This window comes from Phyllostomus hastatus, unplaced genomic scaffold (assembly GCF_019186645.2).
Source record: "Phyllostomus hastatus isolate PE091 unplaced genomic scaffold, TTU_PhHast_1.1 phas_contig_40, whole genome shotgun sequence".
NCBI lineage: Eukaryota > Metazoa > Chordata > Mammalia > Chiroptera > Phyllostomidae > Phyllostomus > Phyllostomus hastatus.
Genome location: NW_025333872.1, coordinates 89,546,185 through 89,618,273, shown reverse-complemented (window position 1 = coordinate 89,618,273; position 72,089 = coordinate 89,546,185). Strand labels below are relative to the sequence as shown.

At 46.4% G+C, this 72,089-nt stretch overlaps 1 protein-coding gene across 1 annotated transcript; it reads right to left on the bottom strand.

Annotated features, from left to right (window-relative positions):
- Positions 1 to 17,243: 17,243 nt before the first annotated feature.
- Positions 17,244 to 70,501, bottom strand: CCDC170 (coiled-coil domain containing 170). Its single transcript, XM_045843640.1, has 11 exons — positions 70,407 to 70,501; positions 69,473 to 69,601; positions 67,899 to 68,155; positions 63,250 to 63,394; positions 59,839 to 60,024; positions 47,085 to 47,402; positions 38,733 to 38,933; positions 35,259 to 35,432; positions 32,287 to 32,529; positions 20,474 to 20,710; positions 17,244 to 18,474 (listed from the first exon to the last, which is right to left on the bottom strand). The coding sequence occupies exons 1-11, from the start codon at positions 70,446 to 70,448 to the stop codon at positions 18,274 to 18,276; spliced, it is 2,133 nt and encodes a 710-aa protein (XP_045699596.1). The 5' UTR covers positions 70,449 to 70,501; the 3' UTR covers positions 17,244 to 18,273.
- Positions 70,502 to 72,089: the final 1,588 nt, after the last annotated feature.

Genomic DNA, 72,089 nt, shown 5'->3' with positions numbered 1-72,089 from the left:
CAGCCTCCGGAACACGTCTAGTCTTGGTGTCTGCCTCTCAGCGGACCCGCACCACCCGCGGCTGCCCCGTACATTTCCTGCGTCAGAGAAACGCAAGATAAAACAGCCACACGCCACTGTTTGCTCAGATCAGCAGACTTGCTAGATTTGATCAAATCAGCTCTTGGTGACGGTGGGGAAATGGATAGTCTCATACTCGTCTGCAGTTAAATTGGTTCAGCCACGTAAGGAAGCAACTTGAGAGGTAAGTGAGTGCACACGTTAACCCAGCCATCTGGCCTCTCCATAACTGTCCCTGAGAAATGCTTGCAATGTGTCCAATGATGCATAAATAAGGTGTTTCATGCAGCATTGTTTGTGATTGTGAAAAACGGAGACTGCCCGACAGCGCGGCTGAATGAGTTAGAAAATGCCTGTGTTGTGAGGTACCAGGCAGCGCACCACTAGAGGGGAGACAGATGCAGGTGTAGAGAAAGGTCTCCAGGACATCGCATTACGTGATACAGAGCAACATGTAGAGCAATACACACTGTGTAATGCCACTTCTGTTTAAAATATGCCCCCAAATCTCTCTCTCCCCCTTCCTTCCTCCCTCCCTCCCTCCCTACACACACACACACACACACACACACACTTACAGACATACACACACTGAAATATATTTACCAACTCTTATCAGTTATCAGTGATTGTATTGGGGTGGAGGAATGGAATTAGGAGTGGTGAAGAAAATTTTACCTTTATCTGACTTTTTGTTAGCACTCACAAGGAGAACCTATCCATATACTGTGTTTACAAACATATACACAAACTCAAGTGTCAGTGATTCTCCTTTTCTCCCTTCTTTCTCTGGGCTGCTGGACAATATCGGAGGCTCCATAAACACAGCACGTAATGGCATGTAATACTCGTGTGTGGGATCGAGAACCACCTCCACCGATCAGGAATGCAAAGCAATCCCATTATCAGGGAGATCGCTTCTTCCAACTCAACAGAAAAACACGGCACGGTGATCAAAGAAGAATCCACAGAACGTTTATTTCCAGTAAAGTTTCTAATACTTAAGGACTAACTCAGGATAGATAGATAGATGGATAGACAGATAGGATGAAAAAACACACACACATATTCAATAATTACCTGTATGTATCAAAATATGCATTACACTGTTGTTTGTAATTTGCAGTCAGTGTGTCCCGGACAAAGCATCAGATGGAAAAACCTGCTGTATATTCAAAGCAGGCTTTATCTGCAAAGGGGGCTGACAGGTCATGAGGAGCTGTGAGGAGCGAGCTGCCGCTCTCAGACTGTGGTAAGTGCTTCTGTCCTTGAGACTCATCACAAGACAATGCGTGTTGTAAAGACCAAGCCTGGAACCGGAGAACTACCCAGCACAGGCCGGCTCTTTTCCTCTTCAGCAGCCGCACCATCATGGGGCTCATTCACTGACCATGAGATAATCTGTTTGTCTGTCCCTATTCACCTGCTCCTGAGACTGCCCCACAGAAGCCGTTTAACACTGCGTGAGATGCACGAGATCAGTTCCTCTGCAAAAACATCGATAACTCTAACGGTTAGCTTCTTGTCGCCCTTAGCTCTGGCTTCCACGTTGGCCATGGAGTAAACTGTGGAGCAGGATTTAGTGATCACGTCAGCAACACTGCTTTCTTTGAGGGTTTATGCTTGTTGGTAGCAAACTAAGAGATCACTGGTTGCTATGAATCATTCTGAATGCCAGGAGTTGGGGTGGCCAAGTTCTACAGGGTTCTCGAGTCGCGTTATAAGGACTAGTGAGTCACTGCAGCCTGGCCATCTGGAAGAGAAGTGGGCCCACAACCTTGTCCCCTCCCCCACTCCTGCCCTGCCAACAGTCAGACCGTGTCTGTGCCATGGGGAGCCCTACGTGCAAGCGTCCTTGGCCCAAGGCCAACCACAAAATAGAGGACAAATGTCGGCAAAAAATATATACACACTAGCCCAGGGGACCCAGTGCCAAGGCGAGGCACACTCTGGCCTCCTAGCACCACAGCCGTATTCACACTGCGCCTCTGGATCCTGGGGCTTGCTGCCTCCACCCGCGAGGACTGGCACGCCTCCCTTGGCTTGGGCAGACACGGTTTTGTTATTGCGTGTGCATCGTGTCAGTGCACTTAACATGGTAATGACTAACATCTGTCGAGCCCCGAGCACACGCCAGGCGCTTCCCACCTGTATCCTTACTGAACTCTCACGACCAGCCCTCCCTCTGAGACAGGCACTCCTTCGGGTCCCCTTTCATTGTGAAGGGTAAGAAAGAGAGCTTGCCCGAGATCGCCCAGCTTGAACCTGTGAATCAGGGCTCGGAGCTGACTCTTGGATTTCAAAGCTCAAGCTCTTAACCACCGTGGAAGAAGCTCTCCACATGTGTTACTGCCCCACGCTGGTCACCAAATAGCATGTAAGACTGTTTCAGACAAATCTGATTGCATGGAAACTTTCGAATATACTTGTTAGGATACATTCATTCACACATTTATTTATTCAAGGAACATTTACTGACAGTCTGCGATGTCTCATCACAGATACAGCGAAGATTCAGGCATCAGGAAGATGTTGTACCTCGGGAACTCACAGGCCAGTAGAGGGGACAGACCCACAGCCACTGTCCAGTGACATGGAAGCAAAACAGTGGAAATGCACTGACCAGTTCCTCTTCTCCACCCCGCCCCCGATTCTCCCTCTTCCTCAGCCTTTGTTACATTACTGTTCTCTGAAAATTTTCACAACTACCTTTGGGCAGCTAACAAATAATTTTTATTATATTCTCTCTACATAAAACTATCAGATTGGTTTTAGAACCAACAATTTACCAAAGCTCTGCCAAGGATTTGATCATGAAAGCTAATCTATTTCTATTGGTTCTTAATGTTTTTTAATTTTTTATTTACGCAATGCTAAAATAAATTTAAACCTTTCAAAGATGCTTACCTTACAATAACCTGTGTTGGGAGAAAATATTTGCAAAAGACATATCTAATAAAGGACTACTATCCAAAATGCAAAGAACACATTAAGTCAACAATAAGAAAACAAACAACCTAATTTTTTTAAGATTTATTTATTCATTTTTAGAGAGGAAAGGGAAGGAAAAGGAGAGAGAGAAAGAAACATCAATGTGCAGTTGTTGGGGGCCGTGGCCTACAACCCAGCTATGTGCCCTGACTGGGAATCGAACCTGTGACACTTTGGTTCGCAGCCCGTGCTCAATCCACTGAGCTACGCCAGCCAGGGCACAACCTAATTTTTTAAAATTGACCAAATGTCTGAACAGAAACCTCCCCCAAAAAGATATGCAGATGTCAAATAAGCATAGGAAAAGATTCTCCCCATCATAAGTCACTGGGGAATGATAAGTTAAAACAACAACGAAATGCCACTACAGACCCGTTCAGACGGCCAGAAGGCGGAACCCGGACCACACTGAACACTGACACGGACGGGAAACGACCGGAACTGTCAGGCAGTGCTGGGAGAGCTGTACAGTGGCACTGACCCTTTGGAAGACCGTTCGCCTGTGTCTTAAACAAAAACTAAACATACGCTTACCTTGTGATCTAGCAATCATGCTGCTTCGTATTTACCCAAAGGAGCTGAAAATGTGTCCACAGAAAAACCTGCACGTGGATGTTTACAGCATCGTTGCTCATAACTGCCAACACGTGGACGCAACCGCCATGTCCTACAAGCAGGGGATGGATCAACTGTGGCCCGTCCAGGCAATGGAAGACTATTCAGGCAGAGCCAAAAAGAAAAGAGCTCTGAAGCCATGGAAAGACATGGTGGGATCTCAAACGGACATGACTAAGTGAAAGAAGCCGACCAGGAAAAACTATTCACTGTATGACACCAGCAATAGGACACTCTGGTAAAGGCAAAGCTGCGGAGACAGTAAGAAAAGACCAGCGGTTTTCCAGGGCTGAGAGGAGAGGTGTATGAGCGCAGCACAGAGGACTTTCAGGACAGTGAGACTCCTCTGTAGGACACCGTAATGGTGGGTACGTGTCATTATACATTTGGCAAAACTCACAGAGAGTACACAACACCAAGAGTGACCTCGATGTAAAGTATGGACTTCGCTGACAGTGGTGTGTCCCTGCAGGCTCCTCAGCTGTAGGAAAAGTAGCATTCTGGCTCGGGGTTTTGATAGTGGGGGAGGCAATGCCTGGGAGGGGAGGGGAGGGTGTATGGGAAGTCCCTGTACTTTTTCACACGGTCTTGCTGCTCTAAAAGATAAATCTATTTTTTAAAAAGATTTTATTTATTTATTTTTAGAGAGGGAAGGGAGGGAGAAAGAGAGAGAGAGAAACATCAATGTGCAGTTGCTGGGGGCCGTGGCCTGCAACCCAGGCACGTGCCCTGACTGGGAATCGAACCTGTGATGCTTTGGTTCGCAGCCCGCGCTCAATCCACTGAGCTACGCCAGCCAGGGCTGATAAATCTATTTTTTAAAAGAACTGTTTATTCAAAATTGATCTTTTTTATTTATTCTTTCCTAGTCACGAATTAAATGTATTTTCCCCCTGAGAATTTATAATCCTTTCCCATGTCCAAACCACTCAATCCATATAATCTAATGTGCTGAGTACAAAGCGGTTCAGGAGACGGAAGCAGAGCCATTCAGACACAGTCGTGGGTGCTGCATGCGCTGAAGTCAGCCCGGGGAGCGAGGATCAGTCACTTCCATTCAGCAGCCACAGTGCAGACAGGCTCATATCCCTTGAAATACCATCAGTCAACTTCTAAAGCTCTCTTTTAATAACTCAAGTCCTTACTCTACTCTTCTTACTAACCACATGTTTTGGAAAAACGCCATTAGGGTGCAACTGGAACTCACATTTTCCCAATAAAACATTTGTTTCTGAACATATGCATTGTCTTATTTTTCTGTTGTAAACACAGGCTTTGTTGGCAAACGGGAATGTGAGTTGCAATTACTGTGGCAAGGCGGTTGGCGTGCCTGTGGGGTGTTTTTGTATTTCTGCAAATACATTTCTGTATTCCGACAGCCACAGTGATAGCTTTCCCATCAGGCCCGAGTCCTGGCGACTCCCTAGGAGCCTTCTGATGGGCCTCCTGGGCAGGGGCCCATGATGCAGATGTGCTGCTTTGAGCTCCGGAAACTCCTCCTCTCTTTCCCCACAGCTGTCCACTCAGCAGAAGGAGTACAACGTTAGCACTGTGTGTTTATTACTACAGCTTTGGTAAAAGGTTATGTTTTACCAAGTTGTGCAGACAGTGCAGAAGGTGTTTCAATTACCTATTGCTGCATAGCAAACCATCGCTTAACACAACACTAATTCACTGTTCCTCAGGATTCTCTGAGTTTTGTGGGCAGTCCTCCCATTTGTTGCTGGAGTTGCCCATGTGGTTGGTTTTGGCTGAAATACCGGCCCAGGGTTGGATTCAACCAGAGCCATGGGGTGGTTTTAAGATGTCTGCCCAAGAACACCAGCCTGGTCTACTCTTTCTTGCGTGGCACCTGGGTTCCGAGAAGGCAAGCCTCATCAAGCCTCTGCTTAAATCACGTCTGCTCACATCCCATTGTCCACAGCAAGTCACACGGCCAAGCCCAGGGTCATTGTGGAGCAGGGGAGAATCGTCCAAGGGCATCCACACCAGTATTTGACTGCAGTGATTTAGTCAAGGAACAAAGGCATTACATACGAAAACATGACAAGTTGGCATGCTAAGGGCCTGATGTTAACAATAAGTGGAATATATTGACAATTGTGATGTACCACTCATTGGCCTAAACATCTCATATTTCTTATTTCACTTAACCCTTTTACCAACTCTAGAAGACAGGTACCATCCTGAATTCTCCTGTTATAGACAAGAGAACTGGTACCCAGAGATGGAGGCAAACAGTAGAGGTGGGTCCAGATGAGAGTCCAGTGAGCACAGCTCCCAAGTCCACCCTCTTCATCCATGTGATCAGACTTCTAAACAAAGGGTATGAGAGGTCCTCACTGCAGTGACAGTGGCATGTCTTCAAAACGTAACCTTTAACATGACACTGAAGTAGGTCCTCCTAATTCCCAAACCAGCGAGTCAGAGTGGGCTCCCGTCAATGGAGATCTCTGCCTGAGCAGACGGCTGTTCTCCTTGTCCAGTTCACCTGGCCTTCCAAGTGACCGGCTGAGACCCATGCCCAGGGACTGTTCCCACCACAGGGCACTCGCTGGCCAGGCGTCCACCTTCAGGGCCTCCGTGGAGGAGGCCGGAGAGCACAGGAGGACCAGCACTGGCGGGACCACCAGCAGTGCGATCAAACACTGGCACCCGACTACCTTAGCCTGTTCCTTCAGCTCTAAAAGGAGGCCAGTCACGGTGCCTGCCTGGGAGAGCTTGGGGAAGGACGAAATCAGATAAAGCTTCCAAAGGGCTCAGCTGCCACGCCGTCTGGTAACTGTTGTTATGAAGAATAAGTGCTTTTCAGACCTTCTTTGGAAACTGACCACCTCTCTGCAAAGGGATTTCATCATCGTCAGGGAGGACCTTCTGAGGACCACCAGCAGAACAGTGTCCACTGTGTTAGCTTACTTACTGAGAAACAATCAAAGTTTAGAATCAGCTATTTGACTTGGCCTGGGAAAAGGAAAAAAAAGCAATGTGATTCTCTAAATTACATGAACCATGTCCTCCAAAGCCGTATATTAGATACCCTGCAGGGTTCTATGTCAGCTCAACCTCCAGACTGAGGACAATGCAGCCCTGGCGCCTGGACGAAGACTCACACAGAACGTTGCTCTTTTCAACTTGACACTCTACTTCATTCCAGGTTTCCTTGCTAAAAGAGGAAAAGGTTCACAAGCGAATACTGAATTCAAAGTCAAATGTTTAAAGAGACATGAAGACACGGAAGATTTCTTTTCTGTGTGTGTCAGAGGCTTTGCTGTCACCGCATTGCTACAGCCACCCACAACGTGAGCCCCCAGCACAGGACGGGCATGGAGTTTACCAAAAGGAGATGCCCAGGGGAACACTTTTCTTTTGTTACTTACAAATTCCTCTAGATCCTTTAAACACTATCACAGGCAAAAAGAAGTCATGAAAGATATGAAACTAAACTAATGCCCACAAATAAGTTCCCCATTTCCTATCGCTTATAGGTGACAAGGTCCTATGGACAGAGTGGCTTAGGTGTGGCACAGGAGACTTAGCCAAAACGAGCAACTTAAGCACCCATTAGAATGTCTCTTTTTCTGAAATACGAAAATTCCAGTCTTCCTCATAATAGCCTGTTTGGAGTATTTTTTCACTGACACCTTGAACATCTAGTACAAGCGATGGAGATCTTGTGTTACCCTAAAAGCAAGGACAAGCAAGCGCCACGAATCTGCCGGAACTGAGTGCGAATTCCCCACTCTCCCTCTCGTCAGTCAACCAACCTCGGGTGAGCCCCCTTCCGATCACCGTAACCTTCCTTTCCCCTCCTCTGCAAAAATGAGAATTGCACCCTCCTTGGGGAATGGTGAGGACCGCGTGAGTTACTGTCGATGGAAACGCCTGGAACGCCATTTGGCACAGAATAAGCCGCTGTTAAATGTTTATTCATTCTGCCTCCCCAACAGGCTTTTCTTCTTTAAAACACATTACCTTCAAACCTCCACCACATTAGGAAAAAAAGTCCTTATTGAAAGGCCTCAATGATTGGCAAATACAAAAAAAAATAATAATAATAATAAGCTTTTACTTAAAAGCTCTCCATTAAGGGATTACATTCTGTACGAACCTTCATGGTGAAATTAACAACGGCTTTCCAGACATGGGGCAGGTGAACTAATCACACACTTCGCGTTCAATACGTACCGTCCTGCTCTCACACTGAATTAGATTTCACACCTGCGGGCATAACCAGGCACTTAATTAAAGCCAACTAACATATTTTAGGAGTACAGCAGTGGATCCACAGAGGCATTTGCCCTCAAGGCTGCCTTGGAGCTTAATCCACCCTGTACGGAAATTAGAAGGTACCAGTCCCCCTTTGTCCCATTTTTCCCAGGCGAGTGCCAGCAGGGTCATTAGCACACTGTTCCTTACAAAAGGAAAAACTGTGGTTGCAAGGACTAGAACCGGCACTCCTAATTCACAGTCCTCCACACACTACACCATGTCACTGAGTTCCTTACGGGAGCAGACCTAAATCCTTGTTGTTAATTCAGGTACCGGGGAAGGAAGAGCGTGGTATGGTGGATATTGTGGAATGGCACTCCACATCCATGTTTGCCTTCTCGTAGTGCAGTGTCTTCTTCAAACTGCCAGTGGCCAGACATTAGTCATAAAGTCAACTTAGTGGGTCAAGGCCGATGTTTCCTAACGGAGTGGAGGGACCTAGAGTAGAACGGATTTGCACAGCACAGACTGGACTGCAAGCCATCCGGAGGCTTCTCGTTGTCTTCCAAACCTTTTCTTTCAAGTGGATGTGAATGTGACTGTATATATATGAGTCAAATAGATTTCACGGTAGGCTGTGTCCGAAAGTCTGAGAAGCATTGTTTTCATGTGCCTCCCTGTACCTCTGCCCTTGGGAAGCCAAATACTGCGTTGTCTGCAATCGCTCGGTACACGACGCCAGTGTAACTTGGGTTCGGCCCGTCAGATGCCCCAGTGTGAGAGCGGGAAGACGGCAGTGGTCACACGTCTCCTGACACCTCCGTTTCCATTAGCAGGTGAGTGGTGGACATGTGTGGCCTTCTGTGGCATCCTTAGCAGAGGACCCAGCATGTGGTCACCTGACACATGGGTCTCAAGAGGCAAAGCGCCCAGAGAGCATCGAGTGCCGTGAGGTTCTGAAGTTAGCAGTGGCTTCTGGACCTTGGTAGTATCAGTGCAACTCAGGATCCCCTGGCGTCCTGACCGTAGGAGTAACAGCAGCTTTCTGGGTGGGCTAGCCCTGCACTGTGCTGTGCCTTTGGGAACTGCGCTGGAAAGGACAAGTCCAAGTGCATTTCTTCAGCCCTCACCTGAGTCCTTCTATAAGCCACTTACTACCCTATAATAAATCCCTCCATGCTTACTGGGAGGAGCAGCTCTTCTGCACGCTACCTTGTGCAAAACTGACAGGAAATGGAAAAATAGATACAGTTGAAAAGAAATTTTTGTACTCAACATTATACTGGAATCTCTATAGAGAATTCTGAAAAGCAGAAAACTAAGTAACTTATTAGTCACATATATTTTTGGTTTTGTCTTACAGTTTCTGTTTTTCTGGGTCCTATACAACTAAGTAATCAATAAATACCTGTTGTTTGATTGATTGATGAAACCACATGATGGACAACTAAGTAATCAATAAATACCTGTTGTTTGACTGATTGATGAAACCACATGATGGACCATACTAAAGTGGTTTGGTACCTCCATCACTAGTTGGAAGAATGAATGAATGAGTCTGTCTTAGGTCAGGTTTCCTGAAAAAAAAAACCACTAAAGTGGGAAAGAAGACCAAGTCTTTAGACCCCCACACTGACCAAGATGCAAGCTGCCCTTGGGAAGGGTCTGTGACCCAGGATGAGTAGCTCCCGGCAGCCAAGGTCAAGTCCTTGCAAGAGACTCAGCTACAGGTTGTTAGCAGCCAGCTGCTTCTGGGCAGCTGCAGAGTGAGTGTTTCAGTCCCAAAGAAGGGGCCTGGGGGGGTAAACCACAGCATCTGTCCAGACCCAGAGAAGTCTTTGTCACGCCTGCAGTTTCTCAAATGTGCTGTGAAGACATTCAGCCCAGATTGTCTTCACAACAAACAGGAAAAGAAAAAAGGTAAGTTCCCATCATGGAAATGACTTTCAGCGTGATAGTAACCATAAAACCCATTTTCCACTTAGCAGTGTCTCCAGCCGAGCATGTCTCTCAGATGGAGCTTTATGACTTGAGCCAGAGAGCATGAGTGCGAGCTTTGCCCCTGACTTTTGTTTCCAGATCAACAGTGGGCATGATTTACAACCTCTCCACGTTCACTTATTGGTCATTATCACTTTGAATAATATCATTTTTATGCCAGCTTCTTCCCTACTTTAAACTAGGTCAAGAATTAACTACAAGATTTTCCAAAACTATGGGAGGGGCAGCTTTGTGAAAGGAAAACTCATGAGACCAAGACTCAGAAAACCTGAGGCTTATTCTCAGTTCTGTCATTTCTCTCTCTCTCTCTCCCTCCCTCTCTCTCTCTCTCTCTCCCCTCACTTTCTCTCTCCATCCCTGCCTCCCTTAATTTCCTAGAAATAACCACACCTTCCCTATTGTATAGATAAAAGAATAATGTCATACAGGAAAACATTTTGGTGAGAATTCTAATACTTCTTGAAGCTCTTATCATTGTGAGTAAACTGACCACAATTACTCATGCAAATCATTGTGCATGGAGAACCTAGCCAAATCTGCATCCATCATCCTGGAATCTCTATAGGGAATTTGGGAATATTTGGAATTTTTGATGCCTGAAGAGAGGAAGGGCAAACCCATCCAGATATTCAACCTCTGTCTCACTCGGTGATTCGATCAGACATCCAACAGACACTCTTTGAGCATCAACTACTGGCCAAGCACTGGACACACCTGGAACAAACCTGCAGGAGACAGCACGGCTGAGAATGAATGATGTGGATGTTGAAGTAAGATTAGCGTAGATTTCAACCCCAGCTTAGGCAGCTATAACCTTCACTTCTCTGAGTCTCGGTGTTTCTTTGCCCGTGAAAGGAGGCATTACCATAATGGACTGTTGACAATAAGTGCAGTAGAGTTATGCACAAGATACCATGGAAACCCCCAGGGGGGTACCTGACCCAGCCTTCACATAGCAGAGAAAACCATTTGGTGGGGGTGACATCTGAACTGAGTCCCTGGGAATAAGCAGGAGTCAGTCAGGCAAAAGGAGAAAAGATGGACAGTCCAAACAGCTAGCAGTTGCAAAGCCCTGGTGAGAAAGCACTGGAGAAACTGCACAAGTCGTTTCATAGAAAGCATGGCATTCCCAGGGAGCGGGGAGGGGACTACGGGGAGAAGGGTGTTCAGGAACTACTATAAAGGACACAAGGACAAAACCAAGGGGGAGGGTGGAAGCAAGGGAGGGAGGGGCTTTTGGAGGGGGTGGGGAGAAAATACGGACAACTGTAATTAAACAACAATAAAATAATTTTTTAAAAACCGAGAAGAAAGCATGGCGTTCCCAGGACTGAGGGGGCAGGGAGCACCCGGTGTGCCCTGCCAGCAGGGCTGGCCTTCACCCAGAGAGCCGCGAGAACAATGGGAGGGCACAGGGCAGAGCCTCACGGGACCATATTTGTTTGGGGGCTTTTGATTTTTTTAATGACCACTCTACCTACAAAGGAGAAGGGTGGGACAGTGGAGCACCAAAAGCAGAGACGGAGTGAGCAAGAGACAACGGGCACAAACCACAGCGGGTGGCGTTCACGCGGAGGGACCGTGTTCATGCGGAGAGAAGGCAGGGGCTGCAACAGACAGGGCTGTGTGATGTCTCAGGTGTCGGAGGAGGGAGGGGGAGAAGCCTCAGTTCCCTCCCAGCATGCTGGTGTGGACGCCCGAGCAGACACCAGGCCATTCCCCGAGGCAGGGAGCCCACAACAGAAGAAGGTCCTTGGGGCACAGGTAGGGAGGTAGGTGATGGTGGTGGAGGCAGAAATTATAAATTCAGTCTTACCTGTAATGCAGTCTGAAGATGCTTGTAGAATAAATAACATTCACTGAGCACCTGTCACACACATGTTCTACGCTGTGCACTATATATATATGAGAGAGAGAGAGAGGCTCAGTGGATGATTACGAGGACTCTATAAAAATACAGTCATGTCATCCCTGCTATAGTCCTGAAGCACAGGGAGTTCAGAGGTTAATCGACCAGCCCAAGTCAATACAGAGCGTGTGTCTGAACGCAAGACCTTTGCTCAATCCCACCACAGCACAGTTACTGCAAACCCTGGAGTGAGGCTTGGGACAGGCTCTCATCTAGAGATTCGAGTTGGCATCATTACCATATAGATGATCACTAAAGCCAGAAGAATCGGTGGAACTAGCTAGCAAACCATATTAGCTAACACGCCTTGAGTACTCCCTGTGTGCCGGAATATTTTCAAATGCTTCACATCACTTCATTATTACAGCAATCTTGTAAGACGGTATACAGTTTCCCAGGGCCATGTTAATAAGGTTACACCCACTAAAGCACTCGCACAATGGGAGTTTACTACTGCACAGTTCTGGGGGCCAGAAGTCTGAGGTCAAGGTGCAGGCGGGGTTGGTCCCCATGAGGACTGTGAGGGAGAATGGGCTGCACGCCTCTCTGCTGGCTCCCGGGCTCTCGCCGCCGATCTTGGGTGCCCCTCAGCTTCTAGCTGCACCACCCTGACCTCTGCCTTCATCTCCATGTGCCGTTCTCCCTGTGTGCGTGTCTGTGCGCCCAAGTTCCCTCCTTTCGTAAGGACGCCGGTCCTACTGGACAGGGCCCACCCTTAACTTGATCACCAGCAAAGACCCTGTTTCCAAACACCAGCACATTCACACATTCCCCGAGTTAGGACTTCAACATCTTTGCAGGGGGTGGGAGGGGGTGGTCATAATTCAACCCGTAACAGGTATCTGTTTCACAGATGAGGAAACTGAAACATGAGCAGTTAAGTGACACATTCTCAAGTGCCTGCGGTCGCAAGGCCAGTGCCCTGGAGACAGCATAAGGGTAAGAAAAAGAGACCGCGGAACACTCACATCTGGGACCGACGGGAGACCCCCACCTCCCTGCTCCCAGCAGACTGGACCAGCAGTGGGGCCCCGATCTATATGGGAAACCAGCCTCGAGGCTTGTCACTGGCCTACAAGGTGACAGGGTATAAAAGCACTGCTCGCCAGAGTCACCTCCCACTGCAGAGCGGGTGGTTCGTCTCCTGGGGCTCTCCCTCCGGGGGAGAAACACAGAAACATGCGCGGTGGGAGCAGACAGGGAAAGGCCTATAGAAAAGCCAGGAAGTTCCAGACACACAGACCAGGGGCGGCCCGGAGTGTGCAGAGGCAGAAGCTAAACGTTTAGAAAAGGAGAGAAGAGGTGAAAACGGCCTCGGCAGGTGAGGCGACAGAAGCAGTGGGCGGGAACGGGAGAGTGGTCACGGAGTCCTGGGACACCAGCACCAGAGGGATGGAATGGGGCGGCGGGGGCGGCGGTGGGAGAGCCGCGCCGCCCTGCACTTGGCACTCCGGCGCTGATGCGACCCACGGTCTGCCAGTTTTCAGGACGGAGGAGCACTCTTCGCTGAGTTTCTCTGGGAGGTCAGGATTCCCACCCAAACTTATATCCACACTTGTCCTCACAGTAATCTCTCCCTTTTTGTTTGGTTTTTGTTTGTTTCCTGCAACCTTAAAATAATGTAACTCGAACACCCAGAGAGACAGGAGTAAAACATCGCTGAAGCTAATGGAAAAAAATGCTTCAAGAAGGAAATTTTCCATTGTATCCAATAGTATAGAAAGATTAAGGAATAGAAGCACTTAAAAGTAACAGAGATTTGCCAACATAACTGTGAGAGCTGGGTGCGTGGAGACGGAAGGCAGGTTGGGGTGAGTGATGAAACGAATGGGAGCCAGCACTCTAACTCTCATCTGCAAGAGAGAGAGAGAGAGAGACAGAGACAGAGAGAGAGAGACAGAGAGAGAGAGAGAGAGAGACAGAGAGAGAGACAGAGAGACAGAGAGACAGAGAGATAGACTTTGCGGAGTAGGGGGAGTGATTTATTTTAAGAGAGATGTAAAGATTTTTTTTAGATTTTTATTCAATTTACTGGGGTGACATGGGCTAATAAAATTATTTAAGTTTCAATACACATATTTAAATGCAAGTAGAAATAAGCCTTTACTGAAGGGGAGGTTGAAAACATTTGCGAGAGCAGAAAACAGCTGGTGGGACGAAGTCGCCGAGGACGTGAGGGGCCAGGTAGAAGCAGGGAGAGGGAATAGCCGGAGACGGAGACGGGAAGAAGGAAGACAGCAAGGCAGGGCATGGACACGTATCCGGCTCTACGAGGGTCTGATGATCTTAAAGGTATTTCCTGTAATGGCTCCTATTTTCTGGGTGAAATGGGAGATGAGATTATCTGCTGACAGTCAGGAGAACAGAGCTGGGAACAGCCTCCAGGCAGAGAAGAACATTCGCGCAGTCACTTTGGAAAATGGCAGTGAGATCGCCCCGGGAGAGCAGCGAGGGCCTGCCGTGCAGTACGGAGGGCTCGAGGGAAAGCAAAGGCCACAGATCTGGCGTGCGACTCGGCTGTGATTTTGTGATTTCCTCCAGGCTCGTTAGGTGGGGGCAGAAAAAGCAGAAACACTGGTAGTTGGGATGAACTCAAATCTGAGGACGGAAGTGCAAAGGAACAAGGAGTTTACGGAGTTAGGAAAGGAATGATTGAAGAAATGAACAATAATATCTAGGGGGACTCCAGACAGAGTGGGCTTTGGCAAGGGGACAAAATGTGAGGACCAAGGAACCTCAAGGAATGGCTAATTGGGAGTAAGGAGGAGGTCTGGGGTGATAAGAGGGTATGATTTTAGAGGCAGAGAAGTTCTAGGTGATTTGACGATCCTGAATTTGACCTGGTGTCACAGATGTGTGTGTTGTGAGTCTGTCCAGCTTCTCTCTCTTTGGGGAACTTTCCATCTGTCATCACGTGTGGTTCTGGTTGAACGGCTCTTCCTGGAGCCTCGCTCCACCCCACCCTCACTGCAAGGGTTGGTTGGCATGGGATGCAGACCAATGAGCTCATCCCCTGGCCACAGAGCTGGGTTCGGGGCTGGGTATGTGACCAAGAACAGATCAGACTCTGAGATTTCTTCCACAGATGTTGGAGGCAGCAAGATTCTCTTTTTCTGAGCTCATGAGTTGGAACAACTGGGTAGCCGCCTGTGACCATCTTTCCTGGCAGCATGGAGGAACCCGTCTGCAGAAGGCGAAAGTGAGACCAACGTGCAAAGGCTGCCAATCGAGCAGAGGTGAAGGATGGACAGGAGCAAAAAAAGAAACCAGATCATTTTGAAGCCCTGGATCTAGCCATGCTGAAACCAGTCTACCCCTGAATCTTTCAAATGATGCCCCACCCCCAAATTCTCTCTTAGGCTTCAGGTAGTCTACATTGGATTTCTGGAAACTGCAGTCTAGCATGTAAGTGGCTGAAACGGAGGGACAGAATGGCATGAGAGCTGAGAAGGCCAAGACACTAAAGAGAGAGTGTTACACGGGTTTGGTTGATAGTCCTAGGAGAGACCCAAAATGACGGCAGTGCTCAATGGGGGCGGAAGCCACCTGTGAACCATTTGCAGCAGGTAACAGCAATGAGGACCAGAAGAGAGTTACACATCAGTGAGCAGGAGCCTCAAAAGCGCAACTGTCTGTATGCAAAGGTGAAGGAAGAACAGTGTGGAGGCTGCGTAGGGCACAGAGAAGCACACAGACCCCTCTTGCTGATGAAAAGCGGGACGTGCAAGAACACGAGTGACAGCACTGCTGCATACACTCCACAGAGCCGCCTGGGCAGAGGTTGTGCTGCGTGACCACGGAATGCTTCCCCAGTGAACACCACGCTCGGTTTCTGAGTCCTCAGTGGTGCTGTAATATCAACAACGTAGGCATTCCTTGGTGTTCAGCCCCCCCACACCTTGACCTTGAATCACTCACTATTCATCTGTAAGACAGACTATAAGGTAAAATTGGAAATTTAGATAAAACAGGTTCAACTTTCTTTCCCTGACATACTTTATGTATTTATTTAAGTGTCTCAGACAATGACCAGAGCGAAAACCTCAGCAGCAGTTATCACGCCAGTGTATTTGGTAGAAGAGTCAGTGTTCAATATTTTAAAACTCCACTTAGAACAATCACATCGTCCTCATGCATTTTATGGGACATAAAATATACATGGCTGTTACGGGAGAATGAAGCCTGACAACGAAATGCGCAGCTGGCCTTCCAGCTTGGGAGTGAGCGCACGGAGACACAGCCAACCACCAACGGGCAGCGTAACAAGGAAAGAAACAGCTTTATCAAGGGGCATTCTCAATGTGTCCAAAGGACAAATAGCTGATGTGCCTATGGATTGCATACATGGACAGAATTTCTTTTTCTTAGCCCATACACTCTCTCTACCGGGAAGCACTGAGGACCACATTCGAGAATTTTTAATATGTCTACCTGTGTTAAACATAACTGCCGATATGTTTGAGTCATATATTAGGAACATTACATAAACATGTATTCAGATAAATGGAATGCCATTTTCTATCACAAAGAGAAAGCACAGAACCAATAACCATGCACCACTTTTATTCTCGTAAAAAGGTAGAAATGGAAGTAATGATACATCAAAACGGAAAAATAACATTACAGCTTATGTCTTTAAAGTGATGCTGCTAAATGTTATTTTTAAACAATGTGGGAAATGAACTTACAGAGAAAATAAAAAGTTATTAAAGACTGTATTTAGAGAAGGTACAGAAACAACCCCCCCCCCACAACATATGTCCCCCCTCCAGGACTGCGGCCAACGGCCTGGGCTGAGCGGAGCCTCTCAGCCACTGCACCCTCCTGGATGCCACGGCGAAGCCGCCTCCTCCACTCCAGCTGCGGCTGCATGTGGGTCTGCGGCCACAGCCGCTGCATTTGAAGCCGACCAGGGGACCTCCAGAGCCTGTGGGGCTCCCCCCAGAAAGTCCAAGGCTGCCTCTCCTGCGTGAGGCAGACCTAGCTCCCGTCACACGCAGTCAGGGCCGGGCAGGTGTGTCCGCTCGGTTGTGATACACTCCCTCACCCTGTCCCTGCCCAGGAAGGAGCAGCCGGGACAAGGGGACCCACCCGCTATGGCGGTCCTTGGTCACTCTCCCTGTGTCACCTGTCACTCAACCTGCAAGTGTCAAACTCATGTCCTCTCTTCTCGAGTTTTCATTGTCTTCTAATGTTTCATTGTAATCTATATCCCCTCTCCTTTCATTAGACACCAGCACTTTTTTTCAGGGACTAAAAAATAATTTCCTACAGCAGAAATACGAGAATCACCCAAAAGAGTAACAGTTTTCTGTTGGAAGTTAAAAATAGGTCTTCCAGCCCTGGCTGGCGTAGCTCAGTGGATTGAATGTGGGCTACAAACCAAAGCATCACAGGTTCGGTTCCCAGTCAGGGCACATGCCTGGGTTACAGGCCATGGCCCCCAGCAACAGCACATTGATGTTTCTCTCTCTTTCTCTCTCTCTCCCTCCCTTCCTTCTCTAAAAATAAATAAATAAAATCTTCAAAAAAAAACTTTAAAAAAATAGGAGTTCCTGAAAAATACCTGTGAAGTAGAATTTTATGAGGAAGGCAGAAAGGGAGAGAAAGTCATAATCAAGCCCCGATTTTTGAAACAGCACACTCGCTGTGAGTGCATTTGATACATTGGTGAACAAAGCGGTGTGGGCCGTCTTCGTCTCAGAGGTTTCATGTCAGCAGCTCCACTCCTGTAGACCTGACATCAGCCCTGGTCAGACGTCACAAGTCACCACCAAATGCCACCTGGCAGCAGCATTTTAAAACAGGTAAGTTTCTTATAGAACCTCAGACTGTGCATGTTTAATCCAAATAATTAAGTGTATGGCTTTTTTAAAAATTCATACAGGTTACACTCAGAAATCTCAGTTACTTTTGCCCTTTGATGCTTGACTGTATGGATATTTCCCTTTCTTTATGGGAGCAAATTTCCCCCACAACACAGGGTCCAGGAGAAACGGGGGGACGGTGGACTAGCAGAGAAGACACGGCCTTTGATACAGAGTCAGCGTGGTGTGGATCCTGGTCTGTCACTGACCAACTGCACCCCTGGGTGGGTAACACCCTCTCTGAGCCTCAGAGAGGTGGCAAAGTATAAACATTAAAGCTTCTCCACGTGGTCATCACAAGAACTAAACTGGGTGGTAGAGCCCCTGGCTCACAGTAGATAGCCCACAGATATTAATCCTCCACCGACACTTCCCACTTTAGATACGCGATCTAGTGGAATTCTCCGGGGTCCCAAAGTGCCAGCAAATGAAGTAACAGGTGTGTTCCGTGCCAAACCTGTGTCTGCCTTTGAGATTCTTTGTTGCTGATGATGGATTCTTGCTCTATTGTCAAACCACACAACATTCCCCTGCCGATCAAATTTCAAAGGTCTGGAGGGTTTGTTAACTTGAGCGTAGTGTCCCATCTCTTAACGCCATATCCCTCAAGAGATACTGTGTTCAATGAAGAAGTTTTAGGTGGCCTTGCAGGTGTCTATCTTGCCTGGCGGTCACATCTTGGAAGCAGGCACAGGTGACAAAGTGATGCTGGTGGAAATGGATCAGTCTTTCAAGACATTTGATGATTTCATAGTCAGGAAGAGCAAGGCTGGTCATGTTCAAGCCCAGCATCTGGGAAACCACCTCCCTAAAGTCCACCAGCTGGAATATCAAACAGAAACACATTAACTGAGAGAACAAATGTCACAACTACAGCTGAGCCAAACACCACCGCGACAAAAACCATGGAAAACCCAGGTGTGCGTGAGGCAGGTAAGTTACTCACGCCCCCTGGCCTTAGTCCTCTCGTGTACAAAATAAGAAGGCTAGCCTACTAAATCACCTCTCAAGTCCTTTCAGGTACCAACCCTCAGCAAGTTCCTGACCACTTTTCCGATGAGCCAGTCAATGTGGTATCGGCTTCCATGTCAAGGATCCCAAGTAAGCAACTACGCATGAGACTCTGACATCACTCAGACTTCACTTTCTCACATCCGGGATGGGAAGAACCGTAGACCGGCCCCCAGGGCTGTTCTGAAATGCGGATCAAATGAAATGAGGGCTGCATGTGTGCTCTGCACTCTAGGAAGTGCCGTCCAACCGTCGCCGTGGCTGTGCCCATGGGTGGTAAGTACTTATGCGCTAGCGTGTTGACTGGCCAACAGCCCTAAAACTAAAGGAAGAACAAATGGCGGGCAAGTATGAGCCAATGAAAACAGGAGGGCTTCCAAACGATGCTCGAGTTCCAGGAAACAGATCGCCACCTCACAACCCAGAGCATTGGAGTCTCTGGGACCACGCGTGCGCACACACACACACACACACACACACACACACACACACGAGGAGGCTGGGGGCAGGGACTAGAGACAATGGTGGAAATGCACCTCGCACTCCTTCCACTTCTCATAGACTAGTTGGTGTTTCCAGGTTGAAGCAGAAGGAGATAAACCAGGGATATCTAGGCAACACCTTGCTAGAGGTGCCTTCCATTTTTTTTTAAAGACTTTATTTATCTTACTTTTTAGAGATCAGGGAAGGGAGGGAGAAAGAGGCAGAGAAACATCAATGTGTGGTTGCCTCTCCCACACCCCTAACTGGGGACCTAGCCTGTAACCCAGGCATGTGCCCTGACTAGGAATCGAACCTGCAACCCTTCGGTTCACAGGCCAGCGCTCGGTCCACTGAGCCACACCAGCCAGGGTGGTGCCTTCCATTTCAGAAAAGGGGTGCTCCAGCCTGAAGACAGCCATTGCATCCAGAACGGCCTTCCCCCCTCCACTAGCTCATTCATTCACTTCCCAACCTGCTTCCCTACACCAAGTCCAGTTGGGGAAATATACTTTTCTCCAGCCTTGTCTCCCTGATGAAAACGTTTTTCTCAAATTCCCTCGGCCTTTCGAATATGGTCAAAGCTCTTAATTCTGGAGTGGTTTCCCTCTGAGAACACTCACGTGTCATCTGGCCTTCCTCAACTCTGCCCGACACGTGAGCCAGAGCAGCGGCAGCCAAAGAGAAGAAACAGCCTCGGACGCGAGGCCACCCTGAGCCTGTGGAGCCTCAGGAGGAGAGTGACATGAAAGCCAGGAGCGGCGGGGGTCAGGCCGCCCCGCACAGCTCTCTTTAGGCCTGGCCTGCTGATGCGCTCGCCAGATAACACTCTCCTTCTCGCAGCCGGCCAGCGCACGAGCCCTGTTTTACGGCTTACATCTGGCCTTGGTCAGCCCTCCAGCCCGGGTGCCACTGTTTGAGAGTCGGGACTATTTCCTGCAACCGATCTCTGCTGGAGATAAGGTTTACCCTGACCTCCGCCGGAGGCTGAAGCCCCGTGACCGGTGACCGCGAGAAGGTGTGGGGCGACGCAACCTTCCAAGGGAGGCAACGGGCGGACGCAGAGCCTGGCTTCTCAGGGGCCCTGCATGGCTCTGACACAACGTCTTCCTTTCCTACAGTGCGTGCCATGAAAACGGAATTGCTTTACTTAGCGGAGTAAATCATAATGGTTCTTTTAAGGCCAAAAAGACGCTGGGCTGGCCGGCGGAGACGTTGAAATGACAATAGAAAGCTCTCGTAAATTGTTTATGAGGTGAAGAGTGATCGAGCTTTTGGGCTGGGCGATCTTCCCTGAGTAAGGAGGTTTCACCGCCGCGTTCCCACCCACCTGCTTTTCTCTCTTTTCTGCTTCTTCCAGAGACTTTTTCAGGGTCCTCGTTTCGCGGGTTACCACCTCCACCAGGCTCCTGGCCCTCTCCTTGTCCTCCTTGGCCTCGTGCTCCGTCGCATCCAGCTCCGACTGGATGGACAGCAGCTTTTTCTCCGCTTTCTCCTTCATCTTCTCCAGCTCGTCTCTGGATTTGTTTAGGTCTTCGATGGCTTTGGTCTGCTCCAAAGTCTTAATCTAACAAGACAAGAAAATGCTGGTGATCGCTTGGGTATTTATTTAGGAAAACTTTACACGCAAGTCAGAAGTCGATGGAATTCACTTAGTAACATTTTTATGAATAAAGGATGAAATCCGTTCCAATTAGACAGACTTTGCCAAACATATGTGCTGGGCAAACATGTCTTAAGGCAGTTATGGTTTATAAACAACATATCAGAGTACTATTACTAGGAAAATCGATGAGATAAAATGGTGCGAGGCATGGTTCTGGGGTTCAGTATTAAAATAAAGTCTGCTGGTACTTACGCACAGACTCTCTGAGCTTCCTAGGCAAAAGCAACGTGCACTTTTTGCCCCCACCAATGGGTCACTCCCGGTGTACAGCAGCAAGGAGAGCAAAATGTCTCCTGTCTTGGTGTGTCACCACAGGGAAGCCCTACCTAATGCCCTCAGCAAGATTTCACCAGGGCTGCGAGCAAAATCTACATCAGCAGTTTCTCAGAAAAATGCCCTCTGACTCTCCTGGGAGGCTGGGGGCAGGAGGCGGCCACCACAGTGCTCCATCTCACGCCAGGTGGGGGGGGGGGGGGGCGCGGGCCTCTCTCCAAGAAGCTGACCTGGGACCTTAAAGCCAAATCACAGGGCATCCTGGATGTGAGGCACATATTTTTTTTTAGCTTAGTATTTAAAATTACACTGCTAACAAAAAGAATCTGAGTAAAAAGGGATAAAAGTCTGATGCACGCTAGAATTGGGAGGAACCCTGAAGACCTTACGCCAGGCACGAAAGGTCACGTTTGTGTAACGGCACCACAGGAGGCACCCAGGACAGGCTCAGTCACGGAGATGCAGTGCAGGACAGACGGCACCAGGCGCTGGGTGCACGGAGAGTCACTGCCTCGTGGGCACCGGGTTTCGGTGGAGGCCGACGGGAAAGCTGCGGAGATGCAGGGCGGTGATGGTTGCACGCACACGGTGAAAGTATACTTAACCCCACTGAACTGTCTGCAGAAAATGATCAACGTGGTCGATTTCAAGTCATGTGTATTTCACCACAATAAAAAAAACTGAGGTACTTTTGCATAATTAGACCCAACACTGTTTTCAACTACACTCATTCAAAAAAAAATATATGAATGAGCTGCCACTTATACACCAGGAGAGCCACCACCAAAAAGACGGACGATGACGAGTGTTGGTGAAGATGCTGAGAAACTGGGACCCTCAGGTACTGTTGGTCCCAGCGGCCAGTGGTGCGGTGGCCGAGAAGAACAGCTTGCCCGGTTTCAAAAAGGTAAACACAGAGCTAACATACGACCCAGCCATTCCGCCCCTAGGTGTATGCTATGTATTCAAGAGAACTGAAAACTTAGGTCCACATGAAACCTGCACACAAACGTTCACAGCATATTCAAAATCACCAGAGTGAAAACCACCCAAATATCTATCGAATGATAAACAGATAAATAAAAATGTGTCATACCCATAAAACAGAGTATTATTCAGCCATAAGAAGGAATGAAGTACTGATTCATGCTACAACATGGATGAACCTTGAGAACATTATACTACAGGGGAAGGTCAGCCCTGGAAGACCACTTACGGGATGAGTCCCTTTACATGAAGGACCCTGAAAAGGCCAGGGCTGGGGGGCGGAGAGGATCAGAGTGACTGCTAATGGGTACAGGGCTTCTCTTTGGGGGGGGGGGGAGGAAAATATTCTGAAATCAGATAGCAGTGATGTTTACACAACTCTGCCAATGCACTAACAGCCCCTGAATTATGCATTTCAAAGGGTGAATTTTATGATGTGAATTGCATCTCGATAACGCTGTTATTGGAAAGTGCGTTTATAAAGGTCTTTAAAAAGCATAAAAATACATTGCTTTCAAACAAATACATAAGTGCATGTGGAATGAACAAACGAGGAGCAAATGAAGACCAGCAGAGCTGTGAGTTTAGTTCCGAGCTCCCTAGCAATTCAGACGGGCCACAGGCACACTCTCAAAAACCTCAAAACTTTCTGTTTTAATTTTGTTGAAAATCATCTTTAAATTATGTATGAGAGTAATAAAATCAAATAAACCATGTAATGAGTGTTTGCTGCCTTCCCCCTTTCATCCCATCCCATCTTTCCAACCAAGGAGGTTCACTTGCCTCCTGTACCTATGCCCCTCCCTGTTTGGAGGGCAGACGCTGGGTCATGGGGGGCCTGTCCAAGAAAAAGAAAGCCTGGGAGACTAACTCTCAATTACAGGATAAAAAGAGGGTGTAACGTAAATATTTGTAATATGTAAATATTTTGCATATCAGGGACATTCCATGGATACACTGAATATCAATTTTAAAACAAAGTTACCTCCCTTCACATGCAAACTCAGGGCTGCAGAGAAAATATGTAGCAAAAAGGGGAATTGCTGGAATTGGTGTGTCGAATTCAAAATCGTGGATTAATGAAGAGGAGATACATTCAACCCTTCTGCTCAGAACTGAAAAACATTTACAGCGGGTTCGCGACCAAAGGCGACAGAACTCAGCCTGGAGAGCGAAAAGCACACAAATCAAGTCTTAATGAGAAGAATCTATAGCCAAGAATTTCTGGAAAAAAAAAACCAGGAGACTTTATCCCCATCCTGATGGCTGCCCGAATTCTTGTTGTCAAGGAACAAGAGCAAGTAGTGGAGCTTGGAGCCAAGCCACCAGGACAGACTGGAAGCCAGCGGTGGTGGTGGGTGAGGACAGGAAGCCTGCGTCTTCTGAGTCAAACCCAGCCAACAAGACTCCTGGGAGCAGGTGCTTATCCTCCCTGGGGAGCTTCCCAGACCCAGCCTGGAGTCCAGTGACAGACTGTGTCCCTCGGTATCTCTCAGTGGCACAGATCTGGTCATAAACAAGACCAATGTGTCACCTAGACCCCCACGAGGATACAGAAGGTTCCCATGGTGTCTGCCTCCGTGAGGGAAAGAATTTCAAAATCTGGTGAATAGTTAGTTCTCTCTTCTGTTGTAAGGGCCAAAGGCCCTACACAGAAGGTGATTACATTTAAAAACTGATGTGTTGAGTCCCCCAGAGGACCTCAGTTCTCCAGCTGGGGGGCTTTTAAGAGGCTGTGCTGCAAACGCAGGAGCCAGGCACCACGCACAGCAGGTGGGCCGGCCAAGTGGGAGAGTTTCCCCGGGGACCAAACAGACGCTGTGCCCTCCGAGAGAGCCATGAGGATTGAGCCAGGAGGGAACCAGAACAGAAATCAAAGGAAGGTGCTCCCCTCGGCCGGCCGTCTGAGCATGCCTGCCCCCTCCAACCACAGTAGGACGTTCCTCCCTCCAGGTTCTCTGCTTGGCGCACATTCAAGGTCAACGGATGTGTATAAGCAGAGCTGAGCCCAAGATGGCCAGTTAGGGGGAAACGTTTTTTTTAAAAGGCTGCACTGTCTGGGTTGGGGGAAGTTCCAGAGTGGATGGAGAAGCAGCACGGGGAGCAGCTGTCTTGCGTGGAGATTATCAACAGAGTCAGCAAGAGGGAGAGAGCTCTGCTGGTGGCTGGAGAGTGCTGTTTATTCCCCGCCGGTGCCTCTGTGAGAGGCGACAGTGAAGACAGTAATGGCTTTCCATTCGTGTTTGGTTTTCTGTCTTCTGATCTGTGGCCACAGCTCCGTACTAAGACAGGACCACGGGGCCCGGGTGGAAAGCTGATAGCTCCCCACCAAACACCTACTCTTCCTTTCTTTCCTGCTGCCCGGAGTAAGGACGCCTCTCTCGGGCTGACTGTACCTGCGTGAGGTCCCGGGACTAAGTCCTGGCCGACGCAGGTGTACAAAGTGGCGTGCAGGGCGTCCCTCCTCTTTTCCTCCTTCTGGTGACTGGGAGGAGGTTCGAGTCCCAGCAGCTAGCTTGCACTAAGAGCTGGCATTCGAACATTATTGCTAGGACGGTGAAGTGGGAAGCTAGAACAGCCAGGGCTGCTGATGACCGTGGAGCAATACCACTAGGTATGAAATGTTTCCCTCCGTGCTTTTCGGTCAGGAGGGAGTAACTACCTCTCCTGTCTAAGCCACTGCATTATGCGCGGGGTGGGTGGGGAGAGTGTTTAAGTCTATTCAGCTGAAACTAATCATAACTGATGTAGGCTACCAAGCAACTGGCATTCCATGAGTTACACTCCATGGCTTCCAGACCCTAAGGAGTTCTGCCGCATGATTTCAGTGCCTACATTTGCACTGTGTATAAGGCTGTTTGTGCCACTTAGTATAGTCCTACTTCGATTACCGTAGGTTAAGGAGAAAAGAAAGAGCAAAAGTAGAGTTTGTACGGAAATAATGTGTCCGTGCCAAGTGAAGGCCAGACCACGTCACAGTGTATGTGCAAAGTTTCTGCACTAATAAAATAATGCTCACAGTAAAACGACTGCTCTGCCTTTAAGCAACATAAACGAGACACATGACAAACTCAAAAGAACCCGTACCAAAAAGCAATTGGTACCACACAGTCTTATTAACGATGATTTTACAAATGAACATAATCTAGATTATTAAATTAATGTTGCTAATTTTTAAATTATTTTTACTCTTCACTTGGTTTCTAAATTGGTTTGGATTTTATAATAGCAAACATGTAGTAAGACTAAGAAATTTCTATATAGTGTTAAGTTTGTACATATGTGAGCAATATTACAATAAAATCATTTTGACTGAACAACGGGATGCGAAATCTATGAAAGAATATTTTCCTTTCAAAAAGGGATTTCTGCTGTACTTAGGTTTGCTTGGCAACTTGATATTGAATAGTTCATCTGGAAAGGTCTGCTTTTTCCTGGCCTAGAATCCAGGGGAAACTTACTGCACAGGTCTTAAAGAGACAGGTTTCCCTGACCCTGAAGTCACAGCCTTCGACCACGGTTTTCCAGCAGATACATAAGTGCACACAGAAATTTACACACGAGTGTTCACAACTGCCTTATTCATAATAGCCAAGAAGTGGAAACAACCCAAATGTCCACCAAATGCTAAATGGAAAAACAAAACGTGATACATCCATACAATGAAATCTGTTCAGCCACAAGAAGGAACTGTGATGGTTAATTTTGTGTGCCACTTTAGCTGGGCCACTGTGCTTACATATTTCATCAAACATTTTTGGGGATACAAACACCCAGAGGGTGTTTTAGGGTGGCATTAATATTTAAGTTAGTGGATTTTGAGGAAAGCAGATTGTCCTTCCAAAGTGTGGATGGGCTTCATCTAATCGGTTAAAGATTTGAATGGAATAAAACACTGACCCTGAGTGGAAAGGAATTCTCCCAGCACACTGCCACATACTGTATGATTCCATTCCTAGGAAATGTCCAGAAGAGGCAAACGCACAGAGACAGGAAGTGGAATAGTAGTTTCCAGAGGAAGTGGAAGGAGAACACGGGGAAGGACTACCGATGGACCTCGGGAGTCAATTATGCCTTTGCAGGTATCATTAAAGTAAGGATATCATTTTGCAGTTACCATTCAGGTAAGGATCTCGTTATGAGATCACGCTGCATTGGGCGGGGGAGTAAACCCAACGATGGACCGTTCTTATGAGAGACAGAACAGGAGAGGCACAGAGTGGGAGGTCACGAGAAGATAGGGGCAGAGATGGAATTACCTGGCTACCCACCAAGGATGGCCCGTAGCCACCAGGGGCCGGGAGCCAGGCAGGGCACGGGTTTCCCCTCGGACCCTCCAGGAGACATCAAGCCTGTCAACACCTTAATTCAGCCTTCTGGCCCCCAGAATGGCCAGATAATACGTTTCTGTAGTATTAGGCCCCTCAGGTTGTGGTCATGGGCTCCAGCGGCCCCAGGGAATGAACACAGGAAGGCCATTTTGCTGCTGGTCACGGCGTTATTCTGGAGAAACACTGATTTCCCCAGGTGCCATCTGTTTCATGTTAGTTCTCTTTCCTGGCAATTTCACTCTGCTGCTTAAAATTCTCCAGTGGCTCCCCTACACCCAGAGGATATGTCCAAGCATCTCAGCATGACACCTGAGACCCTGCATGATGTGCCCCGGCCCCTGCCCAGCTCTTCCCGGGACTCCTTGACTCTCAGAAATTATCATTATGTCATTAGCAGCCAATCAGAGCTTCTACCCGCCTGCTTACCTCATTAAATTATCACTCATTATCAATTCTCCAACTGACTGTCACATTTCACTTATTTCCATTCTGCCTCCACAGTTTTGCCATATCCACACATCATCCATGTCCATGTTTTGTTTCTCAGCCACCTTTGTAACTTAAATGCATTTATTTTCACAGGGACGTTTATAGGATTTCAATAGAACGTGCCACAAACGGAAGACAATAATAAAACAAACACCGTGTAATGGAAACAAACCAGCATTACTAGGTGCTCTTGCTTGCACCGGGCACTGAACTTCAGGCTTATTCTTTGTTTAAAATGCAGACTTAGCAAGTGTCCTCAAGGTATAAAGACATAATAACCTCTAATTATGATTTTTTCCTTGACAGTGAACGAAGGGAAAAAAAACTAAAGGGGATCCATCTTTCACTTCAGGACTGAGCGCTGCATTCATCACCACCTGTCATCACCTCCTAGGAGCAGTTTGCGTACCAGCAGAGGTGCGTGCCCCACAGTGGAAGACGTTGCCCTGTGTGGCTGATGCTGGAATGGGAAGTTCTTGAACCAGGCACTATTTACTGCTAGAACCTCGTGTTACATAATCACGTCCCCCCAAAAAGCAAAACTGAATTAGAAGAATGTGGCTCGCTTGTGAAAAAGTTAAGTGAAAAGACCGCTTGTAAATCATTAGAAAGACCCAGGCAAACGACGACGCAGAGCTGAGGCGGAAGTCACCGAGACAAAACGAGGACACGTTCCGGGGACACAGGGTGCGTTTTCCACTCCTGCTCTCGGCTACAGAAGTGCGGGCCCCTGTCACCCCAGCACAGTTCTGGTGCACAGAGTTGTCCGGGCCCAGGTGCCCTGTGCGACTCCCAACACAAGCAGCCTGGAAGACCCCCTGTGGCAGAGCCAAGCCCGCACCTGGCACGCACCCGGCCCTTTCCCGGGCACTGCCCCTCTTCTGAGCTGCTCTCCACCCCCTCAAGTCCACTGGGTGCCAGGCGTTGATCCTCACATCACAGGTGGGAAAGTCCCTGCTCCATCACCACTTTGGTCTGCCACGCCCCGTTTCTGCGGGCCAATCCCACGGAGGCTCTGAGCCACAATTCTGAAGGCCCCACAGGACAACTACCGCTCTCAGCAGTAACAGCATCAGTGATGACGCAGCTCATGTTTGTATCATGCTTCACAGTGCATGCAGTCACTATATTGCTGCATTCCCGCTCTATAATATGTGGAAATATGCGTGCAGAAGGTGGGCTGGAATCTGGAGGTCAAGGCCACAGAGCTCTGGCAGCCTTTGGTGCGGCCCTGCCAGCTTCATTCAGAGACAGAATTTCAGTTCCTTGGGGGGAAACTGGCAGAAGCAAGGCAGTCCCCTAGAGTCAGGGCAAGCCCGGGTCTCTGATGTTCCAAAGGGTGGGTATACTAGAAAGCCCGGAGCAGGGACCCACCAGTGGAGAATGGGCACTTGGTCATGGAAGCAACCCAGATTTTTCAACTGCGTTGGCATTACAATAACAAGTGAGGCTGAGTAAATCCTTACTTTCTAAGTTAAGCTTCTTGATTTCTCCCCAGGACAGAAATAATGTCATCACATGAGAAAGGGCAAATGTGTTGGTCAGAACCAAACAGTCCCGGCCAAAGGGCGGAGGGCACTGGGGACAGGAAGTCGGGCAGCTCACACTGCACCCTCTGTCATTGCCGTACCTTGTGTCTGAAACCCTCTCGTGCTCTAAGCAGGGAAACCTCACCGAGCTCCTTCTTTTGGGAAGCCAACGTGCATCAGGCTTCCTCCACATCACTCCCACTTAATTATCTCTGGGGGTCGCCCAGAATGTCCAGTGTCATTCTCTTGCCCTCTGCTTTGTAGAGTCCCACAGAGCTCCGTGTATGAAAGTCCACAGTACTCTTTACCCTCCTTTCCACCAGAGATGTCTCTGAAGTAGTTGGGTTATTCCATCGACACACCCTTCAACAGAACACGCCCTTCTCTTTGACATCTGAAACACTACATTACCTCTCTGCTTTGAAAGTCCGAGTGTGCTTTATTTATCATTCCTTCCTGCAATGGTACATAATGATTCGACAGCCATTATGGGAGCCATTCTCATCTTTGTCCAACCCCAGGAGGCAATGCTGAACTACAGCTTCCCTTCCTTCCCAAGTAGAGGAATTTTAAGGGGTATAAGAGGGGCTTTAGGGAAGGTTAAATGTTTGCATTATATATGTACCGAGTGGGCTGGACAAATACTTGCTCGGCAGATCTGTGCTCTGCAAAGTGGAGCGTGCACCCAGAAAAACTCAGAGACTGTGGCCCCGGCAAACTGAGGTAGCCAACATTCCAGCAGCTTCTTCCTCTGCCACTTCTTTGTTATCTATGAGTTTTTCACATACCTACCTGGGCAATTGTATATTTCCCCATTAAATCGATGCTTACAATGTCTTCTTCTGCAGTGCAGAGGGAGACCAGATGGTTCAGACTAACTCTCCCATAGAATACAGTTTAAGAGGGAAAAGAGAAAACAATCTTAAAAATTCAAAGAGATAAGAAGATGCCAAAAAAAAAAAAAAACAACTAGTGGGCCAACATCTGGAGAGGCTAGGAACTCAAAAGTATACAAAGTCTTTGGGCTCCTTTGTTCTGCGGGAACATTTGCTAATCTGGGAGAGGCAGTGGAGGGGCTCAGGTGCATTTTGTGAACCTTTAAGAGACAGGGCACAGGACTCAGAGCCTGGTTCCTGCCTCTGGGGGGACCCCGATAAATCATTCCTGCTTTGGATTGGGTATCTGAAAGGCTGCATCTTAAGAGTAAGAGAACCAAGCCCTGGCTGGCATAGCTCAGTGTATTGAGCGTGGGCTGTGAACCAAAGTATCGCAGGTTCAATTCCCAGTCAGGGCACATGCCTGGGTTGCAGGCCACAGTCCCCAGCAACCGCACATTGATGTTTCTCTCTCTCTCTCTCTTTCTCCCTCCATTCCATCTCTAAAAATAAATAAATAAAATCTTTAAAAAATATAAATAATTAATAAAATCTTAAAAATATATACTTTTTTTTTAAAAAAGAGTAAGGGAACCAGGTCAGGGTTGGGGGCAGACTCTCACTCTGGTGTGTGACTTTACTTCAGGCGAAAGAGTATACTCAAGATAGTAGCTCAAGGCTTGAATGTGGGGTAAGACGGTCCTGACCTATGAGGTTAAAACGCCCCCTGGAATCTGGAAGAAGGAAATAAAATCCTCCATGAAAGAAAGTAAACAACATCCTAAACTTACAAATTACCTCAACAAAGATAATTACAAAATCTCCAAATATTTGGAAATGTAGAAAATGTACTTCTAAATAACCTAAGTATCAAAGAAAAAACACAAAGAAAATTAGAAAATATTTTAAATCAAATGACAACCAAGCTATTATGCATTAAAACTTTGGTGACAGAGCTAAAATAATACTTAGAGGAAAATTCACAACCATACATTTGTATATTAGAAAAGGAGGAAGACTAAAAATTAACGAGCTGATGCGCATCTCGGGAAGATAGAAAAGAAACAGCCAAATGAAACAGGAAGAAAGCAAATAATAAAGAGGAGAGAAAAATTGAATAGAATAGAAAACAAACATGATTCATTTTCAAAGATCCATATTACACTTGGGTTATAATGAAGTTCCTTTTCTGGTTTTGTTCCAGAACCTTCCCCCACTACTAGCTATCTTACCACTGGTCTCCATTTCTTAGTTTTCTTCCTGGCTTCTTTGGGAGGATTTAGGGGCCCTTGATTCTCTCCAACAAAGCAGGGCGCCTGCGGCCCCCTAGGCCAGGAAGTCAGCAGGGCAGGCGTGCATCCTACAGGTCAGGAGCAGCCAGTGCAACGTCCCAGCAGGACAACATTAGGACAAGCTGCGTTCTCTTTGGGAAGTAAGAAACCGACTCCTGCCACCATCATCCCAACTGTGAGAGCTGATGGTATTTTGTAACTAACCACGTTTCCTCTGGTTGAAAATTTGTTGTCATTCACACATTGCTCAATCTTTCAAGGACTCCTCTCTCCCCTCCCTCTTCCTGAGATAGTGCCTGGGAGAAGGAAAACCCCCGTGGTGTTTGGAGGGGTGATTCCAGCCCTCATGCTGACCCTGAATCTGTGCTGCGTCTGACAGCAGACTGGTGAAATTTGCGAGGGTTCACTGATCAAGGTCAAGGCCTGGGCATTGGCCTTTGCTAATTCAAGGCTTGGCTGTATCTGCCATGGGACCATAGCTCAGGTGATCGGCCCCAGTGCCTCAGATGCAGCTCACGTTGTCCCACCCCCACCTGCTCCCACAAGGAGCCCTCCTGCAGGCGTCTTTCCCTACCTGCCATGTCCATCTGAAGGGCGCGTGGAACTTCAGGCCCCAAGAATCAGGGTGCAGCCTAGGCCGCCTGCCTCAGCACCTCCGTCAGGCCCTTCCAGCCAGAGTGGGAGCAGCGGCATGCACACCTCAAGGACTACACCCCCACCCCAGCACCCAGTCACCCCAACGGTGAGTCCCAAGGCTTGCGGGGTGTGTTGATAGTTACTTAACACGTTCTCTCCAACCATGGCGCACCTTCCAACGCCTTCCCCTGCATTTAAACGTGCCTCCTCTCCCGGGCCACGTCTGCCCACCAGGGAAATAAGCCTCAGCTTAGAATGGCTTCAGTGGGGGAGAGGAGAAAGAACTAATTTATACAGTGGGGAATATCTCCTAAAATACGGCCCCCACTACACCTATTCCAGGCCTGGCCTAATCCCAGATTCCTTCTCCCTGCCCATCTGCTTCCAGATCAGGAAACGTCCCCGAAGTCTGCTCCAGAGCACCTGTCTGCAAAGAGCCAGGGCAACACTGCCCTCTGTGCCGGTGACTGGCAGACCTGAGCATTTAAAATATGACATGTGCAGATGCAGTTACCTGCTAATGCCATCTAAACATTATGACTAACTTCTTCTAAGTTTGAATTCCTTTCTTCTAGTTATTGGAAGGTCAACCCCTCAACTCCAGGAAGCACGGCACCCAGCACGTCTGTCTGTCCACGCTCCGCGCCACTTGGCATAACCCAGCTCCCAGGGAACCGCATCGCACGCCGGCACCTGCCGGACCCTCCTCCGCGGCTGTGCCTGCACGTCTCACTCTTCCTAAGCAAATTCCTCCCTGACGAATCCCTCCGTGACCCCAAATGTTGTCGTCACCCACACTTGCGAGAAGTGTTTTGATTTTCTGCACTTAGCATCGCCCTTTCGGGGTGATCTTTCACACAGCAACTACAGCTTCATTTCAAATATTAACGAGACATGAAGTAGATCTAATAAGCTGATCTGGGTACTTCTTGTATTGTCCTCACAACTCAGGAACATCAGGAAGGTTTCACTTTTTTTCTCTCCTAGCGTGTCCATGGTAAGGCGGTCCCTCTGTCCCACAAGCTGTGAGGGGGACTAGAAGAAGGAAGCCCACCAAGCACTTGCCTTCAGCTCATGGGTGTCGGCCAGTTTGGCTTTGAGCTCGGTGTTCGACTCTCGACACACGCTCAGCTCCTTCTGCAGCCTCTCCACCTTCTTCTGCAGCCTCTGGGCGGTGCCGCGGGCCTCGTCCCTGCCCACAGCCAGGGCTGCCCACGCCCGCCTCTCCTCCTCCAGCTGGGCTATCTTCCGCCGCAGGAGGTTCACGTGCAGCTCATTGCTCTCCAGTCTTTCCTTCTGAGTCTTGACCTGGTTTCACACAAACAGGGATTTCTTTTTAATAAGAAGAACTGAACAGCCCTGGCCAGGCAGGTCAGTTGGTAAGAGCATCATCCTGATGCCCCAAGGTTGTGGATTCGATCCCTGGTCAGAGGACAGAATCTGTGCTCTGATCCCTGGCAAGAATCAACCAATGAATGCCTAAATAAATGAACAACAAAAACTGATGCTTCTCTCACCCTTCCTCTCTCGAAAATCAATACATTTTAAACAAGATTGAACAGTCAATAAAAATAAATGAATTACTCAGATAACATGTATCTTTATCCACACTTCAATAAGCCTAATGGCTCAACCATCAAAAAAAAAAAAAAAGGCACTGGATTCCTTCCCCTGATTGCATTTTTTAATCCTCACCCGAGGCCTTGCTTACTTACTTAAGGGAAGGGAGGGGGAAGGAGAGAAAGAGAAACATCGGTGTGAGAGAGACATTGATCATTTGCCTCTCATGTGCGCCCCAGCTGGGCCCCAATCCACAACCTAGGCAAGTGCCCCGGCCAGAAATCAAATTCACAGCCTTTCAGTTTGCAGAACGATGCCCAACCAACTGAGCCACACACAGCCAGGGCCTGATTGCATTTTTATTTCTATCTTTCCAAGAATTAATTCTGTAGCTGCAAAGCACCAGATAAAACAGCCACAGCAAACGCACAGGGAAGCAGGCTGTCAACACGAGATTCCCTCCGACATGACGCACACCAGACACAAATGTAAAGTTCCTTTTAAAACAACTGAAGTGGGCTTGTCCAGAGCAGAAGACAGCAAAACAGAGAGACAAAGGCCTCTCCAACGCCCCGCGGCAGCTGTGCTTGCCCTGGTCTTTCCTGAAGGACAGCAGGGTGCCAATCATCACCAAAAAACGGACTAATGTCAGCCCCTCAGAACCAGTGAGTAGTGCAGCTTATTGTAAAGTTCATGTATGTTTAAAGGAAGCTATAGCAAGGAAATTTTTTAAAGTTTTATTTAAATATGTTAAATCTTAGAAATAGCAGGGGTTTGAGGACACTTTGAGTTCCTCGGTGTCTCTATCACACGCCTGGCCTGCGCCATCCAGAAACCGCACAGAGAACAAGGTCTCGAAACAGCGCTCATCGTTGACAGCTCACCTTGGCAAAGGAAGTGACGGCAGTGTTTAGAAAAAGACTGCGGGTTCTAAGAGGAGGAAGAACAATCCTCCTGGGCTTCACATGCCACAGTAAGGGAATGGAATGTTAAGTGCAGGAACCTCCTTCGTCTGTGACAAACATTGGAGCCAGAATCGTGGAGTGCGATAGAATGCTGGAGCTGAAGACCACCCCGTTTCCCCTCATCACGGACTGTGCACGTGTAAAGTGCTCGGAGGCGTGAAGGACTTGCGGAAACGTGGGCTGGAGTATCTTGCCTGAAGGTGACAGTAATGCCCATGCCCAGGTCCATTTGCAACACGGCCCTTCTAACCGTTCTCCAACCAACCTCCCTTCCTGCAGCTCCTCCGTGTCGAATTCCACTCTGCTGCACATTGACACCGCTAAGTTGTGTACACTGGTCATTTTAATGATTACACAATACTTAAGAAGAAGTGATATTAGATATTGACAAAAACTCAATTATCTGAGGGCACTTCAGAAAGAAGTAGAGCTCCATTGAATGTCCCAGACAGTAACGGGTTGTCTGCTTTCCCTTATAAAACATTCCCAAGGCAGAGTAAATGGAGAGGAGTCAAATGAGTACCTTCTATGAGCCAAGAGTTCCAAGTGCTGTCTATTAAAAATGTACAACCTCATGAAGCAGGAATCACCCCCAAATTCGTCATGAGGAGACAGAGACAGAGGGATGCAATCTGCTCCAGGTCGCAGAGCTTGGTGGGGCCCAGATGCGACTCGTCACATGGCCTGCACACATCACGCTACCACGGAATTTTCTCCGAAGAACTATTATAAGGATACATCGGTGTTTTCCTTTGTTCTCTCTCCAATGCCAATATAATTATATAACTAATAATTATTTGTATCCTTTTCATCCACTCATTTATTTACTCTGAAAGTTTCTAACTCTTCAGTGAGTGAAAAGCAAGCTCTTTTCTCTTAACTTTCTAGTCCAGTAGAGCTTATATAGGCAGACTGTTAAATGGTCCACAATTCTCCTCTTCTATAGTAATAGGAACAGTAAATTTTAGTTAGACAAATGGCTACCCAGAGTCAAGGCTACAGTTCCAAGCCTCTCTTGCAGCTAGGTTTAGCCATCAGAACATATTCTGGCCCTGGGATACAAAGACAAGTTCATGTAGGAATTTCTAGGGAACCTCCTTTAAAAGACCGCTCACGCCTGCTCTTTTGCAGCCCTCTGCTGCATCCCTTCTTTTCCAGCCTCCTTCCCGGAACACAAATGAGCCCGGTTTCTTCAAAACTTGACAGAGCGGAGCTGTCACACGAGCCCTAAGCTGCCTACCTCCAGGGATTTATGTGGGAGAAGAAAAAAATAAAACACTTCTACTTGTTGAAGCCACTGTCCTTTTGGGTCTTTATGACTCACAGTCCAACATAACCTTAGGTGATACACTTCCCATCACTTTAGATTTGAAACAGAGATTCTATATACATATCGTTTGAATGATGTGTCCTAGCCACATTGGTAAACATGGTGGCAGTAAATTATGTTTCAATATTGAAGTTTCACAGAAAGTTGTCCTCTCAACAGTAGCAAGTTTCCACCTCCCCTACCTTTCTCTGTAAATTGTAGGCGATGGTCTTGTTTGCGATGACGGCGTTGCTCTCGAGGCGTACCAGCTGCTCCGTGCGAGCTAAAACTGCCTCCAGACGTATGTCAAAGCCAAGTTCAGCAGCCATCTGGTTCAATTCCATTTTCTGTGAGAGCTGATCCAGAAACTTAAGATACTAAACCCAAGAACAAAAATGAAAACGAAACACACACGAAAAGTTAACAGGTGATCTTAGAGAATCCTTTCCTTTTCTCCCAAGTTTTACAGGTAGTTCTCATTAAACCCAGTGTGAGCCCGCCCCTCCCCCAACGCCAGTGTTTGGTGATGAATTCCTGAACCACCCTGCCAGTTCCATTCCTGCTCCTTGTCCGAATCTCTTGACTTTCCTGATCAATGATCTTGATGTTCAATCTAATACACACTCTTCTTAACTCTGCCATATGGCAGATCTGTCATGCCCTGGACTACTTTCTCCATCCCTCTGCTTTGCAACGTGCTGGTGCCACCGTGGCCCTCCTAGACCAACCCAGCCCCTAGCATCCACTCACCCAGACCTTCCAGGGAGACTTTTCCCACCTGAGTTAACTCTAGCCTCAATAGCAGAAAAGGAGGACCTAACCAGTTTCCACAAGCTCTCCATACAAGCAAATCTGAGTGACCTTCTAGGGTTTTGTTTTGTTTTGTTTTGTTCATTAAAGTCCCTTAGAAAATGCCTTTAAGAGTTGTTAGTGGGTCATAAAGGAAGAAGACTCCAAAATAGAGTCATATCAAGAAAGTCCAGGTTCATATTTTAACAGGTTAAAATTATAAAACTGTCTCGGGACTTTCCCCCACTTGATTTCTAGAACTTCCCTAGTCATGCCAGGTGCACAGTGATATTTACTAAGTGCTTGCCGGATGACTACACCAACCCACCAGCTTTGGGTATAGTCGTGCTGTGATTTGGGTTCTATCTTTGAGATTTTCTTCTCACAAAAATAACTCAGGCAATTTCATGTTTAAATAAGTGTCATTTCCTGATGACTGAGGCATGCCACCTTACAGCCCAGACTACCTATATTTTAGTCATCAGGATGAAGTTATTTATAAGTGCATATTTTCCAACTTTGCTAAAGAACACACGTAAAACGTGGTCTCTTCGTGTGATCACAACGTCACGTATTGCACTGTGCTGAGAGGCCGTAGGGGGCCACCGCCTCTGCATCAGTGCCTTGTCCCTCTTCCTGCTCGACAGCGCCCCCTGGGACTCTCCATTCCTGCGCAGAGGAAAGGGAAATAACTGCTCCGGCTTGTCTTTTAAACAAAATAGTATCTTCCAAGGGGACGGACGACAGCTTCTTTCGCCATTTCACATGTGATGCATCCACCCCACATGCCAGCGTCCACAGCAAGCAAACTGGAGTGAGCCAGCCCCCCGCAAAGGAAGCGCCTGTTTCAAGGATCTTAACTCGACCTCAGAAAGGTAGGGTGGCTGGCATGAATACGGTATATTTTCTTCCTTTGAGTCACAGTTTAACATGAATACATGGTTTTGTGTAAACCTCAATTACCTCTATTTAAACTTCAACTCTGTCCAAGTTTTATTTTCCGTTTCACATGCCCACTGTCCTTACGAGGACGTGGAATTCACGGGCAGCTCACTACCGAAAATTCATCGTGGACAGAATCCATTTATATAACTTGCTTTCATGACTGAGAATTATTTTGGTACAACCTCGATTAAAAGTAGTGAGCCATTATGATGAAGGGAAGGGAAGAGACACCAATATGCCTAGAAATGCTTGGCTTGGATATGTTTCTTCTATCGTATAAATATGTATTGAGTCTTCCCTGAGCCCTGGAGAAACCCAGACAGAACATAGTCCCCGGGCCTCAAGAAGCTTGGAGTTGACTGGGAGGGGAGGAATTAAAAATGAGCGCAGTAAGGAGACTAGTGCTATGACAGAGTTGGGCACTTTCTGCGTGGAGCAGAGCCGGGTCGCTTAGGGAAAACTGCAGAGGGAGGGATATGATAGCAGAGAGGAATCCGGTGAAGGAGGTGAAGGAGGTCAGGAGAGCAGTCTCTCAGACGGAACAGCAATGTGCAGTGTGGGCAGTGAGGGGGCCCTTTTCACGGCCCGGACAACTGCTTTTCCCACACTTCGGTGTGCGTGTGCCTGGACTCGGTGCCCGCTCACCGCACAGCCTCCCGGGCTCCTGCCGGGTTGTGCGCCTGTCTCCCTGGGAGCACCGAGTGTCCCGATCATTGGGTGCCCATCTGCCCGCCTCGTCCGCTGGACTGGGACTTCCCGCTGGACACCTCTGATGCATCGTTGCATATCCAACCCGCGATGCAGGCATGATGCTTCCTCGTGACTTTTTTAAGTACGGAAGAATGAAAAGGAATGAGTTCCCAGAGTTCAGATTTTTCAACCTAACAGGATCTTCCACTCCAAATTCTGCACCTGTGCGCCGAGTCCCACTGGCCTCTTGCTCCCTTCCCTCCAGACTTCGGCGACCCACAAACGTGTACCTTCCTGCGATATCCAGGCGAGCCTGTCTTTGATCCTGCTCCTCACAGCTTCTACTCTTTTCTGCTTCTTCTTTGGTCACCAGACGTCTTCTAAGTCCCCATCCCTTCCCCACTGAGTCTCCCCACAGCCCCAGGCAAACTGGCCTCCCTTCCCACCTCTCTACTGAGACTGCCTCCCGGGGCCACAGCCAACTTTCCAAGGGCAGACCACAGGAGTCACCCCTTCTCTCTCGTGCATTGTGATGCTCAAACTCACTCAGGACACTTCACATTCTCCTGAAGAACCGACCTTCCTAATCTGAGCCATTCCGGGCTTCCCTCTGGCCACAGTCCCACCATGAATGCCAGGCTCCAGCCACGTGGGCATGAGGACTCCGCGTTCTCTGAGTGTGCTGTGCGCCTGCAAGCTGTCATGCCTCTGTGCAAACCGTTTGCCCTGCAGTACCTGCCCCTTCTCTCCAAGAAAATGCTGCTTATCCTTCAAAGATGAACTCAACGGTCATCTTCCTACAAAATCATCCCCTCTCACGGAAGCTATCACTCCTTTCACTGGGCTCCTGTTGCACTGTATTAGTCAATACATCAATTATAACGTGCACAGCCTTTAGTACAGCAAATTATGTGAATGTCTGTCTCCCACTATTGAATTATGAGCCATGTAAGATCAAGAACTGTGAATTATTCATACTTTATCCTCCAAACCTTCAGGGCCTCATATATAGTAGATGTGCGATAAATACCTATTAAGTTTTATTAGATACTACTGAATTCATAGATTTAGCTCAAATCAAGGAAGCTCTGAACAATAGGAAGAGACCTCCAAACAATACTCCTTCCGTGAAAGTGACTCATGACTCAGAATTGAACCAATCTATTAAAGCACTGCAAAATTCAGAGTATTTTCAGGTGAAATTTGAGTGCAACAGATGTTGTCCACCCAAGGACATGCCCTCAGGTTATTACTTTTTGTTTCTCAGAATTCAAGTTGTCACGCAAGACGTCTCCAGACACCAGCTCCCCCTCCAGGTGAGTCAGCCGAGCCTGAAGGGTCTCCAACTCGCGTTCTGCTTTCTGGGCTCTCTGCAGGGCTTCCTGGTGAAACCCAGACTCCTCTTCCAACTGTTCCACAAGCTCAGATACTTGGGCTTCAAGCTGGGACACCATCTGGCAACAAAGAAACAAAACAAGAATAAATGTTGTTTTAAGATGCAGCAAAGTGTTAAAATCTAGCGCCCAGTGTGAGCAACACGTTATTTATAACACAGACTTCCAGATTCCTTGTAAAAATCAAATAAGAAACAGGTAATTGACAGGTGTATTTGCTCTGCTAGAAATGAATCTGCATTCATTATCTAATAAAATACTTTTGATTGGCATTTTTTAATTTTTTATAATTCCTCCAACAGGTTACTTGATAAATATTTATGGATAACATGTATTTGCCCCTAAAACTGCCATCAATTTCAGGGTTTCGAAGCTTAGTTGAAAAAAAAAGAGTTCAGACAGGAAATACTTTTAAAACCTGTAAAAGTATCATTTGTCTTCCACCACATATAGTGGATTAAAGACAATACAGTGAATTAATCTTGATAAGTAACCTTGAGATGTTACTAGTGCATTCAAGTGCATAAAGATACTATTGTTTCCAGCTTGTTCAATTTTCTACTGAGTGGGTTCCTCCTTCATGAACCGGCAGTGGTGCTGCCTCTGGGCTGCACAGTTAGGGCACAATGTTATCGTTTTAGCATCTCAAAGGCCAAAATTCTTTTGATAAGGGGATGCTACATAGGGTCCATGGCGACGCACGAGCAGGCGGACAGCTGATCTCTACCCCCTCGCCTACAGCATAAGATCCCAGCTTCCGCGCTGAAAGCCCCAAGGCTCCCACGACCCCTGACTTGCCCAGTGCTTCCATCCTTCCAGGGCGCTGCTCTCTTTATCCCGACCTTTCTCTTAAACCGCCAACAGAAGTTTACCAAAGACTCCAGGCACACTCTGAGAAACTGGAGTTGATCCTAGCACATCCAGTTACCATACAATATTGGATTCAATTAAAAAAGCACCGAGTTTGAGGTGACAAATAAGTTGTGATGCTTTGTTTTAGAAAAGGAGAGGACTAAGAGTGGTAGATATTTATGTGATGCTCAGTACCATTCTCACAGAAATTGGAATACATTGACGGCTTCACAGTGACAGCTTCCATTTAAAACAAAACAACTTCTGCTTGCCTATCTATACAACAACCATGCTCAAAGGCAAGAAAACATTAAAGCTGCCTTCGAATATTTTGAAAGGACAACAGGATTTGTTCTGAGTTACCCTCAGAGCTTAAGTTGAGGACCAGTAGGTATAAATCAGAAAAAGAATTCAACTTCCACGTAAGAAATAATTTTTCCCTGGTCCCCATAATTACAAAGTAATACATGTCCACTGTATAAGATTCATTAAGGACAAAAATATATATAAATCAGGAAAAAAAAAAACCCTGTGATCCCACTGCCTAGAGGTAACAACTATTAATATTTTCAAATAATTTGTTTTATGTACTGTTTAAACATAGTTGAGATGATATTATATTTGCCATTTTATCTTTTTTGCTTTTGCCTCTCATTTTAAGCATCTTTCCGTGCCGGGCAGTAGATTCCCAGTTGCTGGAGATGGTGCTGGAGATGGCCGGAAGCTGGCCGACCATTCAGCCAGCTTCATGGGGTGGACCGAAGTGCTACAACTGGGAATGCTAGACTTCTTGGCCTCGAACCTCTCTCATCGTGTGCTTCTATGTCTCTCAAGGATCCGGGGCTATGACAAGCCGCTCAGTGACACGTCCAAGGAAGTATAGTTCCCAAGGAAATTTGAAATTTCATGACAGAATATGAGGCTCTGAGAACCATCATTTCACATTCCCCATCTTTAGTACTCACTGACCAATGGTAGATCTGATCGTAATGAGAGAGAAAGGTTTGCTTGTCTCGTACAACATACAAAGTAACCTACAAAACAATGGCTATCAGCCTTGGCTGGTGCAGCTCAGTGGATTGAGTGTGGGCCTGTGAACCAAAGGGTCTCTGGTTCAATTCCCAGTCAGGGCACGTGCCTGGGTTGCAGGCCAGGTCCCCAGTGGGGGGCATGTGAGAGGCAACCGCATATTGATGTTTCTCTTTCTCCTTCCCTTCCCCTCTCTCTAAAAATAAATGAATAAGTAAAATCTTTTAAAAATTTGCCATCAAACATTACCCCCAGGATACTGCCTCCCAGGGGACTGTTTAATATACTATACAAGGTCTAGCACATTTCTTTCTGTGCAGCAGGAGATGTGGTTTCACATTTAATTTCATGCAGCAAATGAGTCTTTCTACTCAAAGATCCTTTCACACTTCTCCTGTCCCATGGCTGACCTGCCAAAGAGGAAAGAGACACAGAAACCCTCAGCTGGAGGGACGGAGCGCCGAGTGATCACTTAGCCACAGTCAGGGCGCCACAGACCAGAGCAGAGCAAAGTCGCTCCCAGACACCAGTCCACCCAGACTCCGTTTTGAAGACGACACCTGGAGCAACCGCGAGCAGTTAGACTAAGGGAGTGATAATGACCCTGAAAGGAGCAGCAGACATCTTAATGTAGACCGGGCTGTGGGACAGGAACTCAGGCGCCAGAGTCCTGGTTTGAAATTCGAACTCTGCGGTTTAGCAGCGTGTTAACCGAGGCACGAAACTAACCTCTCTGGGCTAATTTAGATCATATGAATAGCACAGTATGTATACCCGGTTTAAGTTTGATACATTGCACACGTTTTTATCATCAGTACCTCCACTGCAGTAGGTTGGTTCTGTCCATTCTATGCTTTTGTCGTACAGAGTTAAAGGGACCTTTGGGGAAGCACCCAATGCCCTAGGTAGTTTCTCTCCAACTGCTTTCAGTCCACAGAGCCCGCTTTTCAACTAGCAGTCTTGCTGAGGAGGACGAATAAGGGACAAACACGCTGAGTCACAGGCAAGAGGGTCTGTCCTGAACCCTCAACCTGTGTGAACCCACGACCGTTCTGTGGGACTTGAGGACTCAGCGGAGCACCACTTCTAAAACCACCAGTGCGCAGACGCGTGAACTGGGCAGAGCCCACCGCCTGCCCTCCCAAGATTCCGGCGTCCAAAGAGGACGAACAGCTGAGGTCCTCCCCACCGTCTATGCCTCACGGAACTCGGCTTCATACGCTCACGAGGTTTCCGTGCACAGGACCCCACCAAGATTTTTCTGAGCCAAATTTATGTAAATGCATAAGTGAATAAACAAATGACTGTTCCAATCTGACTGCTGTTCTCAGGAACAGCAAAGGCCAGTGGCTGAATGCATGTATGTGTCCCCCCAGAACTGTCAAGTGGTGTCGTGTTTTTCCCACCAAGAGGTCTGCAGAATCAAGAAGCATTTTCTTCTTCTTCTTTTCCTTTGTATCACCTGCTCACATCCTTGATATTCTGTGGGACAAAAAGGGCCAGGGATTTCAACACTCAAAAGTGACAGGGAACCATGGGAGGGGTGGAGGGATGTAATAAAGTAGATACACCTCCATTTTTTTTTTTAAATAAAAAGGCGCCGAAGTAAACTACTCTTTGCACACAAGCAGCTTGATTTTTGGAAGCAAAGTCATGACGCCCTAAAAGAATTAATTTACTCCCCAAGGACAAGTAGCCGCTGATTCCCCCCAAGAGGCACTCCTGCACGGAGATTGCAGCAAATGGAAACACGAGAGCTCTGGACTGAAGAAAGAGCCGTCTGGCCACTGAAGGACCCCCGCCTTTTGGGCATAATGACTCTTTTCCGATTATTCGAGTTAAAATTGTCACTTAAGAAATACACAAAACAAGCTTTCAGGAACGTGGTGTGACATCCGTCCAATACCCCTTCCTTCCGGTCAGCACGTGTGGCTGGCACTGTCGCCTGGCTCAGCCTCGCCTCTGCACCCCCACGCACGTCAGCTTCTGTTAGGGGTTGGACTGGGTCCCCCAAAAGAGGTGTGCTGAGGTCTCCCAGCGCCTCGGGATGTGGCCTTATGCGGAACGTAGTCTCCACAGAGATCATCGGGTTAGAAGGAGGTCGTTAGGGCGGGCCCTCACCCACCGTGACTCACATCCTTATAGAAAGGGGAAGTCGGGCCCCAGGGACACACACAGACTGCAGGGGGATGATGTGAAGATGCGGAGAGAACGCCCTCCACAGCCAAGGGGTGGCCCGAGGCCACCAGGAGCGAGGTCAGAGGCACAGGATAGCGTCGCCCTCACAGCCCTCGGGAGAGCCCAACCCGGCCAACACCTTGATTTTGGACTTCTGGTCTCCGGAACTGTGAGACAATAAACTCCCACTGCTTAAGCCCCCGAGTTTGTGGTACTTTGTCGTGGCCATCCTAGGACATGAATGCACTCTAGAGGCTGGGAGAGACAAAATCCCTCACCGTTCCCTCTTCCCAATGCCCTTGTGGCCAGGGGTGACCGTGTACCATCGTTGTGGACAGTGAAAGATCAGTGGAAGTCCGTCGATGCTTCTTGGTAAATGTTCGGCTTAGTAGATTCAAGGATTAACAACAGATTTAGAATGATAAGCTCCGAGGGGGGTTGGGGGGTTTGTGGAGACCACCTCAGGTCCTTCAGGTCATTGGGCTGGTCCCTATAGCCCCCCCAGAGCTGCCAGACTAAGAAGCACCCCAGTGGAGAAAACAAGGCCTTGCGTGTGCATGAAGCACAGCCAGAGAGCTGAGGTCTGGGTACATGTTTGTGAGCTTGCATTACTTTGTCTTTAATTTAGGACATGACATAGAAATCAACCATGGCCATGCCCCCCACCCCCACCCCGCCCCGCCCCATGCATAACCAACTCTCATCCAGATGATTAGCCAGTGAGGCAACAGCTCAAAGTGAGACAGAAATTTTGGCCCCAAAATTCTAAACTAAAACCTGAAAATGTCGCAACTTGCTGTCCATTGTGCAAGAAACGATTTCAAGAGTACCTGTCACGAGTGTCCTCGCATTTCAGGGTTAAATAACAACTAAGTCCTCATTTAGAATTCCTGGAAATTGACAGTAGAACATTTCCTTAAGAGAGTGTTTTGCAGCTGAAGGCGGGGGTGGCGGATTTCACCCCCCAGGGACATATGGCAATGCCTGGGCACACCTCTGGTTGCCACAGACGGGGAGAAAAGAAACGCTGCTGGTATTCAGGCGTAGCAGTCCAGAGATGCTGCTAACCACCCTACCACGTCTTCTCAAACAAACGATTACCCAGCCCAAAATGCCAACAGTTCCAAAGCTAAGAAACCCTGCTCTAAGGTATAGTAAAGCTTTAAAAATATATATTCGATTTTGCTATGAGCACAAAAGCAATAAAATGGCTCAGTGAAAAAGTGTGGGTGGTGTCCTGAACTCTACTGAGAACTGGAAATGCAGAAGAGTAGAAGTGAATGGCAAAGGGGTGGGACAAGAAAAGCAATGTTCAGTAGGTAGCAGTCCACCTGAAGTGGAGAACTGGCCAGGCCCGGCCTGAACCCACCATTGGGCATCCTTGTGGGTATCACTCAATTTGTGAATGCGTGTTTAACCAAGGCAGCTGGCAGGGCTGTGCAGCCTCCTCAACAAACACGTTCATCAATTTGTAAAGCCTCCATTCTTCAGAAACATTTCTGAGACAATATATGAAATCCATTTTCTCCTGATTTTACTTGAAGATGAGTCACACAAGATGCTAGCTATATGCTTGATTTCGGGCTTTTAAATAGTGAGAGCGGCTATTGGAAAAAATTACAGGGTAGGAAAGGCAGACAAAGGCACTAAAAAGACTCTGAATCATTCTGATTTTTATGGGAAGTGGTGGGGAGGCCATCCAGCTTAACCAATTTACACCATTTTGCTTGAGAAAATAAACATATACATCATGCTGACAATTTTATGCCATGTTTCACATGCTGGAATTAAAAGAGTTTCAGGAAAACATTTAGAAAAATAGAAGAGGGAAGGATTAAAATGAAATGGCAAAGAACCATTAGTTGTTGAAGTACATCTATTACCCGTCAAGGTAAATAACCTAATGAAGCTTTCCGCAGTTCGGTAAATAATTCCTTCCCCAATCTAGTACCTACGTGTGTACTGAATCATGGGAAAAACTGAGTTACTCTCAGAGACCCACATGTCTTACCAGGACAGATACTTCATCATATCCACAAAGAAAATCCTGCCCAGGCTGGCATAGCTCAATGGATTGAGCATAGGCTGCGAACCAAAGCATCGCAGGTTCGATTCCCAGTCAGAGTACATGCCTGGGTTGCAGGCCACGGCACCCAGCAACCGCACATTAATGTTTTTCTCTCTCTCTCTCTCTCTTCCTCCCTTCCCTCTCTAAAAATAAATAAATAAAATCTTAAAAAAAAAATCCTACACTAAACAAAGAAGTCACTATAGGTGTGCTCCCAGAGCGCATGTGAATTTTGGAGAATTTTTTAAAGGGAATTTAAAATGTTATGTTGCAAAAGGAAATTTCCAAAGGCAACCCTGTGTTGGGGACCACTGTGTGTGGTCTTGGAGGCAGTAGCCCCGAGACAGCAGGCCTTGAAAGAGGCCAGTAAGTCTCCCTGGAAACCGGAAAACGCAGGTAGCAGACATAACCTGACTCTAACACCGAGGGCTCCCATGGGAAATCAGGCCTGATAAATACATCGTATCCTTTGAAGCTTCCTCTGCTTTGTATGGCTCTGTTGATATAAGCTCGATGTTTAAATTCAAGGCATAAGGAGTAAACTCCTTGTCTCATAAAACATGTCTTAAAGACCCTCTGGCATCAGCACGATTAACAGACCCTGACCTGAGGCACATCTCTGTGTTCCTCCCATGTTATCTATCGATAATACTTGTTTTCGTGACTACAGCCCTTTGACTGATGAGCTGGCATATCTGCTGTGCACACCTGCACATACCATTCCCAGTGAAAGCCGTTTGGGAGAAGGGCTCGGGGCATTCTCCACCAAAGGGATTCGCCACCCCCTTTCCCGCCGGAACAACAAGACTGTGTCCGGGATGACTTACTCTCATCCACGGCAGCTTGGAGAGCTCTGAGGGACAGAGTTCCTGCCACAATCCCAAATTTTGAGTTAATCATCACTCTAAGATCTTAGGAACATTAAAAGATGAACGTATGCATTTTCTCCTTTTCAGCAAGCATGGACACACCAGAAGAAATAGCTCTTACTGGAAGCATACATGTAGTTTGGATATGATTCATGGTAAGCCTCACTGATTAGACTTCAATAACTTGTGTTTGATGATAATTTAGAGCTGGGCTGAAGCTGACTTGACTGAGCAAAGCTTTATAAAACATGAGATTTGTTAATAGTATAAATGAGATAACAAAATTGAAAAAGCCCTCTGTCATAAGTGTGAATTAAATCATTTTTCTCCACTTATTAAATAGATTGCCTAAAAGACAGTTCTAGGCAGGCACCAACACATTCTTAAAAGGAGGAAAGGAGGGAGGAACAGAGAGAGGAGGAGAAGCAAGGACGGCAACACTTAAAATATTTATTGTTGCTATTTGTCAGACAGTGTGTTAAGGACTTAATAGTATTTTTTTTGCATTAAATGCTTACAGTAAACAATAACCTTATGAAAGAGATAGTGTTATAGGTCTAGAAACCCTTATCTTCAATTCCCAAATCCAAAAGAATCTGAAAACTGACAGGATTTTTTGTTTGTTTATTTTGGGGGTTTTCTTTTAACTCATCTACGGATAAAGTGTGACCTGACTGGTTTGGGCCACAGGCCCTGAGCCAAAGCGACGTGCAGCTTTCCCTGAGTGCATCGCCCCTGGCGGGGCCGCTCGCAGGCGTCGCTGCAGAGCCATGAATGGGTGGATTACGGGGTCCGTCCCTGGCCCCACTGAGGAGCAGTGTGTGAGACTGTGTTCTCTATTACCTGTCTAAATCCTCGACTCAAAAACACATTGGACCCCAGGGGCTTCAGACATGGGGTGTGGACTGTGGGCTGTCCCCGCCCCAGAGGCCATAACCTCCGGGGCCTGGCCAAGGTCACACCTGGGGGGAGTGGGGGAGTGAGTGAGTGTGCAGTGGGGACAGGAGCAGCCTCGGGTGTCTGACTCCAGAGCCCACAGTGTAGTCGGCAGTTGCCGGAGTGACCCTCCAGGCTTCGGAAGCATGACTTGTTCATGAAAGGGGATACAACCACATGTAAAGGATGGTTTTGACTCTGATAACTCATTTATTCAGTACGCTAGAGGAATGAATTTACCATCCTTAAGAAGCATATAAGCAGCTGTTACCCACTCACCCTTTTCTGGCTTTCTTCCTGGCTGCCCATTTCTTGAATCTTCTCCAATATGGCCTCCTCCGTGGACCCCGCTGCACCCCCGCAGCCCCTAAGGAGGGCTGCGACTCTCTCCCTGAATGAGGAGAACTGGCTTTGGGAGGCTGTGGCTGCGTCCAGACTGGCCTTCAGACTTTTCTCCAGCTCGCCAGAGCTTGTCTTCAAGAGGCTCAGCTCCTGCTTCGAGGCATCCCAGGCCCGCTGGCCAGCAAGCAGCCTCTCTTGGAAGGTTTTCACTTCCCTTTCCAGGGCTTCTCTTGCCTCCGCGGCCCTGAGCAGGTCCTAAAACAATCACGTAAAGTGGAGACGAAAACATCAGCAGCCGGAGAGGGATACCTACATTTGCTTTTCAAGGAAGTAGAGCTAAATCCTCATTCCATTTTACAATCTAAATCTCCTGCCATCTCTTTATAAAGGCATTACATTGTAAAAGCTATGGCAGGTCCATTTAGGTGTCTAAAAAAGAGAAGAGACATAACATCCAGGCTAGGAATTAAAGGAAATTGATACATGAGCCTTTAATATATGGACTTCCAGAAAGAGTTAATACTGAATTAAAAACAAATTGCTAAGCCCTGGCTGGCGTAGCTCAGTGGATTGAGCACGGGCTGCGAACCAAAGTGTTGCAGGTTCCATTCCCAGTCAGGGTATATGCCTGGGTTGCAGGCCACAGCCCCCAGCAACCGCACATTGATGTTTCTCTCTCTCTCTCTCTTTCTCCCTCCCTTCCCTCTCTAAAAATAAATAAATAAAATCTTAAAAAAAAAACAAATTGCTGACTGACACACTTAGTAGATTCGATCCCTATCTAGTGCTGCGTGTTCTCAAGGTGGGTATACAGGGAAACTGATTTTGAATAAACAGCAAATCCTCAGAGTCCTAACTTGACACTAAAAGTTATTTGAATAGAGGTGTCTCTTCAATACTATTCTAAAGGATAGACGAGCATTCTCACAGAAACATCACTGCAAAAAGAAGAAGAAGGTCTTGCATTCAATATTCAGTGACTGGGTGGCCCCTGTTCTCATAAAGACGAAGGAAAACTGGTAGGACCTGAAGAAGGGAGCAGAAAGAGCTAGCCACGTGGGGGCTGGGAGAATTCCGAGTGGAGGGAGACAAACTACCACACCGAGAATAATAATGTTAAAGCATGCAGTATGTATTATTCGGTTCATAAATATAACGAAGGGCATGGGGAAGGTTAGCTGCGCACCCCCTTCTATTCACCATCATCTAGAATGGTCCAAAGAGACATAAAAGGGCATATTTAAAATTCATGGAGAAAAAACAACAGTTGTTCACATCAAGTTCCCAAATACATGAGTTCACCTCAAATAAGAGTAAGCAGTTGGATAACCAGTACTGCTATAGTAGTGCAGCCTACTTAACTAACCAAGATATTTTGGTTTTTATTAAAAATAGTATGTCAGTGTCAAAAACAGCCCAAAAGAAACACTATCTTTGAGTAGCAGGTTCTACATCTAAACTAACCAGTAACATTTCAGCTTCAGGCTGCTAGTTAAAGTGCAATCATCTCTTCTGCATTAAAACTAAACTTTAAAAGAAATTTAACTTTACCAACAGCACAAAGATGGGAAACAAATTCCTTGAAATGCTACTTCCTACTTTTTATTTCTTTAAATAAAAAGAGAATGACTCCTACTTTTTATTTTTATTCAAAAAAATAAAAACAGAGAATGTCTGGCTTTTTTTTCCTTCTGGTGATTTTTTTTTTAATCAAGGAAGTCTGAGGCATCAATTCAAAATAAAAGCCATCGAGTGGATGGGTAGTTGGAGAAGGCTGCCCTTTCCAGGGATGTAATAACTGAACTAACTATGGAACCTATTTTGTGAAATGCTTTGCTTTTCATGGTCCCGGCAACAACTTCAGATTCCCATTCTGTTTCCAAACTACTCCTCTTTGCAAAGAAGCCCCACTATAGCCACTGATTATTAAATTTTGGCCCTTAAAGTAAAGAGTCAAGGGCCCTTTTTCCCAAATCCAACAGTTTAACGCTTTACAGATTTCTCTTCTGGTGACACAATAGCTCCTCCATTACAGTAACCAGTGTCAGCACTGGTGGTAACAAACGAGGCACGTATTTTACTTGGAAACTACAATCCTAATGTGTGGTTGGAAAATTGAGGTCCTAAATTTGATGATGCAGGGGGAAAAATTAATTCTAGTCCCCTCAGTTCTAAAACCTTACAGAATACTGCATATTAATTTTTGTGTTGAAAGAACACCCCTGATGCAAAATAGGAGAGTTTCCATGCCAATAAAGTGATATGTTTACCAAGTATTCACAAGAGGTCCTAAAGAATGCACAAAAAATATTGCAGACACTTGAGTACCATACACTTACTATCAGCTGGCAGTAAACTAACCAACTGGCAGTTACACCCAGTGACCAATAAACACAGCTACGATATTTCAGCTACAAGGAATTTTTCACCCCATCAGGCTGTTGTCTCACTGCCGTAGAGACAAAGGCCAAAATAGTCCTCTAACAAATCCACAGCACCGACGCATGTTCGGTAAAGATCAAGAAATTCATCTGTGACCACACACTACAGGAGCACACGGCTGCAGGTCAGATTTCTCTTCTAGACACGTCTTAGCCCTGTGCACTGTTCAGTAGGTAACGCAGGCCTGGGGTACCAGGGACCAGGCCTGGGGACAGCCACTCCCTGGAGCTCTGATTAAGCTCTTCAGCACGCAGGGGCGCTGGGTTGATCTGCTGGACACAGATGGCCCCAGACTGCAGATGCAATTAGCTGTAGAGCTCTCGGGAGGAAGCAGCCAGCGCAGAGTCCAGTTGCATGGCTACCTCAAGGATACACTGAAGTAATGTGACACGGGTGCCGTTGGCCAGGACCTGGAGACTGGACCGCTGTCAGGCCACACTGACACGCAGAAGAGAAGCAAGTCACTCCCTCTCAGCGGAATCTAGGCTGACCTCCACGGAGGAGGTCATGTTCACGAATGAGGGCAGGCCCTGCAGAGACAGGGACTGGGATCCCTTTACTAAAATGTTGTTTCATTAATGAATCTTGAGATCCAGTCCTACTAATACAACAAATGAATGACGGTCCTTTTGCAATTACTTTTAACAAAGACGGCTGTAAATAATACGATTTAGGGATTCAATTTAGCTTCTTAATTAAATGAAATTAATGCATTAACTATTGAAACCACTGAAAGGTTTATGATGGGTTTTTATTTGATTTTTTAATTGAATTTTTTTCTATTAACATTTACCCCCTTATACCCTCTTCTACCTCCACCCCCTTTCCCCCCTGCAATCACTGCACTGTTGTCCATGTCCACCAGTGCTTCCGAAGTTTTGTGTTTTTAAAGCATGGTTGATTCCTCTTATAATGTTTCTAACTATTATATGGATTTTGATACGCATGAGATCAAACTGCCTCTCAAAAATACAATGAGCAATCATCAGGGTGGAAAATCTTTGGCTCTAGCTCTCTTCATCCAACCCCAGACAAATTTTGTGGCAGTAAAAACCAGTTGGCTACTCCCACCTACTGCAGTTAAGGTGAACACATAAACTCAGAAATTTCCCCAAACAGGCACATCATGCATTGCTGGCAGAAGGGTGAGTAGGTAGGACAGGTACATAATCACACCAAAATACGTAACAAAATTGAATATGCACATTTCCCGCGGCCCTGCAATTCCAGTCCTAAAAATATACCTGTAGATTACTGAATATGGAAAATAAGGTGTGTGCAAAGTTATTCAATTACAATCTAGCAGAGGATTAGGTCCTACATACACACTCATTGGTACTGGTGTGACTGGTTGAACAGATAGGAGACATCCATCCCACAGAACATTATGTAGTCTTCAGAAGACCTGAGGAAGGTTTTTATACACTACGGGAAAAGCTCTCCAAGATGGGGTAAAAAAAGTCAGGAGCCTAACGAAGTGTCTAGTGCCGTTTGTACCTGCATAACAAGAGAATCTCTCCACAATTATGCACAGGCAACAGCGAACTCTAATCGTCTCTGGAGCGGGGAACTGTAGCCGCTGGGCAGAAGTGGGAGGAAAGTGTGACAGAATGGTGGCAACTCTAAAAACACCCAGGGAATCTGGGTCCGTTTAAACTTCTGTTAATAGTGATATGAACACACACACACACACACACACACACACACACACACTCAACTTAGCCTGCATTGGTAGTGAAGAATCTGGAATAAGGGAAGCGATGTCCTCCTACTTCTATTTCCCTGTTTCCATTTCCCTGGAACAAAACCAAACCTGAAGTTTGCACTTGGTGCTGGGATACAAATTTCAAGGTAGGTAAAGCCCTCCTAGAGCAGTGCTATTCAAAATGTGAATAACACACTAGTGTACCTCCCACAACTGTGTGTTCCCCATCCCAACAAGATAACTTCAGAAGTGAAGGGGAAGAGTTCAGTAATTTCTACAGCAATTTGATGTTGGCTTTTTGTTTTCTGTACCAACTGGTTTAAATAACATTATAAGATTAATATATAACAGTATAAGGCTTATTCATCACTTAGGGCAAACACAAGTAGCTCAGATCTACTTCCAGGTATTATCAGGAAACCTTCTGTGGATGAGAGCACCGACATCCATGTTGAGCAGGTACAGGCCCCCCGGGTTTTGCAGAACTGATGGGTAAGCGGCACGTGCATGAGCTGTGTATCTGTTGTGCAAACAGGGACATGTATCATGTGAGAGTTTAAGGTTCTTTAGCCAACTGTTATCCAAAAGTAAGAAGTATGCCAAACCCAGACCATTTCTTTCATCAAAAGAATGTAAATTCCCACCAAAAGATCATTTAAATCTAACTGTACCTTTCCACAATAGACTGATAGAAATGTCTACAGGTGAATAACTGAAGATGGATTTTGAAGACACAAGTGTTTTATTTTGGATACAAGTTACAAATAAATACATTGAGCTTGCTCAAATTGCTTTTAAAACCCTCTCCCAGCGTCAACAACTCTTGGAGACTCGTTTTCCGCTGTAAGTGCCTTAAAAGCAAAGCAGAGAAACTGGATGACACACACACAGGCCCCTGTAAGTAGCGCTGCCATCGATCCGGCTGAGACGACACAGGTTCACAAGCAAGGAGCGAGCTCGTTGTCACAAGAGAACTTTCATTCAGCGCGAGCATGCAGGCCTGGGAGACCGGGGAGCCCAGTCCTCACTTCCGGCCCAGGTGCGACTGCAGAGTGACAACCAACTGCCAGCACAGCGGTGCTCTGGGCATCCACCCCGCACACACCCTTTCCAAGAAGAACGTGCATACTTTATGTAGTTCTTTTCCCCGTGTTTATTCTGATGATATTTCCCGAAATGTCATCTTCTGTCTGTGGCTTCTGACTTTTACTTAATATGTAGGCTTAGGCCTTTTTGTGTCTTCTTAAATAGTTTTTTCTATGAATTCATTCGATTGATTTCTTTATGAAAGTATTGGTCAGCAACAGGTTGGAAATAAAGAAAAAGTGATCCTTCCCACGGATGGTTTGAGAAAAGCTGCAGTAGAGAACATTTAGAGTTCAGAAAGGAGGATAGTGAGAGTCTTGAAACCCTGTTCCCAGAGGAGACAGTAAGAGACCCCGAGTGTGCATCCCACGGACGAGTTAGAGGACCGGAAGATGATCGCGCAGGAGGAGGAGCGGCCTGTTCTGCGTGGGCTCAGCATCTAACGGAGTGGAAACTGCATTATAACACTTCACTTCGAAATAAGTTACCAGCCTTAATAGTGAGAATTCGGCTTAAGTTTGAAATTCTCATTATCGGCAAACTCAGCCCAAGCTGAAAACGAACGTAGCTGCCCATGAGGCTAGGGTGCCCCTGGCCTCACTGCCATCCCCGCTCTGCCCTGCACTGGTCAGGCTGCGCCCGGAGGACCATGGACAGTTCCCAGCTGGACCTTCTAAGAGGGACTTCATCAAAATGGAATGGGTTCCACATCCCATGCTAAGATTAAACCCATAATAAAAATACTTACGCAGTCGCTTTACTGCAAATGCTGTTTTAATTTATTTTAAGTGTGTGGGTGGAACCAAACAGCAAAGATTTGATGACTTAATTATAGTTACAGAGCAGAAGTAAGTAAATATTACACATTTTGACAATGTAAATACCGTAATATTAAAAAAATGGGAAATAGAAAGAGAAGAGTAAAACGTAGGAGGCATTGAGTTCCTCAGATTTTATAGCAGAAAGTCTAAAGATACTATCACAGATGGTTGAATCAGAAACAGAAATGCATTAAAGTCTTAATGGTAAGTACCACAAGTTAAAACAAGAGTATAAGACGAAGGCTAGAAGTGGAAGGAGAGAGGATCTGAAATTTTACTTTGGAATCTTGTTGACAGTTTTAGTTTTAGTTTTTATAACATGAGCAGATATTATTTTAGTAGTTTATTTTCACTTTAATTCCTTGCCCAGAGGCTAGAATTCTCCCAACCTCACAGATGATAAGAAAGAAGGTTTGAAAAACCTGGGCTGGAAGGTAAGGAAAGTCTGAAAGATCTGGGCTGTTTAGCCAGAAGTAACAGATCCACCATTAATGTCTTAAAACCTTGAAGGGTTGCCTGCCTCCTGTGACGTCTCATTAAGAGAGAATGAAACGTGACATGGACATGAACTGTAGGCATTCTGATCCCCACTGGTTACCACAAAGAACTGCGAAACAATTAGAACTACCCAGAGGAGCGGGGCGTCCTTGCCCCGTAGGGAGTTCCTGGCCTCCGGTGGAGTTCACGGAAAGGCTGGACACTTGCTAGACAGAGGCATTTTCAAGATGATTCTTGCTTCACATAGAGTAGATGACCTGGCTTCTCAAAGCCCTTCAGGTCACTTCCAACATTATGATTCTAGGACTGTATAGAGATCTCAGTTTCTTTACTAATGTATGTATCCTGTCTAATCATTTCTCACTTCCAGGAACTACTTCATATGCCTACAGTCCTAATTCCTGGATGAAAGTAAATAGGCAGGAAAGCAAAACAAAAAACTGACCATGAAACAGGTATTGGGCATGTCCTCGGGACTTCACGTGTATTACTCAATCCTAAGAATAATTGTAAGAGACAGACCCTTAAATGATTTTCCTATTTGGCAGAGCAGAAACTGAGGTTCGAAGAGGTAAAGTCTACGCCTGACATCACAGAGCCACAGGGTGCTGGAGTCCAGATAAAAAAAAACCAAGAACCTCCTCGCCTGTTAACCACTCTGCTCCCGGTGACTCCCTTCCATCCTTCCCTCTCCCGTCACACTGCTGCTGCGGGACAAACCCAGAGAGAGCCGAAGAGACATCCTTCTGGAGCCTGCCTGACTCCCAAGCCACATTCTCGCCTCCTCAGTTCTAGCCATGAGCATTACAGCAAATGTGAACCGTGCGCAGAAAAAGAAGCTCTTTGGAACCCAATATGTAAGTTTAATTTCCGACCCACTGATCTGAACTCCTGACGTCCACAGGAAACAGTGTGTGTGGCTTGTGTGGGTAAAGTGACCACTTCTTGCGATGTTGGATGCTGTCCCTACAGCCAAGAGAAGAGGTGCCAACCTTTGACAGTCTTTTAAACATACTTCAATATTAACTACCAACGAGTTTAAACAATATATATGTCTCTATAATAAGCCACCTGATTTTTACTTGGGGAGTGTTCATAAAGTAACTTGAATAGAGTCATCAAGAAAATCAGAAAGGCTGACTTTGGTAGAAACCACACCCAGTCCCACAGACACTTCTCCCTCCACAGTTTTGTTGGACTCACTAAGAAAGTTAGTTTCCTCCCTCAAAAACAGAGTTGTAGAGAGCATTATGAAGGCTCTTCTGACACCATCGCTGTTTCGGGAAAACCACTCGACGGTACTTGTCAGTAATAAATCTTTAGAGTCATAATCCCATGAATGAGCACTTTATTAAAGACCACAATGTTTTTACTGCCCACATTTTTTTGTACAATTTTTATTATGTTGGCAGGAACTTCACCCCCCACTGAATGTGTTTCCAAAGGCTGAACAACATTGCATCAGCCATTTACAAGCAAAGACACTTATGTAAGAAGAGGAACAAGTTCTGTTTTATAATGCGCCCTTACAACAACACGTTTTCATTTCCTAGCGCTCGTCTTCAGAAATGCACTTTTATAGATAAATATTAAATTCCTAATTTTCAAGCCTGATCATTCAGTAACTACTATTTGTAATTGATTCGAGTCATTCACTCACTGAGAAAATTTGCATAGCTACTCACTGCAGTTGTTCCACTAACAAATACTTTTTGGCATCAGACTTGTAGGCACAATGTAGCTGTGAATATACAAGTGCTATAATACACTATACTGATGAAAGCATAATAATTTAATGACCAGAGTTCAGATCCCAGCTTTGCTACTTCTTTGCTGTGTGAAGTTGAGCCAAGTACATAACCTCTTTGAGGACTTAGCACAGTGACTATGCTAATGATAAGTGCTTGATAAATGCTGACCATACTAATGATTGCTGAGAGTATTAAATGCAAAATGTCTGAGAGCCTTAAACTTCACTCAGAAGGTTTACTAAAGGGAAAATATGAAAAGTGTCATTTATGTATATTGCAAGACAAAAGTAAATGAGTAAATATTGTTTGGATCCAAAAGATACAAAATAAAGAGATATTAAGAAAACTCTAGGATATTGCGTTTTATAAAAAAATACCATGAGGCCCTGGCCAGTGTGGCTCAGTTAGTTGGAGCATCATCCTGTTGACCAAATGGTTATGGGTTCGATTGCCAGTCAGGGCACATACCCAGGTTTCGGGTTCCATCCCTGGTCATAGTGCGTACAGGAAGGCAACTGATCTCTCTCTCTCTCTCTCTCTCTCTCTCCCCCCCCACTGTCTTTCCCCCCCCCCCCCCGCCACTCCCTCTCTCTCTACCCCCCCACCAGCCTTCCTCTCTCTCTAGAAGCAATGAAGAAGTGTCCTCGGGACAGGATTTTAAAATGATACCATGAGTTTTGTTTGTTTGTTTTTTCTTAATTATTTGTTGCTTTCAGTTTTATATCCCACGTATTAGTGAAATCATACGCTTCTGGACTCTCCCATCTGACTTACCTCACTCACCAGAGGGAGGCGGGAGCATAAAGAGGTGGACTACACGGTGACAGGGAAGATCGGACCCCAGGTGGTGGGCACACAGTGTAATGTACAGATGATGCACCACACAAACGTGCACGTGAAACCTGTATAATTTTATTTTTTACCCATGTCACCCCAATAAATTTATTTTTAAAAATAAATTAAAATACCACTATAAAGTTATTACTAAAAATCAATTTCCATCTAGCTCCATCTGCTGAAACCAGTAACACCCCCCAAAACACTGAGCACACCTAGGGCCTACATCTTGTTTCTAAGCACCACTCACCAGTAACAGGAACCGAAGTCCTTAGCAAATAGGCTAATTTTAGTTCTGTCGCCTGAAAATTGTCAGTGAGCCTGAGAGATCTTCTGTCGGAAAGCAAGGAAGCGATGAGAGAAGGAAGGAGCCAGGTCACAGGGTCTCAAGACCATCCTGGTGTGGCTCCTACTGGGAAAATCTGATGGCTTTGGAGCACCAGAACCAGAAAACAGAATAATTGGTTTTAACACAGTAAATAAATAAAAATCCATGTGTCCATAGAATTGAAAAGAAAATGAAAGAAAAATATAAAATCCTTTTCTTTACAGAAGAATGCCATCTAATAAGTAGAACAGTAAAATTAAAACATCACTGCTTTTCCACCAAACCTTGATGCAAGTTAATCCAGGCAGCAACCGATGGACGATAACATCATTAGGGAAAATCGATGGGGAAGCAAAATAACCCGCCAATTATTGCCTCACAGATACGTACGTGAAAGCAGAAGAGAAAGTATGCCTTTACACTAAAGAGAGGGGCAATCGGTGTCAGCAACAGTGGACATTCTAACATTATTTGCCTCCAATGTGATAAAACAAGAAGTACTGATACAAGTATACAACTTGACCATTGAAATGTTCTTACCAAAAAGGTTCCAATCCAGCCTATAGCTGCAACTTTAAGTGTATGAGGTATAAACAAGTTAAACAACATCATCAAGATACAATCAGACCATTTCTCTCCAAGAAGTCAATGCTATTTAAAAACAAAAACAAAACTATAAAAGGCTAAAAATAACCAAAAAATGCCAATGAATGAACCTAGACTGGATTCCAGTTTGGGGAAGAAAACAGCTAAAGGAGACATTCTTGCAGCCGGTGATGAAATCTGAATGTGGACTCTTAGACAATTATTGGTTATTTATTGCTGTGTAACGAATTACCCCTAACTCAGTGGTGTAGCACAGTGAATTTCTATCATCTCGCAGTTCCCACAGGTCAGGGATGTGGCCCTCATTCAGTGGGTGTTTCTGACTCAAGGCTTCTCATAAGGTTACAGTGGCGCTGTTGACCAGGCCTACAGTCATCTCAAGACTCAACCGAAGGAGAATTCACCTCCATGCTCACTCCCGTGGGAGCTGACGGGCCATGTGGTCCGTCAACAGGCTGCTGGAGCGGCCTCACCACATGGCAGTTGGCTTCCGGCAAGAGCAATGACTCAAGAGAAATCGAAAGAGTGCATCTAAGACAGAAGCCACAGGCTTTTTATAACCCAATCTCAAAAGTGACATCTCATCACTTGTGACATGTTCTATGCACTAGAAGTGAGTCCCTTAGTCCAGCCCACAGATGAAGGCAGGGGAATCAAATTCCACCTCTGGGGGAAAAAAAAAAAAGAGGACAAAAACCTTGTGAGCTCGAAAAGCATCACAGATGATGTCATGGTATTATTGTTAATTTCAAGATGTGACAATAGTATTGTTGCTATGTAGGGTAATGTCCTTACTCTTAGGATAAACATGCTGAAATAGCCAGACACATGCACTATCTGCGACCTATTTCCCAGTGGCTCTCCAAATACGCATGCACGTGTGTGCAGAGTGGTAAAACAAATAAATCAAAATGCTAACAACTGTTGCATCTTGGTGGATGGGTGTTCACTGCATTCCTTTACTCTGTCTATATATTTTACTTTTTTCACGAGAAAATGTTGGAGTAAAGTGACGGAAAATTGCTGTGGCCTGAACTGTGTCCCCCTGAAATCCACGTGTCGGAGCCCTAATGCCCAGTGTGATGGTGTCTGGATATGGGGCTCTTGGGAGGTAACAGGTTTGGATGGCATCATGAGGGTGGTGTTCTCACGATGAGATTCGTGCCCTTGTAAGAAGAGACGCCAGAGACCTTTCTTACTCTCTGCCATGGGAGCCCACGGTGAGAAGGCAACTCTCACCAGGAACCTTGATCTTGCACTTCCAGCCTCCAGAACTCTGAGAAATAAACATGCGTCGCTGAAGCCACACGGTCCATGGTATTTGGTATGGCGACCCAAGCTGACTGACACAAGGGTTTGGAAATGACTCACATTCCTTGGTAACAATGATAAAAACCTTTGTTCTTTTCACAAAGCAAACGCATTACTGGTAAGAAGGGATTTTTGATGCAGGGAACTGGGAGGGGCAGGGGATAAAAATAATCATCACTGTGGACCATTTCACACTCTGACCTCCTATCCCATCTCGCCCAGCGTGGCCACGGTCACCGCAGACGTGGAACGCACCAGAGCAGACCCCACAGAGACGGCCCCCTGTGCTGCATCCCACAAATCCAGAGCCCCCTCAGCCTGGGGGACGCCAGTGGACTGTGGCCCCTCAGGGAGCCTCTCTTGTCCAGCATTACTCATTCCCTGACTTAAAAGTTCCATCTTCTTCACGATTTAACCATCTCCTCTGTATTTTAGCCACGGCCTGCACTAGCTCGCTTTTGCTTTTGGAAATTGATCATTGCTATACATCCCAGAATTGGTTTCTTTGTCATAAAGTTTTAAAAACAGAATTAAAGGATTATATAGTGTTAGAAGACATACGGTATTAATTTTCATGCTTAAAACAGGTTCTAGTGAATTTGAAAAGATCAAGCAACTCACTGGAAAAATAAAAGTTTAGAATTGAGAGTCCACTTCCTTGGGTGTTATGTCTCAAAATTACAATACCCATATTCTTTGACCCAGCGCGTCTGCTTCTAGGATTTTGTCTCACTTTCTCACACATAAAAAATAAGATTATCCTTAGCGCCTTGGTTTATGACAGCATGTAGTACATTACCATTTTAAAATAAAGAGAAAAATAAGGGTGTGCCGAGTATGTGGCCCTTGTTTAAAATAAATAAGAAGAGTTAGTACATGCATGTATGTGTATGGAATATTTCTAGAAAGGTATATAAGAAATTGTTCACAGAGGTTGCCTCTGAGGACAACTTGGTGGCTGGAGGGACCGAGATTTTTTTCACCATATAGCACTGTGTCCATTTAGAATTTTGTATCTTGTCCAAAAAACTAAATTTTTACATTTTAAAAATCTGCATCGTTTGAAATAAGACCTGTTCTCCAACTCTGTACTTGCCAGCGCCTCGCGTTTCCTTTTCCTCTGACTTGCTAACTATGTATCGAATGGCCTGTTCAGGCCCCGAGGCTCCTGCGGCCCGGCCCCCGCTGAGAGCAGCCTCGGACACCCACCGTGGGCTGTCGAGCAGGTGTGCTCACCTACGTCCGGCTTCAATTTCTGCTTCATAAACGCGATCCCAGATGCGCACGCACACCTCACACACGGTACCTGGCTCAGCTGGTCTTTCTCCTCGGCGCAGGAGGCGGCGTTTTCCCGCTCTCGGTCCACTTCGGAAACCAGCCTCAGGATCGTCTCTCGGCTGGCCTTTGCCTCCATCTCATGGACGTTCACGGTCTCTTCAAGAGCGGCAATTCGTCCTTGCCCGAGGGCATTTTCCCTGCACAGCGCCCTGAGCTGAAGACAGAGCAATTACAGCCGGCCTGTGCTAATTAACAACTTCACACCGCTTTTTCTAAGCCTCTGACCCCACCCCACCCCACCCCACCCCACCGCATTATCATATGAAAACGGTGGCGGCTCGACCCTCCCCTGCCCCCACTCAGAAGACCGCATTTTCAAAGTAGCCCCTGAACTCGGTCGTTATGGGCAGACCCAGTGGTGAAACTAAAATTCATCAAAAGGTGGCTGCAAGGTAACAACGTTGAGAGTTCAGCTAAAGGCTTCCCCACAGGACAAGCACCCTGGCTCCTAAACAGTCAGGGAAGGTGACGTTCTACGTCACAGCCGCCCTCGCACACTGGCACCCACAGCATGCAAGGTGCCACTGGGCACCGGAGAGAAGTAGAAAAGAAAGTAGGACTCTCTTTTTTTTTAAGATTTTATTTATTTATTTTTAGAGAGGGAATGGAGGGGGGGGGAGAGAGAGAGAGAGAGAGAGAGAGAGAGAGAGAGAGAGAAACATCAATGTGCGGTTGCTGGGGGCTGTGGCCTGCAACCCAGGCATGTGCCCTGACTGGCAGTCGAACCTGCGACACTTCGGTTCGCAGCCCGCGCTCAATCCACTGAGCTACGCCAGCCAGGGCCCAAAAGCAGGACTCTCAAAAAGAGAAAGCCCTCCTAACTGATACAAGCCTGGCACAGTCCTGAACCGTGCCTTCAAACAGTGGTCATCATTGGGACGGGCAAGGCTCCTCGCCCTCGGTGTCGTGCATCTGAGTTAACTGCGAGCATCAGTGAGGTTTGTGAGGTTTATAAAGGGGCTAAAGAAAACTAGACAGGCTCCTTGGCCTCAGGGAACCAGCCCTGAAGACAGCTCACTCTACAAGGCCACACGGGTGCCTGTAGGGAGACCTGACCTCCAGGTAGCCACCCCAGGGGGTGGGATAGGACTCTCTGGGGAAGGGACAGATCTTTAGCCTCAGCAATTTGCTAATATGGGGCCCTGCTCCCAACCAAGGCTGCCCTCTGTCTTGAACACATCTCCAAATACCCGCATGCTCACCCCCAACATCCTTCAAAAGGCCCCACCCCAGAGGGGCACGCACTCCTGAGCCAGTCTTCCTAAATGAGCATCCCGCGCCTCTCCCCTGCCTCACCCACTAGTCCCCGTCCTGACTCGTTTCCCTCCCTCCGCTGCACCTTTTCCTAAGTGGGATGATAGCGGCTGTGTATTTCCTCGCCATCTTGACGCCACAGTCACAAAAGCTCTAGGAAGGCGCAGACTTAGCCTTGTCACATTCGCTGCTGGATCCCCAGCCCCCAGAGCAGTGTCTGGCACAGGGCAGGCGGGTAATATTTGGGAAATGAATGACTGTCAGCTGAGTTCCTGGAAACGCCTCCTTTTCCACCAGGGTTCCGGGGACCGTGTGCGCACCCGTGGTTTCGAAGGCTGGAACAGTGAGGGAATGGCTTTGAAACTGAAGGGGCAGTTTCGCCCCGCTTCTCAAGGGAACACCTCATGAGTATTGATGAAGGCAGCAGCCTTCTTGCTTTGGGTAGTGATTTGAAAAAAAAAAAAAAAAATAGGCGCCTGCTCAGGTGACTGGGATGCTGAAGCTCCAGGGTCCTGGTGTCCAGTTTAAACTATAGGTTACATTGTGATTCAGGTAGGGCGAGGCCAACAGATCAGTTCCCCAGGGGAGGGCACAACAGGCTCACCTGAGGGGCATGTGGGGAGGGCCAGGGGCAGACAGGAGGCAGAGGGGGCCAGGGGGAAACCTGGATGTGGAAGGAGAAGCAAGCTCGGGATGGGCAGGTCTGAAGGATTTTGCAGGCCCTGGAGCGCAGGGGCCGACCTGGGCTGTCTGGCACCTGGCACGGGGATGTGACTAGAAGTAGCTTGCGGGGAAGGGCAGGTTGGCCTGTGCTCCCCAGTGAGTCATGTACTAGGAATTGGCTAGTGCTGGGGGTGGCGGTCTCCCCCAGGTCAGCCAGGCCCCACTGTCAAAGCATTAGAAAGAGAGACAATGAGCAGGCATGATTAGAACCTGGAGGGCGTCTCTGATGTGGGAAGGGGTGTTGTGATTCTCTTGTCTTTATCCCACCACTTGGCTTTAAAGAGTCCCAGGTGCACTTTTACAGCCAGGTGGCTGGGCACGGGTTAGCAGCAGGGAGGAGGGGGAGATGCATCCTGCCCTCCAGGGTACCAGGCTGACTCTTGGCCTCAGCCACCCGTGAGTGAAGTGGGACACTTCCAGCTTTCAGAGACTCATGGGACGCGGATTAATACACAACTGAGAGGTGGCCTTTAAGAATGGCTGACCGCCCTGACCAGCATGGCTCAGTTGGTTGCACATCGTCCCACAAAGAAAAAGGTCGCCAGTTCAGTTCCCAGTCGGGGCCCATGCCTGGGTTGTGGGCTCTGTCCCCAGTTGGGGCACTTGTGAGAGGCAACCGATCCATGTTTCTCTCTCTCATCAGTGTTTCTCTCTCTCTCTCTCTTTCTCCCTCCCCTTTCCCTCTCTCTAAAAATAAATCAATAAATAAAATCTTTTCTAAAAAAGGGAATGGCTGCATGGGAATCTGTCAGGAAGCAAGGAAATGAAAGGGCTAGACAAAAAGGAGCAAAGATACGGGGAGAGGTCGGATACCCCCCGGGGCCCTAGTCACTCACCACAGTCGATACAATTAACTTCCACCTTGACGGCAACTTACCACCAAAGCAGGCTTTGTATTCTGGGGCTTTATGTAAGGGGCTATTTTTATTCTGGATTTTTATTCAGGATTTTCATTCTGGGGCTATTAGTTCTAAAGCTTTATGCTTTAGAACTAATCTTAAACTTATACTCAACAAGTATTCCAAAAATGACACACAACTGTTTCTGAATTTGATTGTACGTGTGTGTTTCTGTCTTCACTCAAAACAAACAAACAAGAATTCTTCCTTCAGTATACTATTAAAATAAATAATTAATTGTATGTGACAAACTAAATATATTTTAGGCAAAAACCATTAATCCTTTCAGGAGAAGAATTAATCCCGAATAATGCTAGAAAGGATCTTGGCATTGAGGCTCAGAGAGGTGACATGCTTTGTCCCCTTGTGCTACATTTGGGCCATGCCCTGTTCCCTGGACACTGCCCCCCCCCCCCCCCCGACTCAGCCACCACAGCTCTCCTTTTCACAGCGCATGTCAAAAGGCCCCTCAGTTACAGTCTGTTTAATATGCACGCAGTCACCTTGGCAATTAAATCTCCAGCTGACATCTCTTCATTCTTCTTGTCTGGACCTAAGCAGTCACGAAGTTGAGCTAGAAATTCCTCATGTTCTCTGCAGCTCTTTGAGACTTGATTCTTGTTCTCCTCATTTTCTTTGAAACACTTTCTATCGGGCAAATAACAAACACATCAAGTTTTAGCACCGTAACAGTCATCAAACAAAGTCCAGAGTGTAAGCTGTCCGTGGGAAACCACTGCTGGGAAGGGGATGCGGTCCCCCAAACACAGAGCTCATTATTGTCATGCAAATCCTGTAAAGGAAGGAGAAAAATGGAAGCAATTCTAGGCAGGCACACTTTGCAGACATGTAGGGAAATCTTCATGGCATCTTAGATCCCGTAACAGCGAGGGAGACAGATTCTCTCTGCTGTCCCCAACCTCCTGGGATCTGCACAAGGGGCACAGAGGCCTCTAGTTCACACACGGCTCGGCTCCGCACACCACGGGTCTCTTGGGGCCTCTCAGGGAAGGAGGAGAGTGCTGCTACATCGGTGCTAGGAGACCACGCTTATTATATTTTCAATGATCTGCAAGGGCTATTTAGGGCATTCTCTAGTTCATGGCCAAGGATAACCGTAATAAAAAAATACATCTGAAGCAAGTGGTGTTCCCGCTCTCCAGAAGAGAGAGGTGCTCCATCACCAGCAAAGGTCACTATTAGTTCCCACACACCAGAGTCCTTAACGCATAGAGGAAGGGGCCAGTCAAGGAAAATCGGTCCATTTACGCTCTGCTGCAAATATTTACTGGACTTCAAATCTCTGGTCAGTTTGCTGAGCTAGCACGGCCTGTCTCTCATGCTTTCATCACTGGACACTAAGAGATCATCAAAAAATAGGCATATTTTAAAGGCAAATTAGAATCATTTCAGTAATTTGGTATCATTTTCAGTACTCGAGATAATACACATGATTATCGCTTTACCTTTTTGCCATGTTGAGTGTTTACTGCATATTCTTGCCTGCTATTCAAAGATTAACAAAGCATGTAATTGCATAGACTCAAAAGCATATCATATTTCTACTTAGAAAAATATGTAACAATAAAAGACCAACATCAATATATCTCTAGGCTCTTGTTTTCAGCATGGGAAAGGTAATATTTATTCAGTCTCGCTGACTCATAAAAGGTACACTTAATGCTATGGCTCTGATTGATTTCTATGGAAGAGTCCATACACTAACCCCGAGATTCCCATCTTATTTCTCTAGTCCAAGGGTTTCTAAACTCTTCCACTTCTATTTGCATTTCACTTTCAGCCAATAGAGTTCCAGGAGTCTATCCTAAGGACATAATCACCAACAGGTGAAAATATGAATAATTTTTTGAGAGGAACTAATCTAAACAGCTACAGAAAATGGCAGAGAAAACTGGTTAAGTAAATTATGACATTTCAGGCAATGGAATCCCATGGCCATAAAACATGATATAAGGAATGACTTTCTAAAAGAGTGACAATATTATCCAATAAAAATTGATCATTATGTGATGCCATTTATGTACATCTGTCTGAAAATCTGTTCAACAAATGTTAACTACAGCCTTTTGGGAATCATAAGATTTTGATTTTAACTTTCTCTTTGGAATCTTTCTATATTTTAAAAACTGTTATAATGAGCATACATCATTTGTATTACTCATTTATTTAATAAATAATTATTGGGCACTTACTATGCATCAAGATCTACTAAAGGTGCTAAAGATACAGTAGTCAACAAAACAAACAAATACCTTTGTCGTCATGGAGCTTCTGGTCTAGTTGGGAAGACAAACAATAACCAAAATATTAATGTGGATAGAATGTATAGTACATTGTAAAAGGGCTGGAGACAAAAATTAAGCAGCAGTAAGATATATCTGGGGGGAGTAGGGTAACATTTTAGACCTGGTCACTCGCAAAGCCCTCACCAAGGAGGCGACTTTGGAGTGAAGACCCAAAGGCAGCAGAGAGGCAGCTACGCAATCCCTGGAGGGAAGAGCTGTCTAGGAAGAGGGATCGGCAAGTGCAAGCGTCCTGGGGCAGGACCACACCCGGTGTGCTCCAGGGCCAGAGAAGAAGTCTGACAGCCGGACTGGGAAGCATAAGGGAGAGAATGGAAGCAACATGAGGTCAGGATGAGCCTGTGGGGTCTTAGAAAACACTGTCTTTACCCTGAGTGAGAAAAGAAGTCATTTTGGGGCTCTGAGCAGAGGACTGAAAGAATGTAGTCTGTGTCTTAACAGGATCGTTCCGGCTCCACGGGGCACAGGCAGAGGCTAGAAAACTACCTGGGAGGCTGGTGTAACCATCCAGGCGAAAGATGGTAGTTGCTTGGGTCAGGTTAATGGCAAGGAAGGTGTCCATGGGATGTTGTCAAAAGTTAGATATTTTGAAGGCAGAGGTAGATGATAGGATTTCCTGAAGGATCAGACATGGAGTGTGAAAGAGAGAGACAGCCAATAATGATCCAAGATTTCTGACTTGATCCACTAGCAGAATGAAAAAGTTATCATTAAATGAGATGAGAAAGGGTGTAGGAGGATTTTGTGGAAACACCAGGAGCTCAGTGCTGGACACGTGAACTTTGAGATGCCTATTGCACACCCATGTAGAGATGTCCAGTAGGTAGTAAAACATGTGGGTCTTCAAGGAAGCACACACCCTGGCACATCATAATTACATTAGTGAAGATTAAAGATAAGGAAAGAATCTTAAAAGCAGCAAGCAAAAAGGAGACAGTTACCTATAAAGGAGTTCCTATTAGACTATCAGCTCATTTCTTAAAATCAGCAAGAGAAAAGGAGACAGTTACCTAAGGAGTTCCCATAGGACTGTCAGCTGATTTCTCAAAAGAAATCTTGCAGGCAAGAAGGAGCTGGAAAGAAGTATTGGAAGTCATGAAAGGCACGGACCTACATCCAAGATTACCCAGCAAAGCTATATTTAGAATGGAAGGGCAGATAAACTGCTTCCTAGATAAGGTCAAGTTGAAGGGGCTCATCATCAACCAGCCCTTATTATATAAAACATTAAAGGGACTTATCTAAGAAAAAGATGATCAAGAATATGAACAGTAAAATGACAAAAGACTCACAATCATCAACAACCGAGTCTTAAAAAAAAAACCCAAAACAAAAATGAACTAAGCAAACAACTAGAACAGGAACAGAATAACAGAAATGGAGATCACATGGAGGGTTATCAGAAGGGGAGGGGGGTGAGGGGGAAGTGGGGAAAAGGTACAGGGAATAAGAAGCATAAATGGTAGGTAGAAAACAGACAGGGGAAGGTTAAGAATAGTATAGGAAATGTAGAAGCCAAAGAGCTTATATGTATGACCCATGGACATGAACTAGAGTGGGGGAGGGATGCGGGGGGGGGGGGCAGGGTAGGGAACAAGGTGGAAGGGAATAAAAGAGGGAAAGTGGGACAACCGTAATAGTATCATCAATAAGATACATTTTAAAAAATATGTGGGTTGTGAATTCTGGGAGGAGATCTAGGCTAGACGGAGAAATGTGGGAGTCACTAGCATTTAGATCATTCTTCAAGTCATGAGACTAGATGAGATCACCAAGAGGGTGGACATAGAAAACAAAAGAGATTCTTGGACTGAGCCCTGGGGCACTCCAATGTTTGGAAGTCAAGGAGATAAGAGGGAAAAAGCAAAACAGACCGTGACTACGCAGCTGGAAAGGGAAGGGAGGGAGCAGGCCTGTGCAGGGCCCTAGAAGCCAGAGGACAGAGCTTTGGGGAGAAACCAGCTGCGACCAATGCACCGGCAGGTCCAGTGAAACGAAGACGAAATCATTTCATTTGCAACGTGTGGTCACTGGTCAGCTAAGTGAGCAGATTCAGAGCAGCAGATTCAAGAGAGGAGGAGAAAAGTTGGACAGGTGAATATGTACAAACCTTTTAAGGAGTTTTGCTGTAAAGGCAAGGAGAAACGGGACAGGAACTGCAAGTGTTGGATTTTTTTCCAAGCTGGAATAAGCCGAATTCATACCAAGTATTTTATTAATAAAGTTATTACATCTAGAACTTCAAAAGTATATTTTAAGAACCACCACCATATTTTGCTATGTATAATGCGCACCCTTAGTCTTCCCTCAAAAATTTGGGCAAGAAAGTGTGCATTATAGTCAGCAAAATTGTGTTGCTATAATCCCATTTTGCCAGAGCCGAGTGTGGAAAACCCAGATCCATGAGCACTCTACATAAACTGGCAATGAAACCCAGTGAGGTGTGTTTGGGGTGGTCTGGGCTTCCGGGTACTTTTACACGTAGCTTCTGAATCAATGCCTCCTTCTGTGGACTCCCCCACCTCCACCTCTGATCAAACCTCTGCTTAGAAGAAATCTTCCAAATTTGTATATATTAGCATTTGCAGCCGTAATCAATAGCACAGAAAATGCTTAGGATGTTGCCGTGTTTTCTAAGACTCTTGGTGACATTTAGAAATGAATTTGGGGACAAATTTCAAGACTCCACACATATCTGAGGTCAATAATTTTTTTTTGTTCAAATCAAGTGTCAATGAAAAATCCAGAACTTCTAAAGGCGCATCCTGCTACCAGTTGGTGGTATTTTAACAAGGACTCAACTAAGAAATACACTGAAACACCCTTACTGTAATTTCTCATCTAGTTCTACAACCTTCTTCTTTAACTCCTGGTTCTCCTTGACGGCGGCGTGGGCTGTGATCTCTGTCCTGGTTTTAGACGCGGAGAGCACGGCTAATTCTTCCTCCAGCTCCTGAACTCTGTCTCTCAAAGAGGCAAGGAGAGATGCCTTTCTGGCATTGTTCTCTTTGTACTTCTCCATTTCAGCTTTCAGTTCTTGACAGGAAACTTCTTTAGAAAACATTTTGGATTGGAGTTCTCGAAGCTAACATGGAAAAGAAATAAAAAAGACAAAAAAAGATTTCAGCGGCATAAGTTTGAAGTACCTTCAAGGAACCCCAAATCGTAATTTAAAATTTCACTCTTTAATTCATGACTTAATAATGCACTTTTTTTTCCCTTTCATACTTGTAGCTGTATTACCAGATGGGAAATTATGCCCTAAATAATGGACTTCGTGTTCTGTTTTGTTCTGATTTTTTTTTCCCCCAAACCAATTGAGCAATGTCTTGTAGTAATTTAGTCTCACTCAGGAGACATTTGTGGTGTTGTATTTTGCAAAAGGCAATAAAATATTTTGCAACAGCAACCCATTTTCTAAATCCGTATATTGCTGCTATCGCTGCTGAAATGAAACAAAGAACCTACAAACTATTTGTAATTTCATGGCCACAACTGTTTCCTAAGTAAATATAGGCTATTCAATATATCACTGTGTTTCTCCCACATGTCTTCTAAACCTTCATTGTGGGTGATAAAGAAAAATAATACTCAGATTGCTCGGGAAAATATGGGAGAAAAAGAAAGTCGTTATAGGATGTATGCAAAGGAAACATTTTAACTTTTATGAATTCTGCAGCATCAAAATTGCTGAATGATGTATGTGCCCTACTGAGAGATCAAGTCCACCCTGTAAGAACCCTTGGTGAACGCATGTACTTCTTTGGAACTGTGAGCGTGCATCACACATTTATTCTATCCGTCTGTCTCCCACACGCATTATCAACTCGTCTTTCTTTCGGTGAGGTCCCGGAAGCCCGTGAAACCGACAATTACCCACAGATAAGCCTGGACCGCACGGGGCCGCCCGGCTGAGAACAGAATGGGTCTGAAGAGACTCCCTCAGACCTTCCACAATAGCCCTGCTCCAGCCCTGGGGGCAGATGGATTCCAGGCATCTTCCTAGAATTTCCCCCAGCCAATCGGAACTATCACAAGAACTCCATCCTATGAGCCCCAAACTGTAAGCAATCCACGGTAAAAGAACATATTCCGAGAGCTGCTCAAAGTCCTCCAAAGCCCAGGCAGCTTGGACCCAAGGTGCTCAGGTGCCCCCAGGTCTCTCAAGGCTGTGGAACTTCTCAGAAATCTAGAATCCAGCCCACATTGCCTCTCTGTGCAGCGTGGCAAGTGCACAAACTTTCAGGAATTCTCTACAACCAGGAGGAAGGCACACAGTAAGAAAGTAAGTATAAACTGTGCAGAGGTCTAAATCTGTGTTCTGTTTGTAACCGCTTCTGTGTTCTACTTTACAAGAAGCTAAAACGTTCCCTTTCTGAGTTATGAAGATACATAATCTTACCTCAGATTGAGCACATTCAAATTTGACCAAAGTTGCTGCAAGTTCGCTGCGGGCGTTTTCTGCTACATTCCGATAGTGGTTTAATTGCTCCCGAGTGACCGGGGCTTCCAAAAGATGATCATAAATTTCCTGATAGGGTTCCCCAAAAGACAAAATACAAAGAAGAGTGAAAACAATCTTCTCTGTGCAGCTGTGCAGAGCCAGATTAAATACAGACGCATTCTTTGTAGCCCGAATGTGTTGAAAACACCCCCCAGAGAAGTGTTTTTGTTCAGATCACTTTATTCTCATTCTCAAAACGCTAAGGGAGGCAGGATGCAGCCCAGGAATCAACGATGGACTCCCCCAGGATGGCATTTAAGAACTGGCCTTTGTCAGTGTTGAGGTTTTCTTCCCCCCCCACCCCCCACTCAAATGCTATCTGAGCTCTGAGCAGAACCTTTAGTCAACAAGGGACAGTCCGAAGAGACACAGTGGGACATCACAAGAAACTAGGGGGCCACCTCCTTCGCAACTACTTGCTACGCCAGGTATTCTCAACCTCACAGCCTCTCTCCGGGTCATGAGGGCCCGAGTGAGTGCCAGAGACCAGAGACGTCCTGGTGCCTGAGGCGCCCTTGCCCCAACGCCCCCAAGAAGGGGACAGTCTTCCACTCTACCGACAGCTGCCAGTGCAGAAATGTGGATCCCAGCCTGGCCAAACTATTCCCATTTTTTTCAAGACAAGTGATATATCCAGACTCTTTGAAATAAAAATTCCCGGTTTTTGCAGCTTGGCAACTGAAAAAGAAACACCGTTTGACCCAAATAAACACATCTGCAGAGCATATTTGATGGGTTTGGCCCTTGGGTCGCGGCCTCCAACCTCGGGTTCTGTTTCTGTCTTAACACGGTAACACCTCTTCCTTCAGCTCGAACACATACTTACACCCACCTCTATAGAGCTCCCAGGGCCTGTGGTCTTTGAGGAAGGCATACAAGAAAGCCACTCATTTCTGAAGGAATAGGAAAAGGGTCCATTACAGGAAGGTTTCCTGGAATTATATCTAAGTGGCCTCCAGGGACACACGCCAGTAAAACCTGCTTAGGACTGCCCAGCCACTCAACTGCCAACGACTACTGTTTGGAAATACACACGAAGGCAAAAGTCATTCTAAAGCCCTTAACTTTTCAGCAAGCGTCGTCATGGCTAGAGGGTTTCAGTCCACAAAACGCCAAACAAAACCTTCAGTGCACTGAGCAAATAGCCAGTGTTTGCCAATCATAACATATCCAAGCAGATGGTAGGTGAGTACTCCTGGGGAGCCAGGATAAAACCTTTCACTGCACCTAAGAAGAGAACCACACATCCTGGTTGCCCTCACTCGGCATTCAGAAGGGGCTCCTCCACCCTGACCACCGGAGCAATACTTTCTGAAATCTGCCCTGTGTGAGGACCTTGGTCACTTATGATAGTTTCGGTCTATAGTTACGTTTGGCATACAATTTACAAAAATTCGTTAAGAAAATAAGTTCTTACCCTGGCTAGTGGAGCTCAGTGGATTGAGCGCGGGCTGCGAACCAAAGTGTCGCAAGTTCGATTCCCAGTCAGGGTACATGCCTGGGTTGCAGGCCATGACCTCCAACAACCACACATTGATGTTTCTCTCTCTCTCTTCCTCCCTCCCTTCCCTCTCTAAAAATAAATAAATAAAATTTTTTTTTTTAAGAAAAGAAAATAAGTTCTTGAATAGCTATCATTATTCCTTCCAATGACTAACATCGTTTTTTCGGTGATGATGTACTCACACCATAATTTCGCACCTCCTTCTTATGAAAACAGATTGTGTCCACTGGACAAAATATTCAGCGACACAGAAGACAGTTTGGATACAGCCCTTCATTTCAGGAGGTTACAGTCGGATGCAGAACACTACCAGAAGCGTGAACATCTTCAAACGCCCATTGGTGAAATAAACTATACATTACAATGTCATTATCTCTGACATCGGAACAGAGACTAGATCACTGAGTTTAGAAGACTGTTTCTAGCTAGGTCCATGTCCACAGACTGGAGATTACTTATCAGTAAATATTTAATGAAAGCCTACTCTGGGTCAGGCACTGAGTTTACAGTCTAATAAGAAAACCATCATTCAACAGAAAACCACATTAATGACTGCATGATTACAAACTGAAATGAATACAAGTGAAACCAGAAAAGTTGGCGTTTGTGCTGCGTGTCACTACCAGGACCAATAAATAAAGACAAGGATCGAGTCTTTATGGGTGCTTTATTCAGGTGCCGGCAATCTGAAAAGACTGTGGGTTCTGTGCCCTGAAAAATCCTCGTAAACATCTCATCTCAAACTGACCTTTTTATAAGGAGAAGAAAGGGTAGGTAAGGAGTTTAGAAAAAAGGTGAATTGAGTAAGAGTTGCTGCAAACTATTTTCAGAATACTCCTCTATCTGTGGGTCAACAACTCTTTATCTGCACATTACAGACCTTCCCTCCCTGAAACACAAAGGCTCAGACACCATCTCCAGACCCCCCGGGCGAGAAGGCAGAATTGCCTGTTGACTCCCCCAGTCCAGCATTCCAGTTCCCGGAATGACAGCCTTCCACACGCAAGAATC

What these genes read in the sequence shown, in the direction of transcription:
- CCDC170 (XM_045843640.1), bottom strand. Translation starts at nt 70,448, where the DNA reads ATGCCTTCCTCAAAGACCACAGGCCCTGGGAGCTCTATAGAG. An exon ending in AGAAAGACCAGCTGAGCCAG is followed by an intron (nt 47,403 to 59,838) that starts GTACCGTGTGTG and finishes TGATTGTTTTAG; the next exon opens with GACCTGCTCAGGGCCGCGGA. An exon ending in CCTACAATTTACAGAGAAAG is followed by an intron (nt 32,530 to 35,258) that starts GTAGGGGAGGTG and finishes GTGTGAAACCAG; the next exon opens with GTCAAGACTCAGAAGGAAAG.